Consider the following 72,089-nt stretch of genomic DNA (forward strand, 5'->3'; position numbering starts at 1 on the left):
GTCGTCTGCCTCAATTTATATCCGAATTTTTAGCTGACAGGCAATTTCAAGTCCGCGTGGGTTCTACCTTGTCTGATTATTATGCTCAAGATCAGGGTGTCCCACAAGGCAGTATTTTGTCTGTAACTTTATTTAGCATTAAAATCAACAGTTTAGCAAAGGTTTTAAATGATTCAATTGATGGATCACTTTTCGTGGATGATTTTAATATTTCTTGTCGTGGCAAAAACATGCACACAATTGAAAGACAACTCCAGCTTTGTTTAAATAAGATTGATAAATGGTGTATGGAAAATGGATTTAAATTTTCAAAATCCAAAACTAATTGCATCCACTTTTGCCGAAAGTATAAACCTCATAAAGACCCCGAACTGTATCTAGATAACACACCTATTACAGTTGTTAAAGAAGCAAAATTCTTGGGCATAATTTTTGATGAACATTTAACATTTCGACCACACATTAATATTTAAAAAATAAGTGCCTGAAGGCCCTCGATTTGCTAAAGGTTGTATCTAATACAAAGTGGGGTGCAGACCAGAAAACCCTCCTCCAACTATACCGAGCTCTTATACGATCCAAACTTGATTACGGCTCCGTTGTGTATGGCGGAGCCTGCCAAAGCAACCTGAAACTTTTAGATTCTATTCATCACCACGGTCTAAGACTTTGTCTTGGATCCTTTCGAACTTCTCCCCTTGACAGTCTTTATGTTGAAGCCGATGAGCCTTCTTTGAACCATCGACGTATTAAGCTTTCTTTGCAGTATGTTACAAAACTGTTTTCTAATGAATCCAACCCTGCATACAACTGCGTTTTTAATCCTCTCTACGAGGATTTGTATGGGAAAAAAACTTCTCTTATTCCGCCTCTTGGAATACGAATTAAACCTTTCCTTTCTGCTGCTGGCATTAAGCTACAAAATATAGCTCCTTCCCGTCTTCTTTCGTCTCCTCCTTGGCAATTGGTTAGGCCAGAGGTTGACCTCACCCTGACAATGTTTAAGAAATCCGAAACAAATGAATTACAATACAAACAAGGATATAATCAGTTAAAAACTAAATATGGCAATTACAAATCCTTGTTCACAGACGGGTCCAAGGACGGTGGCGCTGTGGCCTGTGCCACTGTTATTGGTTCTACAACAATATCGTCTAGAATACCGGACAATGCCTCTATTTTCACAGCGGAAGCAAATGCCATATTAACGGCTCTTAAACATATTGAAAGACACCCTAAACATAAACAGTATATAATTTATTCAGACTCTCTTTCTTGCCTTCAGGCTATTAAAAACTTATCGTGTCAACATCCACTTTTAATAGAAATTATTGAAATATATAATGTTCTTGCTACTGGCCAATACGACATCGTCCTCTGCTGGTTACCTAGCCACGTAGGCATTTCTGGTAACACAATGGCCGATTTTGCTGCTAAGGCAGCACTCAACAAATCTGTGACACCACTTCTTGTTCCTCACTCGGATTACAAAGCTAGCATTGGAACTTACATCCGTGATCTGATGCAGAAGAGGTGGGACACCCAAGTAGGTATCAATAAATTACATGAAATAAAACCCTACATTGGTTACACCTACTTGGGTTGTCAGTCCAGATCTGAAGAGGTCATCATGCGACGATGTCGCATTGGCCATACTAGATATACTCAAAAATACTTATTAAAAGGTGAAGATCCTCCGTTCTGTATCCCTTGTGATGAGAGAGTTACGGTCAAGCATATACTGCTTGACTGTGTTGAATTCTCCATCACAAGGGAGAAATATTTTACTGTTAAAACAGTTAAAGATCTTTTTAACACAGTTAGTTCTCATTTAATTATTGCATTTTTAAAGGAAATTGATTTATTAGTTGAATTTTGAACAATATGCTCTGTAGATAGATGTATTTTAATGTTTGGTAGCTAGACTAGGAAGTTGAGCTGTTTGTGGCTGTACCCTCGAAGGGGGTTGAAGTATTGTAACATTATTGTCCTCCTGAGAGGGTACGTAAGTCCCACATCGTTCAAAGCCAGTGTAAACGTACCAGGTGTTTTAAATGTAGTATTCTTGTTCTTTTAATTTTGGCTAAAATTTCCTACAATCGCCATCAGCTGAAGGGATGATGTAAATCCAACTAGGGTCCACGCAGGTAGCAAAGGTACTGTAAGTCCCCTTGGTCTCTAGTGTGGTGATCTACCTTCCGTTGTTGGCGATCTATAGCCTATTTTTATATTGTGTTATCCCCTATCGCTAAATATTTTAGAATTCATTTCTAGTTTTACTTGTATATCTGTGATATTCTAGTGATTTTACTGTCCTTTGTTGACAGGATTATATAATCAATCTTTCATTATTGTTACTCTATATATTGTTTTAGTCACGATGTGGCTGAAATATTGCCAAAGTGACTTTAAATTTTAACTCACTCACTCACTCACTCAAACATGGAGATCAGTTGCTTACTGATAAATCAGATATTGCTAATAAACTGGGTGAAACCCTTGCTAAACATTCTTCCTCTTCAAATTATGTACCAAAATTCCAGCAATATCAAAAACAAGAAGAAAAGAAAACTATTAATTTCAATTCTGATAATGGGGAAGACTATAATGAAACGTTTTCTATTCATGAACTCCATACTGCACTTGATCAAGCTCATGATACTGCTACAGGAGCTGATAACATACATTATCAACTCCTGAAACATTTACCAGAATCCTGTCTGGAAACTCTCCTAAATATTTTTGATGGTATTTGGACATCGGGTAACTTTCCTCCTTCATGGCGTGACGCCATAGTAGTACCAATACCTAAACCTGGACGTGATCATACCGATCCATCCAATTATCGTCCGATTTCATTAACTAGCTGTGTTTGCAAGACCATGGAACGCATGATAAATAATCGACTTGTTTGGTACTTGGTAACAAATAATCTTATCACAGATATACAGTGTGGTTTCCGGAAAAACAGAAGTACTGTCGATCACTTAGTGCGACTGGAATCATTTGTGAAAAACGCACTAATCAATAAACAACATGCTGTGTCTATCATTTTTGATCTTGAAAAAGCATATGACACAACCTGGAAATATGGCATTTTGAGTGATTTACATGACTTTGGCTTGCGAGGTCGTTTACCTCAATTTATAGCCAACTTTTTAAATGATAGACAGTTTCAAGTTCGAGTGGATTCTACCCTGTCTGATCATTACAATCAGGATCAGGGTGTTCCACAAGGCAGTATTTTGTCTGTTACACTTTTTAGCATAAAGATAAATAGTTTATCCAAAGTTTTAAACGATTCAATTGATAGATCGTTATTTGTGGATGCTTTTAATATTTCTTGTCGTGGTACAAAATATGCATACCATTGAACGGCAATTGCAGTTGTGTTTAAACAAAATAGATAAATGGTGTCTTGAAAACGGCTTTAAATTTTCTCAATCGAAAACAAACTGCATACATTTTTGTCGTAAATACAAACCCCATAAAGACCCTGAACTATCTCTAGATGGCACTCCCATTACAGTTGTGAAGGAAGCCAAGTTCTTGGGTCTAATCTTTGATTCACATTTGACATTTTTACCACATATTAAATCACTTAAAACTAAATGCCTGAAAGCACTTGACTTGTTGAAAGTTGTTTCCAACTCAAAGTGGGGAGGGGATCAAGCAACCCTCTTACACGTGTATCGATCACTCATACGTTCGAAATTCGATTATGGCTCCATCGTATATGGTGGAGCCTGCAAAAGCAACCTTAAACTTCTTGATTCTGTCCACCATCAAGGCTTAAGACTTTGTCTTGGGTCTTTCAGAACTTCACCTATTGATAGTCTCTACGTTGAGGCCGATGAACCATCTCTTACTCAACGTCGTATAAAATTGTCATTACAATACATTACTAAATTATATTCTGATGAATCTAACCCTGCCTATAACTGTGTCTTCAATCCGCTTTATGAGGATTTGTATAACAAAAAGTCTTCTCTTGTTCCACCTCTTGGACACAGAATTAAACCATTTATTTCTTCTGCCGGTATAGACCTGGAAAGTATATCGCCCTCCCGTCTTCTTTCTTCTCCTCCTTGGCAATTGGTTAGGCCACAAGTTGACCTAACATTAACGACATTTAAAAAATCAGAAACGAATGAATTACAATATTAATATGAACACGAATATAATCAATTGAAACATAAATATAGCAATTATATATATAAATCCTTATTTACAGATGGGTCCAAGGACGGTGGCGCAGTTGCTTGTGCCACTGTCATTGGATCGAGAACAATATCTTCTAGATTACCAGACAATAGTTCTATTTTTACAGCAGAAGCTAACGCCATATTAACAGCTCTTAAATACATTCAAAGACACTCGAAACGTAAACAGTATATAATATATTCCGACTCTCTTTCTTGCCTTCAGGCTATTAAAAACATTTCTTGTAAACATCCACTTTTAATAGAAATTATTGAATTGTACAATAATCTTGCTACTGGCCAGTGCGACATCGTCCTTTGTTGGTTACCTAGTCACGTAGGCATTTCCGGTAACACAATGGCCGATCTTGCTGCTAAGGCGGCACTCAACAAATCTGTCACACCACTTCTTATTCCATACTCTGATTATAAAGCTACAACAAGATCTTATATCCGTGATCTGATGCAGAAGAAGTGGGACACCCAAGTAGGTATAAATAAATTACATGAAATAAAACCTTATATCGGTTATACTTACTTGGGTTGTCAGTGCAGATTTGAAGAGGTCATCATGCGACGATGTCGCATTGGCCATACGAGGTATACTCACGAATATCTATTAAAAGGTGAAGATCCTCCGTTTTGTATCCCTTGTGATGAAAGAATCACAGTCAAGCATGTCCTGCTTGACTGTGTGGAATATTCCATCACAAGGGATAAATATTTTAATTCACGAACTTTGAAGGATCTTTTTAATAATGCTAGTTCTCATTTAATTATTGCATTTTTAAAAGAACTAGATTTGCTAAATGAATTGTAAATATATAAATATTTTATGCTTGGAATTTCGAATTAGGAACTTAGAGTGTTAGTGGCTGTATCCTCGAAGGGGGTTAAAGCACTGTAAAATTATTGTCCTCCTGAGAGTGTACGTAAGTCCCAAAACATTTGAAGTCAAATTTGATCTTCCTGTTTTTTAGTCGTAGTATTTCTGTCATTTTAATTTGTGACTAATCTTGCATACAGTCACCAGCAGCTGAGGGGATGGTGTAAATCCAGCTAGGGACCATGCAGGTAGCAGAAGTACTGTAAGTCCCCATGGCCCCTAGTATGGTGATCTACCTTCAGTTGTTGGTGATCCATATAGCCTGTTTTTATATTGTGTTGTCTGAATAGGGATATTAGTTTTAACTTTTCACGGTAGTTTTATTTCTTATTGTGATATTCTAGTTGTTTTACTGTCCTTCGTCGACAGGTTTTTATCATATGCATAGATTCCATTTTTAAGAATGCTCTCGTCACAATATGGCTGCAATACTGCCGATGTGATGTTAAATATTAACTCACCCACTCACTCACTTATGGGGAAAAACGAAATTTGTGGTAAAATAAACCACAGCGTAGGTTATTGTTCTTATCGCCATAATAATACCATCAACCACACGTGCTCGGTGTGGGATAAATGGGTGAAAGGTCATTATCGTTTATGTAAAGCCCATGGCGCGGATAATATTAGAGCCTATTTACGAGAAGAAAAAAAGACGATATCGGGGAAGTTAAACGTTTGTTAAAGATCAAGATATGATTTGTTATTCCTCGCGAACGAATCCTCTACGCGGCCCATTTACAAGGAAGTACAGGTAAGGCTCACCGGCTTTGATATCCGCTCGATCGATATTACACGTTTTCATAGACCAGACAGGATCTGTAGCACATTTACAGGTGTCTCCATCGTATTCACCTGGTAGATATAAATATCTAACAATTTCACAATCTGGATTTTTTTCTTTTTTCGACGGAGTGCTGCTGCCTCTTTTACACTGGATTTCATACGGATTGCGTCAACCGGTCTACTGGCGGAACCACCCACCCCACCCCCACACCCCCTAGTAGTCTACTTGTTTCACGATTCATAAAATCAATCACCCGTGGAAGTCGCACTACCCATTCTCTATTGCAGCCAGACGACTGCAGGTCACGTGAATATTGGTGTGCAAAAAACATTCGGCTAAGGCGCGATTGAATCTCTCGCCGACGGCTTGGCTTCGATGTTCTTCTGCCACACCCCTGCTTATCTCAACATTGTGTTTGCCTAGCAGTTGTGACATGGCACCCATGAATTCTCTACGTCGGTCGACTTGCAACGCATAAGGCCACGTCAGCAGACTTCGATTGTATATGCGCTCGAAACCATGTGCTACTTGTGTCGCGCGCTTCGCGGTTAAGGGCTCAGCTTCCTTGTAGCGACTGGCTACGTTCTGCAACTGTAAGAACATACTTGAAGGTCTTACCTCTGACAGTGTCATGTGGAAGAAATAACAGGTCGGCCTGGTGAACTTGATTAGGGCTATGAATACCGAATTTTGGTACCCTTGGTATATAATTAAAATGTATGTCTCTCTAAATGTAAGTTCAAATGAGACAGTCCTCGGACTATCACTCTGGAGTAGTCCATGGATATCTCAGAGTGAACTCTATGGGAGGCTTACATGACAGTAGACTGGTGGTCAGGTCATAGTCGGCTTTGGCGTGTAGTTTGGCACTACTCTCTACAAGTGAGACACATATGATTTTACACCATAAATCATCTCGGGAGTCCTCTAAACTGGTGCAGTGACATATGTGGTGAATGAGGAGGTCATCATACGTCTGACCGCACATTGCACATTGTCCACAAGCAGCTCCCGGTCTCCATGCAGCACAAAGGTTCACCACGAATCTGGCAGCAGGCTTCAAAGACGGGTACACCTTAGCAACCTTCCAGGCCCTGTGAGAGGTGATGACTGGGTGAATGTCCAGGACGTGACGTGTGTCTGGGTCTGCTGCCAACCGTTGCTTCCACGCTTCTAGTTCATATAGCCTAACTGTATCCTTTACTTTCCTTTTCCATGACTTTTGCGCCATAAATGAACCGGATATAACAAATGTTTCAAGGTCATCTACAAGTCCATACTTTGAAAGTTATCTGTATATATCGTGGATAAAGCATGATGCAGCATGGATGCAGCTCACCTGTAACGGTGAAGAGACAGTCTTGTCAAAAACAGCTTCTTTCGAAGTAGGTGGTTTGCACAATGACAAAGATGACCCAGGAAAAACAGTTTTCTTGTATTTATGCTGGCGTCTGTTGGGAAATACATACATTTGAGGAAGAAACTAGGCGTCAGAGTGACTGTAATCTGTGGTATAAACTTAAGAAAGATATTCTTGGTGCCTCAAAAATGTGCAGTGTACTTACAAGAAGAGACAACTTTGAAAGACTAGTTGAAGATCTGCGAATTACACAAGACAAACACAGGCCATGGCAACAGGACTAGCAAATGAACCAATTCCTATTGATAGATACAGTCAGGTACTTGGTGGAGCAAAAATTTATCCTGTTGGCATTGTTATAAGCCCCTGGGCCAACTGGATCGCTGCTACACCAGATCGGAAAGTTTATATGCCAAATCGCCAGCCTGCTATTGGTATTCATGAAGTCAAATGTCCATGTGTCACATCTGTTCTTGCAGTATCATACCTAAAGAGAGTGGGTCTTCAACTGAATCATAACCATCCATATTTCACCCAAGTACAGACTCAACTTGGCATCACAGGACTACAGTGGTGTGATTTCTTTGTTTGGTGTGAAAATGACCATCATCTGGAAACCATCTTTTTTATGCTGAAGAATGGCACGCTATCATAGATAAAGCAGACCACTTCTTTTTTAATTATTACTTGTAAACTTGATATTACACTTGCAGGTCTCAATTTAGTGCTTTGTGATTTACACTATAGTCCATTTGGCTCAAAAGCGGACCAATGAATTGCAATGTAACTGCATAACTAAAAAAAACATAACATACTCAATGAAACGCTGATCATAATCAGAACATCATACAATCTCTGATAGGTTTTTGCAGAATTATTGTCCAAATAATAAAAAAGTTTAACAAACTGTCGTTAAAATAATGACACACTTCACTTTGTATTACGAGGGAGGAGTGCAGAGAATGACACAGGAAGGTGTTCGATAGGCATGTGCACAAGTGCCGAGAAAGTTATTTATTCATTAACCTCTGCGGTGCTCTCTCCATGCTATATCGCACACCTGGCTGTCCCTGTGTCTGCTTTCCTCCCTCATAACAAATAGTGAACTGTGTCAGCATTTTAATGATAGTTTGTTAAATAACGTTTTCATTTAAGGAAAACTATTTTGCAAAAACCTCACAGAGTTGGTATGATGTTCTGATTATGATCAGCATTTCACTGAGTATGTTATGGTTATTAGTTTTGAAGCTAGACTGCAGTTCTTTGGTCCGCTTTTGAGCCAAGCGGACTATAGTTGTGTGGCACAATTAACGAACTCGAAAAGTTTTCCAGGTAAAGTTTCTTTAATTCTTTACTTTACTAACAATTGGTCAAGAGGCATGGCGGTGATCATTCAGGGAGAGACCGGAGCTCAGTTTGGGCGTTTACCAGGCTCGACCAGTCACAGAGTGTTCGTCTCCCACGGGTTAAGGTGCTGGGCTTCTGGGTCTGGTCCCTCCTGGACTGCTTGGCTGGTCTCGCTCTGGTCGGTGTTCAGCGCCCTTCTGTGCCTCTCTGCTGACTTCGATGTGGACACAGCTTATAATGGGATTTCTTGGCCAATTTGCACTACTTGGCGATTACTGCCAATCACATACTTCGAGCCTATTATGTTCATGTGGGGGTCGGATGGCATAGTTGAGGTTTTACCGACATGTACCAAGTTTTCAATTTTTCAAATCATGCTTTGTGAATTCACCTGAAAATTCATGATTGACTCCTGGTGGCTAAGTGGATAAGGTGTTGGGACATTCAGTGCTGGCAGTTAGTGCCTGTCTCTGAGGGTGTTAGTTCGAATCTTGGGAGGGACTCCTATTAGAATTTGTACTTTTCAAGATAGTGTAATCCCAAATACATGTGTATAACATTACTGCATTTGTTGATTTTTTAGATGACATGTATATCTAAGTCTACATGCAACTGACCACAATTGATTCATAGAACCAACCATTGATATTGGTACATCATTGTCAAATATGTGATTTTCTTTCACACGTCTGTTGAATCGTTTCACATGCACACGTAGACTGGCAATTTCCTCATTGAGTTCCACCTGCTCAGGTGTGAATTGTCCATTATCACTTGTTGATATAAATGGTGGCATTTCAGACCAATGTTCTGCTCTGCAATGTTTCCTTTATCTGCCATGACACTGTCTCCTTCCTCCAGTAAATCTCTAATACCACATACTTTCATTGTGTGACATGCATCTAGTGTATAAAGGTGATACGAAAGTCATGGCACCATGTGGGGCTACGCCAATTAGAGATTTAAAAGTTGTTCTGTCCTTGTAATTTGAGCACTCTTTGATATTCAATACCATTGATGAAGGGATTTGACATGTAATTTCTGTACAGTCCAAACCAGCTCTGGTTGAAGAATACTCTGGCTTGAAATCTTCAGGCATCTGACAGTCTATTTGTTGCCTTGAAAGCCACAGTGGAATGCTTCCCAAAACAAAGTACAAGTAATTCAGCCATGTTAGAATTTTACGACTGGCTGTTTGCACAGTACAGTTAAATCGATCTGATAGATCTTCGTCTAGCAGTCCCAACCTCAGGCGACACAGAAACACGAATAGTTCATCAAGCAAAAGCATGTTCCATTTCCTCCCAGCAAGAGATGAGTTCTCCCTAGCTTGCAGATAGTACGTACCTTTCATGTTTGATGCTGCTGGCTGGATGCAATTGAGGAAAGCAATGGAAACCTGATATGAGATAAATCCCGTATAAAACGTTATTTTTGAATCATCGTATGAAAAACGATTGATGCCAAAATGACTCATTTCCAATTTTTCTCCCAGCAGTTGTTTTTCTTCTTGAATCTTCTCATTTTCCTCACTACATCTGTTCACCGATTTCATCACCCTCAAATATTGTGTCATATGCAGTTTCATCATAATCAGCTTCAGATTCCATCTCCATAGGATCCTCAATAGTATTGACTGCTCTCTCTGGTTTGTGTGTCACCAACTGTTGTCTGTTCGTAGCAACTCCTGATCGTCTCTTTACTTCAATGAAACTTTGATGGAATGGCTCCTGACTTCCGCTTCACAGGTGTCCATTTATAGTCTGTTGCTTCAAAATGCTTGCTGCAAACCACTGAAGACTTACTGACCTATATGACAGAAATATATGTGGTAGACACCAGTTCCAGGTAATTTGTTGTAAATAGCTTTTACCTAATTCAGGTGTTTTCATGTTTTAGTATTTTAAAGTTGTTAGGATGGCAGTTTTTCAATTTATCCATGCTATGCTTTTGGTGCAGTCTACAGGGATTGGGAAGGAAAACTTGACAATGGATCATTTTCAGGATTATTAACCATTTTTTGAACTTAGAATGGGCCACTGCTATTGTATCAATACTAAACCTCAAAGTTTTTCATTGGGCCATTTCTTATTCTCATGAGCAAAATGGCCCCTGGCTCTTGCTTTTCTCAATCCCTCAGTCTACACAGGTACAAGGGGTTTAGTTTATGTCATGTTTAACTCACTGTCTCCTTGTTCTAACCCAAGCTTTACTTTGGTTGGTTTTATACTGTGCACGTTTTCATCCATCTAAATCAATGTTGATATAATAATAATGTTTGTTTTGAGAATGCATGACCATATGGATTTCATTCAGAAGCAAAGCTGTTCGTTCAGTTATCCCCATGTTAGGTGACTGGAGTATGACATGAAAATTTCAGGTTTACAATTTTCAGTCAGTAGTGTTTGATTTGACCCTGAAAATCCTAATGGTATACAGTGATTTACCGCCCTGCCTGAAAATGCCAAGATTGATAATGACACCCCATGCACATTGTGCAGATTGTTCCTAATAATTGTGTTTGCATATGGTTATAACGTGAAATGATGCTGCATACACAAGGTGAATGGCATTGTAACACTTTTCTTTGGTATGGTATGATCATGTCAGCATAATTATTTTATAAACAGGGTTAAATATTCTTTTAGGTTATAATCTTCCTGTGTGGATGTTGAGCGAGTAAATGCTCCATCTAAGTTAATGTGTTATGACATTTAGTTGCAACTTGAACTGCTTTAACCGAGTGTTCAGTCATTTAATACGTCTTTGGAGAAGTATTTTTATGCATCAGAATCCATTGTTTATCTGGTTGAGACATATTTGCCTATATGTGTACTGTGTAGGTGACGGGGGCAGCTCCCCACTGGAAGTCACATCCCAGTGTCAGATAATTTGAATATTTATTATTATTCTCTGTATATGTGCCACTGATTACAATTCGTATCATTGGTACCACAAAGTGGTAATTAATGTAATCTATGACAATCATCCATGTTCATTCGATGCTTCATGTATATTACACAAAGTCATACATTGAGTTACCGCCTTTGATAAATGACGTGTATTCCAGACAAATGTTTGGCAGATATTCAGATGCAAATATGTGTACTTGTAAGTTACCTGTATGTGAAGAATGTATCATGTTTTTAGGATATTGCATTATATTACTGTTTTGTGTATTTCAGGGTATCAATACTGCTATTACTGCCTGTCCAAATAAAACCTCACACCCAAAGCTTGTGTTGGAGGTCCTTTATTTCCATCACTTCCCGGATACATGAATGTAGATGAAAAATCTGATATGTGAATTCAAAAACCTTTAACAACCAAAAACATACCAAATGGCAGAGTCATAATGTGAGACTCTCCTTTGTTTAGATCAAATCATTAACTTTTTTATCATTTACATAAATACCAATAACAAAACATCATAATGATTTGAATAAAAAAGATGTTATTACCTACATAATATTAGGAAGAAATCTTGCAGCCTTGCAGAATTTAGACAACCAACCAAGATTTTTTACTGCTATAGGTAGAACTTTGGAATTTTGAAAACACTACCAGGTCCCGGGGTAGAATAGGCCTTCAGCAACCCATGCTTGCCATAAAAGGTGACTAGGCTTGTCGTAAGAGGCGACTAACGGGATCGGGTGGTCAGACTAGCTGACTTGGTTGACAGATGTCATCGGTTCCCAGTTGCGCAGATCGATGCTCATGTTGTTGATCACTGGATTGTCTCGTTCAGACTCGATTATTTACAGACCGTCGCCATATACCTGGAATATTGCTAAGTGCGACGTAAAACTAAACTCACTCACTCACTCACTTGAAAACACTACCTGTGAAACGTTATCGGAAATAGGACAATTTATGCTCACAGACCCTGTACACTGCTCCTAACATTCTGAGCTAATACATCCGAGTCATGTGTATAATTTTCAAGTATTGAGATATGTTCAGTGAATTTGAAATATATACTGCTAAAATATAATATTATTCAGTACATCCAGTACCTTGAAAAGGGGACCATCATCCCGACGAATTTTCACAAGCCACGTTTTCCTTAAATGTTTGTCCTTTGGAAAGTGATGGAACCAAACTGGGGGATCCACGTGGTAGCGGCTGTCAGACTGACATTTCTAAACGCAGCAGTGTTCAGCACCTCTTCCGCCACCTGTGTAGCGAGACAACAAAACATCATACACGTCGGTCGCCATTTTGACGTGCTTGCTCACTCAGCCTCGTTTTGGAGTGATGACCCAATGACCTGCATAAATTTTGAGGAGAGCCTATGGAAACTCGTTATGAATTATGAAATCACTGCGTGGTATCTCTCTTTTCAGTTTCCTATTTATTGCTACGATGCTGTTCCCTTGCAGATTCTAAACGTATTGAGCCATAGTAAGAAATTATTAGCTGGCTGGTTGTCGGAAATTTTCCGAAATTGCTACGAGTATAAAATGGGAATTTTTCCTTGTTTACATTTCAACCAAGCGCAGTCTTTCGAGCACAGCGTTCATTTCGGTTATCTTTCGTTTTATCTAGACAGTTGGTATTGGTGACAAAGACCATTTGTAATCTGATTCTAAAATGTTTGGGGAATTCAGTGATTCATTTGTGGCAGGTGACTATGAAAAATACGTGATGTAACTGGTGGCGTCTCAATGTCGGTTTTCGTGAAACGTGATTTTGTAAGTACTATCCATTTAGGCAGAAAGTGTACTTCGGGGTTTGTATAAGTGTATTATCGAAAACATCCCAACTGATTCAGGGTTCATCGGCGACGTCTCAGAATGATCATGAGCGGTTACATGAAAACTTGACATTAGTGATCATTAATATGCAATATTTGAAATTCAATACTCCGAGTAAGTGTCAGATTTTCACATCACTAAAACACAGCAAGTAACGCTGTGAATCGAGATTTCGTCGTGTGTCCAAAACGGTGACATTTGTTATGTAAAATACTTTAAGGTTTATTTTAAGAAGTTTAGCTTTGTTTGAGACATTAGTGGTTGGTATCAAGAAACAGGAAACTCCCGTAGCATTCAAAACTATTAAGTGCATTTGTGTGCGTGATATTTATACTTTTATTGGATTTCAAAGTGAGGGTTGAATACGAAGGCCATATATGTGCCTGGGCCACCCAAGGGGTTAAGGTGTTCGGTAAGATAACTACGGTATTCACTGGTCCCTCGGGGCCCATGGGATTATGTAGGCTAGAACTCAGGGAACATAATCAAACATCGAGGGTTCATCAACCCATGCCCCGTTGTGATCAGTGAACAACTTATAATATCAGCTTACCAAGAGGACGGCATGCACAGTTAGCGTGTTACTGCGACAGACATGTACGCACTATTTTCGCACTTTATCAATTATTTTAAATTACTAATCTTGTAAGGAAAGCATGTAAGGCTATTTTCCTTAATCGTTCAATCACAATTTCTAGGCTAGGTTTTGTCATACGCACTGGTAGTCTTATCTGTGGGAAATATTCCGATGACTTCACCTCTGTGCTGAAGATGTGAAGGATGTATCGACACACTAACTATGCTATATACGAAACCCTTTATACCAGCCTTGGCCTACCTCTCAACACTGTTATCTATAATGTGAGCTAGTTCATGTAGGTCGTAAACACCAGACATTAGAAACATGCAATGTAACGTAATGTTTGTGTTGCTTTTCCTTATGCCCTGAGGCTGAGCCGCAATGACTAGGGTCGCCATAATAGCCCGGTGAGCAGGTGCAGTCCTGTGCATCTGTAATATTCAGTAATTAGCAAACTAAATATTCACGTCCACAAAGGTATCAGATATCCGCCTGACTGTGTGCATCAAAATCTGAGGAATGAATCACAAACAGTAATATCGAAGATGCTATAGGAACGTCCAGGTAAACCAGCCATATCTGTGGGGCATGCACACGAATCCATCTTGATGATTATAATAAATGTTGAGAAACAGTCATAAATATATTTGTTATGTTGCCGACGACACACCGACCCAAATTATTTAGTACACAAGCTAGATTGCTTTGATAATGGTATATAACATGGAAACTATTTGTACCCACAACAGATTCAAATAAGGTGATAAACACTGTTTCAAAACTGAAAATCATATACTGTTCAAAACAAGGTGATATTCCATGATGCGAGCATGCCACCTGCCAGTGTCAGTGCATATGGGAGTGAGTGAGTTGGTATTTAACGTCACATCAGTGCACATGGGGTACACACACACACACACACACACACACATACACACACATACACACATATCTATACACACACATATATATGTAACGTGCTTAATATATATAAGCACCGCCCAAATAAGAAAAAGTGACGTATTACTGTAACAGTCGATAGAAGACTGAATAATAATTTAATTATTATTGTTATTATGCTTTACAGATTAACTTAGATTAAGTATGCAACAGAGAGAGTTTGGGTGAACCTGGCACAGTCAGGCCGGTAAGGCTCATCATCAGCTCAGGGCCCTCGCCCCCTCTACACGCAGCCCAGACAGCGAATGGGACTTCTCCCAGGAAACACTGCCTAGTTGAACTTTCCGGAGAATATGGAGGCTCCCCAACCCTGCAGCCTTCTGCATTACCCAGATTGTCAGAAGAGCTGTGCTCCCGGTGGAGAACCCGGGTACTCTCCTGATCTGCACTGGGCATCCACTGACAAGGTGTTGGACAGTCTCTGTAAATTCATTGCAAAGACGACATTTCATATTGATATTTTCTTTAAGAATCACACTCTGGCGAGTCCTGAGCAGCAAAAAGGAAGCCCTCAGTTTCACATTTGAGACCAGCCGACTTCATCCATTATTCAGATGTCGGATTTGATTCGTGGGTTCTCTCACTTATTTCCTGATGTGCCCGGTCAAACTGACGTTGTTAGCTATGATATAGATGTAGGTGATACTGTGCCTGTAAAACAACAACTGTATCGGATGAATCCAGTGAAGTATGAAATTCTACATGACATCACTGAACCCAGTGACAGTCCATGGAGTTCACCAAGTGTTCTTGTGCCGAACAGAGGTGGAGGTGGTTGGTGCGGCTGTGCTGACATGAAAGCTGTCTGTGCACTCTCACAAACTGACTTTGTCCTATTCCAAGAATGGACGAATGCATTGATCGCATTGGTCAAGCTAAATATATAAGTAAGTTTGATTTACTGAAGAGCATTCTGGCAGATTCCACATTCCACAGACCTTGCAAAGTAAATATCCGTATTCGCTACACCAGATGGACTGTATCAATACAAAGTGATGCCGTTTGGTCTGAAGAACGCACCAACGACGTTCCAGAGACTCGTCAACTATGTGACAATGAGAGTGTCTGAAGCAAAATTGACTGAATGTGGGAAGGCACAAGTTGAATTTTTAGGGCATGTTGTAGGGCACGGCCAGGTACAGGCAGTTCATGATAAAGTGGAAGCAATCGTACACACAACAGAGAACTCATGAGATGATTCTTGGGTATGGCAGACTATTATAGAAAGTTTTGTCAAAATCTCTGAGATGTTGTATCACCACTTATCAACCTTTTGGGGAAAAATGGAAAATTTCAGTGAGATAGCAGTTGTCAGGCTGCATTTGAAAAAGTCAAAGCCATACTCATGCATGCGCCAAATTTTGAGAAAGCATTTAAATTGCAAATTGATGCTAGTGATGTAGGTGCAGATGCTGTCCTGATTCAAAAGGATGATTCCAGGAACTGTTCTAGAGCATTCCAATAGCCGTATGTGCTCGAAATTTCAGTAAATGACTGAATGTATATATAAGGCCTCTTGTCGTATTGTCGACACGAAAATACACGGATACACAGAGTAACTAGAGACATGACTCTGCCTTGCCTTCAAGGCTTGACCTACATAACCGCTGGGTGACCGCTCGCTGTGTTACATTCTGTATAACTGTTTTTTCACTCTCACGTCTAGACTTTGGTGTAGTGACATTATAATTGTGACCCATTACTGTAGATTCGACTCATTTGCATTTTATACAAAACCTCACTTGTGAATTCTTGTATCTTGGTTTTGTTTTGCTGAATACAATGTTGAAAATATCAAACGTCTCAGTGTTATATATTTTGCCGGTTCTGAGGATCTTTCTTACACCTTTTTTACACCAAATTTTTAACCGTAACAAAAATCGTGGACTGCAGGCTTCACAGAACATTGTGTATGATTATTTATGCCTATGGAGGTAGTTCTACAACCCAGCTAAGAGTTGTGTTCTTGCGTTCAAGGACGTTGAGAAGGATATCAGCGAACCCTATATATATATAACGTCCCCTGATATATATTACCATTTTGTATATCATGCAAACAGTTGAACATGATAATTATATAAGTGAGTGAGTTAATATTTAATGTCACATCGGCAATGTTGCTGCCATGTCGTGAAGAGAATAAGTTTAACGTTTACAAAGAATATGTATATTTTATAAAACCTGTCATCGAAGGCAATACAATAACCAGACTATCACAGTTCGAATTAAAACAAGTATGCGAAGTTAAGATTAATAGCACTGTTCGTACAATACATAATCTAAAAACAGGCTAAAAACTGAAGGTAGATCACCATACAAGGAGACATGGGGACTTACAATACTTTTGCTACTGGCGATGGCTAAGAAAAGGTTTGCTACGTATTCCAAAAATATATTTTGACAAAACATTCAAATGTAGTCCCTGTGAATATCAAAAAGGGAATTACACAACGGCGACCTTACTAAGACAACACCTTAGACAACACAGCAAGATGCAAGATTCGAAACGTTCAGGCTCAGGGAACATAAACATACATCGAGGGTACACTCCCTCGTAACCAGAGAGCAGCTTGTATTATCTTACCTTACACATAAATTTCGCTTTCTGACACTGTTCAATTAATTTCAATGTACACTGCTTACAAGGGAGATGCACGGCAAAATATCCCGTAGCCAACACTGACTCACGTATGATGTACTGAAATAACCGGTGTTTTGCGAAATCAGGTCAGTGGAAGGGAGATAAGTCTGTTTTATCTTGTGTCGTCTACAAAAATCTAGCGATGGCTACGCAAAGATTCCAATAAACAGGTTGGATAAAGTGTACGATCCGATACTCATACTTCAAAGAGTTCAAAATTTACATTGAGGTGTTCGGTAAGACATATAAGCGTTTCAGTGGTCCGTTCGGGACCATGGGTTGAGGGACCCTCGATGTTTCTTTATATTCCCTGAGCAGTACATCAACCCATCAACAACTTATAATGTACCAGAGTGTCATAAGATGGAAAAGCAAGACGACACTTACCATCATTTGTTCGCTTGACACAGCAAATCCTGCCACCTCGGTTACTGAAGATCGTGGAGAACACTGGACATGGCCGGTTATCACGTGCTCAAGCCTCACCTTGAAACTCGATTATTAATCTTCATGGTTACAGTTCAGGTGGATTGTATCTGGATCACGGTGGTGTAGACTGGTGGACAAAGCGTCTGGTGATTATGTTGACGGCCTGTTTCGATTCCCCAGATTGGTACCGTGTGTGCAGCTCATTCTTGGAGTCCCGTACCGTAAAATTAGTGGAATACTGCTAACACAGGTGTACAAACATACTAACTCACTAACTGCTGATGACTCTTTGATTTACAGCAAAGTCAAGGAAAGTATTTAGATAAATCACTCATCTGAGCTAAGAAACGTAGAGGTATCTTAATATGTATTACATTCACGAACATGTGTGTGACTACATGTACCTGTGTGTGACTACATCTACCTGTGTGTGACTACATGTACCTGTGTGTGACTGCATTCACCTGTGTCTGAAAATACATACTTGTGTGTGACTACATGTACATGAGTTTGACAACATCTACATGTGTGTGGCTACATGTTCCTGTATCTGACTAGATGTACCTGTGTGTAACTAGATGTACCTGTGTATGGATACATCTATCTGTGTGTGACTAGATAAACCTGTGTCTGGTTCCATCTACCTATGTGTGACTACATGTACCTGTGTGTGAGTAGATGTACATGTTTGTGACTACACCAACCTGTGTGTCACTACATGTACCTGTGTGCGACTATATTTACCTTTGTTTGACTCCATGTACCCGTGTGTAGCTACATGTACCTGTGTGTGACTACATGCACCTGTGTGTGGTTACATGTAACTGTGTGTGACTACATGTACCTGTGTGTGGCTACATGTACCTGTTGGTCTATATATACCTGTGTGTTTCTATATCTACTTGTGTCTGAAGACACTTTTGTGTGTCTAGGTGTAGCTGTGTGACTATATGTACATGTGTGTGACGTTTTAGCTAACGTCATTGCATGATTTGTCCATTTTGTTACGTCAGAAAAAGACGACATTAGTTTACTGATTAGTATATTATTTATCGTCCCGTGGCGGTTACCGTTGGGGCGCTACAGCTGACCTGTCAACCAGTCCTCTCCATCCCTCCCTGTCCTCCGCACGTTTGACCGCCTCGCTCATCTTCAATCCTGTCCATTCTGTGATGTTGTCTTCCCATTTCATCTTCTGTCTTCCTCTCTTTCTTCCTCCTCTGACTGTTCCCTGGAGCACAGTCTTGGCAAGACTCTCTCCTCTTGTTACGTGGCCGAACCTTTTTAGTTTGTGCCTCCTGATTGTGGTGAGAAGATCTTCATAAGGACCAATGCCTTGCGACTTTTATCTATAATCACTAACCGTATATGTTTACACTCGCTTCACAATCTTCTTACTTGACCGTGACAGGTTTCAAACACAACAAATGACAAAATGTCTGAAAATACATTCAGCAAGTTTTATTCATATTAAGAAAGAAGAAGAAAATCCCCTGGATCATGGAAGCTGACTCACGACTACGTGAACGGGATACACCACGTCAGTTTCAGTAAGGACATGTGCTCCTTGTCTGTCCACGCCAACACTGCACTGGCTTCAGTCAGCACCATGTGACATCAGGAGTTCCACAATTTGCGGGACTCCATGGACTCTGGCCTCTTCCCGTCTTCCCGTCATTGTTCAAGGCATTGATATCAGCCTTGTATGCTGACAGAATCAGGTCCACGATCTCCAGGTCTCCTGACCGACAGGCGTAGTGAAGGACGGTGTTGCCGTCACTGTCCACCAGTGACATTTCAGCCCCATCACCCACAAGGAACTTCACCACATCTCTGTGTTCATAAAGTACTGCCCCCATTACCGGTGTGATGCCGAGAAAGTCTCTACTGTTGATATCCACCACGTTCAGTGACAGGATCAGCTCCACGATCTCCAGGTCTCCTGACCGACAGGCGTAGTGAAGGACAGTGTCACCGTCACTGTCCACCTGTGACACATCAGCCCCTTCACCCACAAGGAACTTCACCACATCTCTGTGTTCATAAAGTACTGCCCCCATTACCGGTGTGATGCCGAGAAAGTCTCCACTGTTGATATCCACCATCTCCAGTGACAGGATCAGTTTCACGATATCTAGGTGTCCTCCATCACAGGCCCAGTGGAGGACGTTGTCGCCACGCTCATCCACCAGTGACAGATTAGCGCCTCTATCCACAAGGAATTTCACCACACCTCTGTGTCCATTCCTTGATGCCTCCATAACCGCTGTCCTGCTCCACCATCCTCTACTGTTGATGTCCACGTAACCCATTGCCAGAATCCGCTTCACTGTGTCCAGGTCACCGTGAATGCTGGCATTAAGGAGGCGCTGGTGTGCTTTTGATGGAGTCACTGCAACACAAATTAAACTGAGCACATCAGAAATCTTTGTCTCACGTCTACAATGTTTTCATCACGTTGATACCTGACTCGGACATTGCTAGAACATTTAAACGTAGCGGTGATATTTTCATGTTTTCATGGTTTGTGTGCCTTGAACTATTATATACCTATCTTATATAAATTGGTGTTACAGTGGTTTATTCTTTACAAGGAAAATAGGAAGAAAAATATTATATAAGTCATAAAAAGGTCACTAAAAACATTGAAGGTTGGTGGTAGTGTTCTAAGGTTTGTGGTTTTATGCATATGTCAATCACATTGACATTTAGTAAGGTATGGCAAGTATATCAGATGTATTTCATTCATCTGAAACGTTTCCTATTGCATTTGTGGTTCAGAAAAGTGCTGGATCAAGAGTATTGTCTCACTTTGGAATATTGTTTATCACCTGACCCTAATTTATAGCTCCTAATTGGCTAATTTAAAAATTCCCATAATTCCTGTGCACCAATCTGCGTACTCACCTAACAATACTTCAGTATAGCACAGCTGCACAGCTTGGAAAGAAGGAACAAGGTCCCCAGGCATCAGTTAACATCAAACAGGTCAGTTTAACATGATGTTAAGTTCAAGTGCATTGGACTTTTCATAACCTCATTAATTTAGTTACAACATAGATGTTAGTTGGTAATATGTCACATATGGTAATGTTGTAAACTAGACACAGTTGATAACTTATGTTTAAGTCCAAAGTTCATGTCGTATCGTATTGTAGCTCGTGTAAAATCAAATAATCTTGCAAGTATTGTTCCATTTTTTACAACCATGGTTCACAGCTGTCTCGATGTATACATGTGCAATGGGTTTATTGTTTGTTTTGTGAGTGGAGAGTAGAGATATTGATGAAAGCGTTTTCATATTGCTGAATGATTTGTATCTGCATCCATTGTGCTCAGCTTTCCCTGTGTTTATGCATCCAATGGGTTTCTTTTCAGTGAGTGAAGTGAGATCGTCAGTGATGGTCAATGTGTTGTCACAATGATGTATGATGTTTCCACTTGGCAGGTCACATGCGAACTCCTGGTCCAGATCATCACGATCACATATTAGGCTCTATTCCACAAATGGGTAAGATATATTCTCATTTGCCCTTATATGTCTATTTCTTATGTACATCTTTCTGGTATCTACGAAGGGTTACCAAATATTTATCTGGTTGTATGTCTTTATAATTGTGAACTTTATTGCCTGTCAATATACGTGTACATATTGCTACGTTTAACGGTTTGGAGGCAAACTAGGTTACTGGACTATGAATTATTACCCTTGATGGTACAACCAATGTGTCATGTGATTATTTCCTTTGCTCAGTTATAACTTGTATAACTTAAGTGTGTAATTGATAGATTACAGAATTTATTGAGACCAACTGCTTGTGCTGCCTATGCCAAACAAGATGTATTGTACAAATTTTAATAAGAATGTTGTATCATTCCAGGGCTTACAGATATGACATAAATTCTGAATAAACCACACCCCACACTCCTACAGCGAGTCATGTGATTCTTGGCGCCCAAATCAGCTGTAACATAAACAATGCCCATCCTAAAACGAACTCTGTGGCTTCCTGTACATACTTACTACTATATATACGTCTGTAACTATTCACTACAAGTCACCTGATGAAGGGCCCAGAAACGTCTTGTGTAAATAATAAAGAAGTTACACATCCATAACTAGTGTCTTGTATTAGTGTTTTGTTTGTTGTTTAGCATTAGTATTCCAGTTGTCTGATAGCAACTGATAGCAGGCCTCCATTCTGTTGGGTTCCCCACCTACCATGTGGATGAGTCTTGTGTCGTCACTGTCTTTGGTGGAACAGACGTGCCCCAGCCCGGATCCTGACTCGAGTTAGTCGAAACTGAAACACAATATGTTGTTCAGAAAACTATACATTGCACGTAACCATTATAAGTACTGACCTCTGCCGATGACGCCTTTTCACAAATGATTTCCGTTCGATATTATGCATGGATGAATTCAAAATACTCTGTTATAGCAGTGGCATTAAAATACGTTGATATTATATTTGTGACCCTCTACTTTAGACTTGACTCAGCTGCATCGTACTACAAACCTTTATTGTGAATCATTCTATCTTGCTGTCTGCTGAAAGCATAATATTGGATATTTTAGACTTGTCAGTGTTATATTTTGCCGGTTCATAGGGGATGTCTTATCCCTTTTGTCACTGCAAATTTTTTTTCCGTACTGATAAAATTAAGATGGCCGCCATGCCCCACAAATGAAAAGCATGCACGGTAGACGACGATGTCAGTCCAAATGTACCCACAGGTCGGATCAGCACACCTCAACAATGCATAACACGGTCACATGTGACCTATGATTAAGCATTAGGAAAGTTTCAAGTACATCTTCATTGGACGATTGACGACTGACGATTGTACTGAAATGTGTGCATCCGACGTATTTCACCTCTCTTCATCACTGGTACTGGGGTGGTGGGGTAGCCTGGGTTAGAACAGATCTTTATCAACTCATGCTTGTCGTAAGATGTGACTATCGAGATCGGATGGTCAGGCTCTCGGACTTGGTTGAGGCATATCACTGTATCCCATTTGCGTAGATCGATGCTCATGCTGTTGATCACTAGATTGCCTGGTCTAGACACGATTATTTATAGATTAATGTCATATGCCGGGAATACTGCTGAGTGCTTCTTTAACAACGGATACTATACACACAAACTTTATTTCTTGAGTGCTGCGTGTTCTTGTACCGGTGTCAAACAGTATCTAGTGTATTAACCGTTTCAAGCTACCACTGTAAGGTATAGTTAATACCTTCGTAATTTAATTAAACTGGATACAAACAGATTCGCAAAGCATATTATATGGTGCTCATAACCAGGAACTTTACCAGCTCACGGCACTACGTACATTACTATTCCCGGTCATATGACACTATCGTTCTTTCCGATACTTTTTCAACTCCTTCGGGAACATACATCCAAACGCAATGTATTAAACACTGATATTGTCCGTACATCCTCACAGGTACCCATTTTAAAGCTTTTTGAAGTGAGACAATCTGGATCTAAGTACCTTGTGCAAGGATACTGCGCAAATACCCGCCTCGGGACCCGAACCAAGGTGCCTACACTGAGGATCGAACGCTGATAGGCAGACAGTTTGCCACGGCGCTCATTCTTCACGGCCGGTAATGAAAATATATCCAGCTAGTACGACTGTATTGTTCCATGGGAATCATACATCCTCACCATCTAAATCATGACAACACTTGTAATTTTTGCTATCATTGTTTTATTCTATATTTGAATAGTTAAACAGAAAGTGATTATACAAAACAGTGGTTTACTGCCTTACGGTGGTGTCAAGGTATTCTAAACCCGGTATCCGTGAAGATTCTGGTTATAACTGATTTTCAGTAGCCCATGCTTGTCGTAAGACGCGACTAAGGAACGGATGGTCAAGCTCGCTGACTTGATTGGCACACGTCATCGGTTCCCAGTTGTTTAAATCAATGCTCGTGCTGTTGATGGCTCGATTATCTGGTCCAGACTCGATTATTTACAGACCGCTGCCATATAGCAGAAATATTGTTTTCAAACCGACACCAGTGACATACTGTCAATAACTGGGATTAATGAGTACTGATTTGGTATAGAATGTGGCTTCTGTGCAGAGTATGGTTACAGTATTGTGGCGGCATATTCACTGTAAGTACAGAAGTGAAGGTAGTGCCGATCTCAGCTACTGTGACCATAGAAACAACATTGAGGTTATTTTTTTGCTTCAAAGAACCAGTATCTCCAGTCATGCCAATATTTCAAAAAGACAACCAATATGTACCTGTATGTGACCAGATGTACCTGTGTATGGCTATATCTACCTGTGTGTGACTACATCTACCTGTGTGTGACTGCATGTACCTGTGTGTGACTAGATGTACCTGTGTGTGACTACAAGTACCTGTTTGTGACTACATGTACCTTTCTGTGACTGCATGTACCTGTGTGTAACTACATGTACCTGTGTGTGACTACATGTACCTGTGTGTGACTACATGTACCTGTGTGTGACTACATGTACCTGTGTGTGACTACATCTACCTGTGTGTGACTACATCTACCTGTGTGTGACTACATGTACATGAGTTTGACAACATCTACATGAGTTTGACAACATGTACCTGTGTGTGACTACATCTACCTGTGTGTGACTACATTCACCTGTGTGTGGCTACATCTACCTGTGTGTGACTGCATTCACCTGTGTGTGGCTACATCTACCTGTGTGTGACTACATGTACCTGTGTATGACTACATGTACCTCTGTGTGACTACATGTACCTGTGTGTGACTACATGTACATGAGTTTCACAACATCTACATGAGTTTGACAACATCTACCTGTGTGTGATTACATCTACCTGTGTGTGACTGCATCTACCTGTGTGTGACTGCATCTACCTGTGTGTGACTACATCTACCTGTGTGTGACTGCATGTACCTGTGTGTGACTACATCTACCTGTGTGTGACTGCATCTACCTGTGTTTGACTACATGTACCTGTGTGTGACTACATTCACCTGTGTGTGACTACATCTACCTGTGTGTGACTACATCTACCTGTGTGTGACTACATCTACCTGTGTGTGACTCCATTCACCTGTGTCTGAAAATACATACTTGTGTGTGACTACATGTACATGAGTTTGACAACATCTACATGTGTGTGGCTACATGTTCCTGTATCTGACTAGATGTACCTGTGTGTAACTAGATGTACCTGTGTATGGATACATCTATCTGTGTGTGACTAGATAAACCTGTGTCTGGTTCCATCTACCTATGTGTGACTACATGTACCTGTGTGTGAGTAGATGTACATGTTTGTGACTACACCAACCTGTGTGTCACTACATGTACCTGTGTGCGACTATATTTACCTTTGTTTGACTACATGTACCCGTGTGTAGCTACATGTACCTGTGTGTGACTACATGCACCTGTGTGTGGTTACATGTAACTGTGTGTGACTACATGTACCTGTGTGTGGCTACATGTACCTGTTGGTCTACATATACCTGTGTGTTTCTATATCTACTTGTGTCTGAAGACACTTTTGTGTGTCTAGGTGTAGCTGTGTGACTATATGTACATGTGTGTGACGTTTTAGCTAACGTCAGTGCATGATTTGTCCATTTTGTTACGTCAGAAAAAGACGACATTAGTTTACTGATTAGTATATTATTTATCGTCCCGTGGCGGTTACCGTTGGGGCGCTACAGCTGACCTGTCAACCAGTCCTCTCCATCCTTCCCTGTCCTCCGCACGTTTGACCGCCTCGCTCATCTTCAATCCTGTCCATTCTGTGATGTTGTCTTCCCATTTCATCTTCTGTCTTCCTCTCTTTCTTCCTCCTCTGACTGTTCCCTGGAGCACAGTCTTGGCAAGACTCTCTCCTCTTGTTACGTGGCCGAACCTTTTTAGTTTGTGCCTCCTGATTGTGGTGAGAAGATCTTCATAAGGACCAATGCCTTGCGACTTTTATCTATAATCACTAACCGTATATGTTTACACTCGCTTCACAATCTTCTTACTTGACCGTGACAGGTTTCAAACACAACAAATGACAAAATGTCTGAAAATACATTCAGCAAGTTTTATTCATATTAAGAAAGAAGAAGAAAATCCCCTGGATCATGGAAGCTGACTCACGACTACGTGAACGGGATACACCACGTCAGTTTCAGTAAGGACATGTGCTCCTCTGTCCACGCCAACACTGCACTGGCTTCAGTCAGCACCATGTGACATCAGGAGTTCCACAATTTGCGGGACTCCATGGACTCTGGCCTCGTCGACCGCTGTCTTCCCGTCATTGTTCAAGGCATTGATATCAGCCTTGTATGCTGACAGAATCAGGTCCACGATCTCCAGGTCTCCTGACCGACAGGCGTAGTGAAGGACGGTGTTGCCGTCACTGTCCACCAGTGACATATCAGCCCCATCACCCACAAGGAACTTCACCACATCTCTGTGTTTAAAATGTACTGCCCCCATCACAGGTATGGTGCTGAAACGTCCTCTACTGTTGATATCCACCATGTTCAGTGACAGGATCAGCTCCACGATCTCCAGGTCTCCTGACCGACAGGCGTAGTGAAGGACAGTGTCACCGTCACTGTCCACCTGTGACACATCAGCCCCTTCACCCACAAGGAACTTCACCACATCTCTGTGTTCACAAAGTACTGCCACCATTACCGGTGTGATGCCGAGAAAGTCTCCACTGTTGATATCCACCACGTCCAGTGACAGGATCAGTTTCACGATATCTAGGTGTCCTCCATCACAGGCCCAGTGGAGGACGTTGTCGCCACGCTCATCCACCAGTGACAGATTAGCGCCTCTATCCACAAGGAATTTCACCACACCTCTGTGTCCTTTCAATGATGCCTCCATAACCGCTGTCCTGCTCCACCGTCCTCTACTGTTGATGTCCACGTAACCCATTGCCAGAATCCGCTTCACTGTGTCCAGGTCACCGTGAATGCTGGCATTAAGGAGGCGCTGGTGTGCTTTTGATGGAGCCACTGCAACACAAATTAAACTGAGCACATCAGAAATCTTTGTCTCACGTCTACAATGTTTTCATCACGTTGATACCTGACTCGGACATTGCTAGAACATTTAAACGTAGCGGTGATATTTTCATGTTTTCATGGTTTGTGTGCCTTGAACTATTATATACCTATCTTATATAAATTGGTGTTACAGTGGTTTATTCTTTACAAGGAAAATAGGAAGAAAAATATTATATAAGTCATAAAAAGGTCACTAAAAACATTGAAGGTTGGTGGTAGTGTTCTAAGGTTTGTGGGTTTATGCATATGTCATTCATATTGACATTTAGTAAGATATGGCAAGTATATCAGATGTATTGCATTCATCTGAAACGTTTCCTATTGCATCTGTGGTTCAGAAAAGTGCTGGATCAAGAGTATTGTCTCACTTTGGAATATTGTTTATCACCTGACCCTAATTTATAGCTCCTAATTGGCTAATTTAAAAATTCCCATAATTCCTGTGCACCAATCTGCGTACTCACCTAACAATACTTCAGTATAGCACAGCTGCACAGCTTGGAAAGAAGGAACAAGGTCCCCAGGCATCAGTTAACATCAAACAGGTCAGTTTAACATGATGTTAAGTTCAAGTGCATTGGACTTTTCATAACCTCATTAATTTAGTTACAACATAGATGTTAGTTGGTAATATGTCACATATGGTAATGTTGTAAACTAGACACAGTTGATAACTTATGTTTAAGTCCAAAGTTCATGTCGTATCGTATTGTAGCTCGTGTAAAATCAAATAATCTTGCAAGTATTGTTCCATTTTTTACAACCATGGTTCACAGCTGTCTCGATGTATACATGTGCAATGGGTTTATTGTTTGTTTTGTGAGTGGAGAGTAGAGATATTGATGAAAGCGTTTTCATATTGCTGAATGATTTGTATCTGCATCCATTGTGCTCAGCTTTCCCTGTGTTTATGCATCCAATGGGTTTCTTTTCAGTGAGTGAAGTGAGATCGTCAGTGATGGTCAATGTGTTGTCACAATGATGTATGATGTTTCCACTTGGCAGGTCACATGCGAACTCCTGGTCCAGATCATCACGATCACATATTAGGCTCTATTCCACAAATGGGTAAGATATATTCTCATTTGCCCTTATATGTCTATTTCCTTTGTACACCTTTCTGGTATCTACGAAGGGTTACCAAATATTTATCTGGTTGTATGTCTTTATAATTGTGAACTTTATTGCCTGTCAATATACGTGTACATATTGCTACGTTTAACGGTTTGGAGGCAAACTAGGTTACTGGACTATGAATTATTACCCTTGATGGTACAACCAATGTGTCATGTGATTATTTCCTTTGCTCAGTTATAACTTGTATAACTTAAGTGTGTAATTGATAGATTACAGAATTTATTGAGACCAACTGCTTGTGCTGCCTATGCCAAACAAGATGTATTGTACAAATTTTAATAAGAATGTTGTATCATTCCAGGGCTTACAGATATGACATAAATTCTGAATAAACCACACCCCACACTCCTACAGCGAGTCATGTGATTCTTGGCGCCCAAATCAGCTGTAACATAAACAATGCCCATCCTAAAACGAACTCTGTGGCTTCCTGTACATACTTACTACTATATATACGTCTGTAACTATTCACTGCAAGTCACCTGATGAAGGGCCCAGAAACGTCTTGTGTAAATAATAAAGAAGTTACACATCCATAACTAGTGTCTTGTATTAGTGTTTTGTTTGTTGTTTAGCATTAGTATTCCAGTTGTCTGATAGCAACTGATAGCAGGCCTCCATTCTGTTGGGTTCCCCACCTACCATGTGGATGAGAGTCTTGTGTCGTCACTGTCTTTGGTGGAACAGACGTGCCCCAGCCCGGATCCTGACTCGAGTTAGTCGAAACTGAAACACAATATGTTGTTCAGAAAACTATACATTGCACGTAACCATTATAAGTACTGACCTCTGCCGATGACGCCTTTTCACAAATGATTTCCGTTCGATATTATGCATGGATGAATTCAAAATACTCTGTTATAGCAGTGGCATTAAAATACGTTGATATTATATTTGTGACCCTCTACTTTAGACTTGACTCAGCTGCATCGTACTACAAACCTCTATTGTGAATCATTCTATCTTGCTGTCAGCTGAATGCATAATATTGGATATTTTAGACTTGTCAGTGTTATATTTTGCCGGTTCATAGGGGATGTCTTATCCCTTTTGTCACTGCAAATTATTTTCCGTACTGATAAAATTAAGATGGCCGCCATGCCCCACAAATGAAAAGCATGCACGGTAGACGACGATGTCAGTCCAAATGTACCCACAGGTCGGATCAGCACACCCTCAACAATGCATAACACGGTCACATGTGACCTATGATTAAGCATTAGGAAAGTTTCAAGTACATCTTCATTGGACGATTGACGACTGACGATTGTACTGAAATGTGTGCATCCGACATATTTCACCTTTCTTCATCACTGGTACTGGGGTGGTGGGGTAGCCTGGGTTAGAACAGATCTTTATCAACTCATGCTTGTCGTAAGATGTGACTATCGAGATCGGATGGTCAGGCTCTCGGACTTGGTTGAGGCATATCACTGTATCCCATTTGCGTAGATCGATGCTCATGCTGTTGATCACTAGATTGCCTGGTCTAGACACGATTATTTATAGATTAATGTCATATGCCGGGAATACTGCTGAGTGCTTCTTTTAACAATGGATACTATACACACAAACTTTATTTCTTGAGTGCTGCGTGTTCTTGTACCGGTGTCAAACAGTATCTAGTGTATTAACCGTTTCAAGCTACCACTGTAAGGTATAGTTAATACCTTCGTAATTTAATTAAACTGGATACAAACAGATTCGCAAAGCATATTATATGGTGCTCATAACCAGGAACTTTACCAGCTCACGGCACTACGTACATTACTATTCCCGGTCATATGACACTATCGTTCTTTCCGATACTTTTTCAACTCCTTGGGGAACATACATCCAAACGCAATGTATTAAACACTGATATTGTCCGTACATCCTCACAGGTACCGGCACCCGTGGCGATCCACCTCCTCGTGGTGGGTGCTGGGTAACGCTAAGAGCTCGCCAACCCCGTGTGGACCCGGGTCAGCATGGTCCATAGCACCCCATTGCTGGTCGCAAGGAGCGGCCGAATTGGGCAACCTGTTTGCCGTGGGTTGCGTCCCGTGTCGGTGGAGGACGGTAGTCTGGTGGTTGAGGGCAATGGGAGCCTGCAACCGTGTTTCCGTTGCTCAACACACCACTTCGACCCTTACTTCACCTAGACGGGTGGTAGAATCGGCCCGATTCTATCAATCGGCTGGTCACGCCATGCCCTGTGCATGGACAACATTCGTATGCACTAATTGTATTGTGTACACGTTTTGATATTGGATTTTCGTGTTTCAAATTATATACTATAATATACGTTTGCCTAGAGTCCTATGCCAGAAGGCAGTGGCTCATGGGCCAATCTGGTGATATGGACCGCTGATTACTGAGTTTCTACGGGAAAATGCCACGGGCCGCACCAGCCTGACATTGCTCCTGTTATTTACAACAGCTTTTCATGTCCGTATTTTTGGAGTATGGTATTCCTGTAACCCTGATGCCGTAGGCTGGCTTCCACTACAGCACCGTCCTAGTTGACACTCGATGGCGGGTGGGGAGCAGGGATGCTGAACCTTATTCTTACAACATGGCTTTACCTACACACTCTGGTTCGTTGAAAACTAACAAACGTAAGCATTTAGATTCTCTGTCATCTGATGAAGATGCCTGTTCACAAGTTCCAATGTCTTGGCCAAGGTTCATAGTTATTACATCTGCTGATGGAAATCCCCTAAAACCAAATCCCTTTGCAATTTCTAAGGGAATCCAAAGTATCTGTGGGGAAGTGAAAAACGTCACCCGTCTTCGTTCTGGCTCAATCCTCGTGGAAAATGATCGGCGACAGCAGTCTGTTAATCTGTTGAGTGTTGAGCATTTTGTTAACTTAAAAGTTGTTGTTTCTGCGCATAAGTCACTCAATTCTTCCAAAGGCATAGTGAGAGATCGTGCTCGCTGTCTGTCGGACATGACAGAGGAGGACATAGCAAATGAACTGACATCTCAAGGTGTAACTGCCGTAAAGCGCTTTACTAGAAAAACAGAAGCTGGAAATGTTGTGAACACTCACACATATCTTTTCACCTTTTCATTATCAAAACTTCCCACATCAATAAAAGCTGGTTGGTTACTTTAACATTGGAGTGGAGACCTACATCCCGAATCCACTCCGTTGTTATAAGTGTCAACGGTTTGGCCATGGAGCCAGATTTTGCACTGGACCGACAAGATGCTTCCGCTGCAGTGGAACTCATGAGAGCTCCGAGTGTACGAATGAGATTCAGTGTGCCAACTGTGATGGTCCTCACTTGTCCTCGTCCAAGACCTGTCCAGCTTTTGAGCGCGAAACAAAAATATTACAACTTAAATGTACCAACAACATCTCTTATAGTGAAGCAAAAAGGTTACTCTCAGCGTCTTCTCCCTACACTAAAACATTCTCAGCTGCTGTGTCTTCCACGCGTCGAACTCCACCAATGTCAACGACATCAACTCAAACTGACATCTCTTGGGTACGTGATGACCAGAGCAACTATGGCAATACATCAGTATTAACATCTGCCACACAAACAGACATTCCATCCACAACTCATCCTAAACCATTAGATAGAGAGGCTACAAATGTAAATATCAATCAGGATGACGCTCATGTATCTAGAAAATCAAAAAAGCAAATGAGGAGAAAGGCCAGGGCACTCCAGCACTTGGAGGAACTTTCTCCAACACAATTCCCTGTAGAGGTTCAAAATATGTTTGATCCTCTGGAGATGGAGGTGAATCCCTCACTCCCAGGCAGTGGGAATAGGACGTCCTCCCGTTCTCGATCTCCAGTTGAACCTGCTTAAGTGGTTTCATGACATGCTACAATTTGGTTCAGTGGAATTGCAGAGGCCTGAAGAATAACTTCAATGAAATACAATTACTAATACAAGATCATCAGCCGTCAGCATTATGTCTCCAGGAGACATACCTCAAACATTCCGATACCTTTAACTTACGTCGGTACAGCGATTACCATTCCTTTTCCCCTCCTGGGGATAAAGCTGCTGGAGGCACTTCTATTTTAGTGCGGCAGGGTATTATTCACAGCCGTGTCCCACTTCATACAAATCTTCAGACTGTTGCCGTTCGTTTAACTCTCCACATTGCATTAACTCTGTGCAGCTTATATATCCCTCCTTCGTCTTCTATTCGACTATCGGATCTTCAGAATCTCTATGATCAGCTTCCAAAGCCATGTGTTATTATGGGGGACCTCAACGGGCATAATCTGCTTTGGGGAAGTGCCCATACTAATGATAAAGGTAAAATAATCGAGGAATTTATTTCCAATAATGATTTATGTATTTCAAACGACGACTCAGCCACCTATTTACATCCAGCTACGGGAACATATTCTTCCCTGGATCTGACACTCACTGATTCTACCTTATATAATGAATTTGAATGGGTGGTCCATGATGACCTATGTGGGAGTGATCACTTCCCCACCATTCTCAAAAACATCAGTCCTGGTGATGATCCACCTGTATCAAGAAGGAACTTTGCCAGGGCTGATTGGTCTTTATATCAGACTCTGTGTGTTGAACACTTGAAGCACGATCTTTTTAGGAACAGTGAAGATCCTATACAGTTGTTTTCGGATACACTAAATGACATTGCTGATAAAGCAATTCCTAAGTCCTCTGCAATTCCCCATATTCGTAAACCATGGTTTAATAATGAATGTAAACAGGCCAGAAAATGTAGGAAGAAGGCTGAAAAATATTTTCGAAAACATCCTACTGTCCATAACCTAGACAAAGTAAAAATTACTAATGCCAAGGCAAGACGTACCTTTAAGCAAAATAAGTGTCAGTCTTGGCGAAATTATGTTTCCAAAATAAATTCACGTACACCCATCTCAAAGGTGTGGAATATGATGCAAAGAGTAAAGGGCAAAGGTTCCAAATCTACTGTCCACCATCTGAAGGACGGTGATAATATATTAACTAATACAACTGATATTGCCAATAAACTTGGTGTAACTTTAGCCAAGCATTCATCTTCATTAAATTATATCCCTGAGTTTCAAAAGTACCAGAAACAACAAGCGAAGAAAAACATCAATTTCAACTCGGACAATGGTGAAGACTATAATGAATTGTTTTCATTACATGAGCTCCATACCGCCCTTGAGCAAGCTCGTGATACAGCAACAGGAGCTGATAATATTCACTATCAGCTCCTAAAGCATTTGCCCGAATCATGTTTAGAAATTCTTTTAGACATTTTTGATCAAATATGGACTTCTGGGAATTTCCCAACTTCGTGGCGTAATGCCATTGTTGTCCCTATACCAAAGCCTGGCCGGGATCACACTGATCCATCTAATTACAGACCAATCTCTTTAACGAGTTGTGTCTGTAAAACCATGGAACGAATGGTAAACAATAGATTAACATGGTTTCTTGAAACCAATAATCTTATAACAAATATCCAGTGTGGTTTCAGGAAAAACCGGAGTACAATTGATCATTTGGTACGACTAGAATCATTTGTTAAAAATGCTCTAGTAAATAAGCAACATGCAGTGTCGATATTCTTTGATCTTGAGAAAGCGTACGATACCACCTGGAAACATGGTATTTTAAAAGATTTACATGATTTTGGTTTGAGGGGTCGTTTACCTCTTTTTATATTACAATTTTTAAGTGACAGGCAATTTCAAGTCAGAGTGGGTTCAACCCTGTCTGACCATTATCATCAGGATCAGGGGGTCCCACAGGGCAGTATTTTGTCTGTAACACTTTTTAGTATCAAGATAAATAGTTTATCCAAGGTTTTAAATGATTCAATCGATGGATCATTATTTGTGGATGATTTTAATATTTCTTGTCGAGGTACAAATATGCATACTATCGAACGGCAATTGCAATTGTGTTTAAACAAAATAAATAAATGGTGTCTAGAAAACGGCTTTACATTTTCTATGTCAAAAACTAATTGTATACACTTTTGTAGAAAATATAAGCCACATAAGGACCCAGAACTGTTTTTAAATGGCTCTCCCATCAAAGTTGTTAAGGAGGCCAAGTTCTTAGGTCTAATTTTCGATTCCCACTTAACCTTTTTGCCGCATATCAAATCACTAAAAACAAAATGCCTGAAGGCCCTCGATTTACTGAAAGTGGTATCCAACTCAAAGTGGGGAGGCGATCAAGCAACTCTCCTACATCTATACAGATCACTTGTCCGTTCAAAACTCGATTATGGCTCCATCGTATATAGTGGAGCTTGCAAAAGCAACCTTAAACTTCTTGATTCTGTCCATCACCAAGGTTTAAGACTTTGTCTTGGGTCTTTTAGAACATCACCTATCGACAGTCTCTACGTTGAGGCTGATGAACCATCTCTTGAACAGCGCCGTATAAAATTAGCTTTACAGTACACTACTAAATTATACTACTAAATTATACTCCAATGAATCTAACCCTGCGTTTAATTGTGTCTTCAATCCCCTTTATGAAGATTTATACAACAAGAAATCTTCTCTGGTTCCACCTCTAGGGCATAGAATTAAACCATTTCTTTCTTCGGCCGGCATTGAACTGGAAAACATAGCTCCTTCCCGTCTTCTTTCTTCTCCTCCTTGGCAATTGGTTAGGCCACAAGTCGACCTAACATTAACATCATTTAAGAAATCAGAAACTAATGAATTACAACACAAACAAGAATACAATCAATTAAAAAACAGATATGGCAATTACAAATCCTTATTTACAGACGGATCCAAGACCGGTGGCGCAGTAGCATGTGCCACTGTCATTGGATCCAGAACAATATCTTATAGACTACCAGATAACAGTTCTATTTTCACAGCAGAAGCAAACGCCATATTAACAGCCCTCAAATATATTAAAAAACACCCTAAATACCACCAATATATAATCTTTTCTGACTCTTTCTTGCCTTCAGGCGATTGAAAATGTCTCTTGTAAACATCCACTTTTACTTGAAATTATTGAATTGTATAACGATCTCGCTACTGGCCAGTACGACATCATCCTTTGTTGGTTACCCAGTCACGTTGGCATTTCTGGTAACACAATGGCCGATCTTGCTGCTAAGGCAGCACTCAACAAATCTGTGACACCACTTCTGATTCCATACTCAGACTACAAAGCGACAATTAGATCTTATATCCGTGATCTAATGCAGAAGAAGTGGGACACCCAAATGGGTGTTAATAAATTACATGAAATAAAACCGTATATTGGTTACACCTACTTGGGTTGTCAGTCCAGATTTGAGGAGGTTGTTATGCGACGATGTCGCACTGGCCATACTAGATACACTCACGAGTATTTACTTAAAGGTGAGGATCCTCCGTTTTGTATCCCTTGTGATGAAGGAATCACGGTCAAGCATATCTTGCTTGACTGTATTGATTTTGCCATCACAAGGGAGAAATATTTTCATGTCAAAACAATGAAGGATCTTTTTAATGTTAATTATCATTTAATCATTGAATTTTTAAAGGAAATAGAATTATTACATAAATTTTGAATAATATGTTTTGTAAATAGAAAGTTGATATTTTAACCATGGTGGTAAGAATTGTCAACTGCGATTGTTAGTGGCTGTACCCTCAAAGGGGGTTAAAGTAGCGTAAAATTATTGTCCCCCTGAGAGGATACGTAAGTCCCAAAACTTTCAAAGTGAAATCTAAACTGACCAATTTTTTAATCGTAGTATTTTTGTCATTTTAAATTTCGGCTACATTTTCCTACAATCACCAACGGCTGGGGGGATGGTGTAAATCCAACTAGGGTCCATGCAGGTAGCAAAAGTAATGTAAGTCCCCATGGTCCCTAGTATGGTGATCTACCTTCAGTTGTTGGCGATCTACAGCCCGTATTTTATATTGTATTGTCCAAACAGTGGTATTTGTTTTAACTGTCCACACTAGTTTTAAATGTAACTGTGATATTCTAGTTGTTTTACTGTCCTTTGACGACAGGTGTTTATAATGTATACATATTTCGTTTCAATATAGAAATGTTCTCGTCACGATATGGCTGAAATATTGCCGATGTGACGTTACATATTAACTCACTCACTCACTCACCCCTCACAGGTACCCATTTTAAAGCTTTTTGAAGTGAGACAATCTGGATCTAAGTACCTTGTGCAAGGATACTGCGCAAATACCCGCCTCGGGACCCGAACCAAGGTGCCTACACTGAGGATCGAACGCTGATAGGCAGACAGTTTGCCACGGCGCTCATTCTTCACGGCCGGTAATGAAAATATATCCAGCTAGTACGACTGTATTGTTCCATGGGAATCATACATCCTCACCATCTAAATCATGACAACACTTGTAATTTTTGCTATCATTGTTTTATTCTATATTTGAATAGTTAAACAGAAAGTGATTATACAAAACAGTGGTTTACTGCCTTACGGTGATGTCAAGGTATTCTAAACCCGGTATCCGTGAAGATCCTGGTTATAACTGATTTTCAGTAGCCCATGCTTGTCGTAAGACGCGATTAAGGAACGGATGGTCAAGCTCGCTGACTTGATTGGCACACGTCATCGGTTCCCAATTGTTTAAATCAATGCTCGTGCTGTTGATAGCTCGATTATGTGGTCCAGACTCGATTATTTACAGACCGCTGCCATATAGCAGAAATATTGTTTTCAAACCGACACCAGTGACATACTGTCAATAACTGGGATTAATGAGTACCGATTTGGTATAGAATGTGGCTTCTGTGCAGAGTATGGTTACAGTATTGTGGCGGCATATTCACTGTAAGTACAGAAGTGAAGGTAGTGCCGATCTCAGCTACTGTGACCATAGAAAAAACATTGAGGTTATTTTTTTGCTTCAAAGAACCAATATCTCCAGTCATGCCAATATTTCAAAAAGACAACCAATATCTACCTGTATGTGACTACATGTACTTGTGTATGGCTACATCTACCTGTGTGTGACTACATCTACCTGTGTGTGACTACATGTACCTGTGTATGGCTACATCTACCTGTGTGTGACTACATGTACCTGTGTATGGCTACATCTACCTGTGTGTGACTACATCTACCTGTGTGTGACTACATCTACCTCTGTGTGACTGCATCTACCTGTTTGTGACTACATGTACCTGTGTGTGACTACATGTACCTGTGTGTGACTACATGTACCTGTGTGTGACTACATCAACCTGTGTGTGACTACATCTACCTGTGTGTGACTACATCTCTCTGTGTGTGACTACATCTACCTGTGTGTGACTGCATTCACCTGTGTCTGAAAATACATACTTGTGTGTGACTACATGTATATGAGTTTGACAACATCTACATGTGTGTGGCTACATGTTCCTGTATCTGACTAGATGTACCTGTGTGTAACTAGATGTACCTGTGTATGGCTACATCTATCTGTGTGTGACTACATGTACCTGTGTATGGTTCATCTACCTATGTGTGACTACATGTACCTGTGTGTGAGTAGATGTACATGTTTGTGACTACACCAACCTGTGTGTCACTACATGTACCTGTGTGCGACTATATTTACCTTTGTTTCACTACATGTAACTGTGTGTAGCTACATGTACCTGTTGGTCTATATATACCTGTGTGTTTCTACATCTACTTGTGTCTGAAGACACTTTTGTGTGTCTAGGTGTAGCTGTGTGACTATATGTACATGTGTGTGACGTTTTAGCTAACGTCATTGCATGATTTGTCCATTTTGTTACGTCAGAAAAAGACGACATTAGTTTACTGATTAGTATATTATTTATCGTCCCGTGGCGGTTACCGTTGGGGCGCTACAGCTGACCTGTCAACCAGTCCTCTCCATCCTTCCCTGTCCTCCGCACGTTTTACCGCCTCGCTCATCTTCAATCCTGTCCATTCTGTGATGTTGTCTTCCCATCTCATCTTCTGTCTTCCTCTCTTTCTTCCTCCTCTGACTGTTCCCTGGAGCACAGTCTTGGCAAGACTCTCTCCTCTTGTTACGTGGCCGAACCTTTTTAGTTTGTGCCTCCTGATTGTGGTGAGAAGATCTTCATATGGACCAATGCCTTGCGACTTTTATCTATAATCACTAACCGTATATGTTTACACTCGCTTTACAAACAAATGACAAAATGTCTGAAAATACATTCAGCAAGTTTTATTCATATTAAGAAAGAAGAAGAAAATCCCCTGGATCATGGAAGCTGACTCACGACTACGTGAACGGGATACACCACGTCAGTTTCAGTAAGGACATGTGCTCCTTGTCTGTCCACGCCAACACTGCACTGGCTTCAGTCAGCACCATGTGACATCAGGAGTTCCACAATTTGCGGGACTCCATGGACTCTGGCCTCGTCGACCGCTGTCTTCCCGTCATTGTTCAAGGCATTGATATCAGCCTTGTATGCTGACAGAATCAGGTCCACGATCTCCAGGTCTCCTGACCGACAGGCGTAGTGAAGGACGGTGTTGCCGTCACTGTCCACCAGTGACATTTCAGCCCCATCACCCACAAGGACCTTCACCACATCTCTGTGTTTATAATGTACTGCCCCCATCACAGGTGTGATGCTGAAACGTCCTCTACTGTTGATATCCACCATGTTCAGTGACAGGATCAGTTCCACGATCTCCAGGTCTCCTTTGCGACAGGCGTAGTGAAGGACAGTGTCACCGTCACTGTCCACCTGTGACACATCAGCCCCTTCACCCACAAGGAACTTCACCACATCTCTGTGTTCATGAAGTACTGCCACCATTACTGGTGTGATGCCGAGAAAGTCTCCACTGTTGATATCCACCACGTCCAGTGACAGGATCAGTTTCACGATATCTAGGTGTCCTCCATCACAGGCCCAGTGGAGGACGTTGTCGCCACGCTCATCCACCAGTGACAGATTAGCGCCTCTATCCACAAGGAATTTCACCACACCTCTGTGTCCATTCTTTGATGCCTCCATAACCGCTGTCCTGCTCCACCATCCTCTACTGTTGATGTCCACGTAACTCATTGCCAGAATCCGCTTCACTGTGTCCAGGTCACCGTGAATGCTGGCATTAAGGAGGCGCTGGTGTGCTTTTGATGGAGTCACTGCAACACAAATTAAACTGAGCACATCAGAAATCTTTGTCTCACGTCTACAATGTTTTCATCACGTTGATACCTGACTCGGACATTGCTAGAACATTTAAACGTAGCGGTGATATTTTCATGTTTTCATGGTTTGTGTGCCTTGAACTATTATATACCTATCTTATATAAATTGGTGTTACAGTGGTTTATTCTTTACAAGGAAAATAGGAAGAAAAATATTATATAAGTCATAAAAAGGTCACTAAAAACATTGAAGGTTGGTGGTAGTGTTCTAAGGTTTGTGGTTTTATGCATATGTCAATCATATTGACATTTAGTAAGGTATGGCAAGTATATCAGATGTATTGCATTCATCTGAAACGTTTCCTATTGCATTTGTGGTTCAGAAAAGTGCTGGATCAAGAGTATTGTCTCACTTTGGAATATTGTTTATCACCTGACCCTAATTTATAGCTCCTAATTGGCTAATTTAAAAATTCCCATAATTCCTGTGCACCAATCTGCGTACTCACCTAACAATACTTCAGTATAGCACAGCTGCACAGCTTGGAAAGAAGGAACAAGGTCCCCAGGCATCAGTTAACATCAAACAGGTCAGTTTAACATGATGTTAAGTTCAAGTGCATTGGACTTTTCATAACCTCATTAATTTAGTTACAACATAGATGTTAGTTGGTAATTTGTCACATATGGTAATGTTGTAAACTAGACACAGTTGATAACTTATGTTTAAGTCCAAAGTTCATGTCGTATCGTATTATAGCTCGTGTAAAATCAAATAATCTTGCAAGTATTGTTCCATTTTTTACAACCATGGTTCACAGCTGTCTCGATGTATACATGTGCAATGGGTTTATTGTTTGTTTTGTGAGTGGAGAGTAGAGATATTGATGAAAGCGTTTTCATATTGCTGAATGATTTGTATCTGCATCCATTGTGCTCAGCTTTCCCTGTGTTTATGCATCCAATGGGTTTCTTTTCAGTGTGTGAAGTGAGATCGTCAGTGATGGTCAATGTGTTGTCACAATGATGTATGATGTTTCCACTTGGCAGGTCACATGCGAACTCCTGGTCCAGATCATCACGATCACATATTAGGCTCTATTCCACAAATGGGTAAGATATATTCTCATTTGCCCTTATATGTCTATTTCTTTTGTACACCTTTCTGGTATCTACGAAGGGTTACCAAATATTTATCTGGTTGTACGTCTTTATAATTGTGAACTTTATTGCCTGTCAATATACGTGTACATATTGCTACGTTTAACGGTTTGGGGGCACACTAGGTTACTGGACCATGAATTATTACCCTTGATGGTACAACCAATGTGTCATGTGATTATTTCCTTTGCTCAGTTATAACTTGTATAACTTAAGTGTGTAATTGATAGATTACAGAATTTATTGAGACCAACTGCTTGTGCTGCCTATGCCAAACAAGATGTATTGTACAAATTTTAATAAGAATGTTGTATCATTCCAGGGCTTACAGATATGACATAAATTCTGAATAAACCACACCCCACACCCCAACAGCGAGTCATGTGATTCTTGGCGCCCAAATCAGCTGTAACATAAACAATTCCCATCCTAAAACGAACTCTGTGGCTTCCTGTACATACTTAGTACTATATATACCCCTGTAACTATTCGGCACCCGTGGCGAGCCACCTCCTCGTGGTGGGTGCTGGGTAATGCCAAGAGCTCGCCAACACCCCCGTAGTGGACCCGGGGGGATATTTGGTCCACCAACCCGTTTGCCGTGGGTTGCGGCCCTGTGCCGGTGGAGGACGGGAGTCTGGAGGTTGAGAGCATTGGGGACCTGTGACCGCGTTCCCTTTGCTCAACACACCCCTTCGACCCTTACTTCACCTAGAAGGGAGGTTGAATGGGCCCGGTTCAACCAATCGGCTGGTCATACCAAGCCCTGTGTATGGACTGTTTACATGTCAATGCACAAATCGTATTTAGAATTGTTTGATTTCGGACTTGGACTTATTATTACAGTGCAATGATTTGGAATTGGAAAAATGTTAATATGTATTTAAACTTTGCTGTAGGGGGGTGAGGTGTGGTTTATTCAGAATTTATATCATATCTGTAAGTCATGGAATGATACAACATTTTTATTAAAATTGGTACAATACATAATGTTTGGTATGGGAAGCACAAGCAGTTTGTCTCAATAAATTCTGTAATCTATCAATTACACACTTAAGTTGTACAAGTTATAACTGAGCAAAGGAAATAATCACATGACACATTGGTTGTACCATCAAGGGAAATAATTCATAGTGCAGTAATCTAGTTTGCCCCAAAACCATTACACTTAGCAATATGTACACATATATTGACAGGCAATAAAGTTCACAATTATAAAGACATACAACCAGATAAATATTTGGTAACCCTTCGTATGCCAGAAGGCGGTGGCTCATGGGCCAATCTGGTGGATTAGTTATTTATAATTCTTCCGCTAGAGTATATCATCTGAGTATTCTTGTTGCTGCAAGTCGGAGGCCCACTTGTTTTTAGCATTGTCCTTGTGATACTCCGTGGTGGGTGGGGAGCTCAGATGATGAACCATACTAAATTACCCATGGCTTACACACACCCTAAAAAGAAACAAACGTCACCTTAACTATGATGATGATGATGAACCTCGACCGTCCAGCTCAATCGAATATTGGCCACGATTTCTCGTTTTGGAAACTCTTGACAAATCACCTATTAAATCAAATCCTTTTGCAGTATCAGAAGGTATACATGGTATTGCGGGTGAGGTCAGAAATGTCAGGCGATTACGTTCAGGCTCCCTCCTTATAGAGTGTAAACGGAAACAACAATCCACCAACCTGATGTCTACCGAGTTGTTCGTTGGAGTTCCAGTCTCCATTTCCCCTCACAGGACGCTGAATACGAGCAAAGGGATTGTCAGAGACAGAGATCGACTGTTTTCTGATATGTCAGAACTTGATATAGCAGCAGAAATGAAAGAGTAAGGAGTGATTTTTGTCAAAAGATTTACAACACGAATAAACTCTGAAACAAAACCTACTAATACTTATCTTTTCCAGTTTTCGTCACTAACCATTCCAAAATCAGTTAGAGCAGGATATTGCAATTTCAGTGGTGATACCTATATTCCCAATCCACTGAGATGTTTCAAATGTCAAAAGTATGGACACAGTGTCACTACATGTACTAACTCGGTAACATGCGCTCATTGCAGTGAGAAAACTCATGTTACTGAGGATTGCAATAACAATACTAAAAAATGTGCAAACTGCTCCGGGACACATTCATCTTTCTCGAAACAATGTCCCATCTGGATTCAACGAATGGAAATAAACAAAATTAAGTTCACGCAAAATGTTAGTTTTGCTGATGCCAAGAAACTTGTTCTTTCCCCAACAGACTAGGCCACTTCTTATGCCTCATTTACGAGAATACCCTCTGCTGCCAGTCACAAAGCAACTGTATCCACTTCGTCAATGGAGTGCCAAACTGATGTGACATGGGTGGATACAGAGAAACCTGAAATATACACACCCAACCAGTCGACCCAAACCGCTAAATCCAAAAACACTTGCTCCATTTCAATCACGGTCATCTTCTCAAGAACAATCGCCCTCATCATCACAGCCTATGCCTAAGCCTCAATCACAAAATAATGGGAAGGATATTACCAAAAATAAAATCAAAACTAAAAATGACATACAAAAATGTCAAAGTAGCAGAACCTCCAAAGGTTCAAATGACACCATCAAACTTTTTAATAAATGTGGATCCTTAGAAGACATGGATGTGTCCGAAAACATCCAAAGTAGGGCACATAGCTTGTCGCCCTCTAGGAAATCAAGGGGTAGATCCCCAATAAATCCCCCAAAGAAATAGTTTCTTCATATATTTTTCAGTGGAATTGCAGGGGCCTAACGACTAATCTTAATGAGCTTCACCTATTAGTCCAAGACTTTACACCATCAGCATTCTGCTTGCAAGAAACGTATCTAAAGCAGACAAATACTTTTAACTTACGTCAATATAATGCATATTATCACTTTTCCCCACCTGGTGATAGGGCCACTGGAGGATCTTCAATTCTTGTAAGACATGATGTTATTCACAGTCCTATAAAACTCAAAACTAATCTTCAAGCGGTTGCAGTGCGAATGACTTTGAACATTACGCTTACTTTATGTTCATTGTACATTCCGCCTTCATCAACTCTTATGCAGGCTGATCTACAAACTCTCTACGATCAATTACCCAAACCATGCATACTCATGGGTGATTTAAATGGGCACAACCCACTTTGGGGTGGTGTAATCACGAACACTAAAGGTCAGTTTCTGGAGGATTTCATTTCATATAATAATTTATGTATATATAATGATGGTACCAATACATATTTACATCCTGGCACAGGAACATATACAGCTCTTAATGTATCATTAACTGACTCCAACTTACTAAATGAATTCGAATGGTCAGTCCACAATGACCTCTGTGGAAGTGATCATTTTCCTACTATACTGAAATCTGTAACACCAACTGATGTTCCTCCATCATCAAGATGGAATTTTAAAAAGGCTGACTGGCCTTTATATGAAACGTTGTGTGCTGCCAGACTTCAACCTGAATATTTTATTGATGTTCCTGATGCTATCAAAAGGTTTTCTGATGAACTAAAATCTATAGCTGATGAATATATACCAAAGTCCTCTGCAGTTCCACACATAAGAAAACCATGGTTCAACGATGAGTGCAAACAAGCTAGGAAGGCAAGGAATAAGGCAGAACATTATTTCCGTCGCCATCCTATGGTGCATAATTTAAATAAATTTAAAATTTTAAATGCTAAAGCACGGCGTACTTTTAAACAGAACAAACGCCGATCTTGGCAAAATTATGTATCCAAAATAAATTCTCGGACACCCATGTCCAAGGTATGGAACATGGTCCAGAAAATCAAAGGTAAAGGTACTAAATCTGCTGTCCATCCTCTTAAACATGGAGATCAATCGCTTACTGATAAATCAGAAATCAGATAATCAAAATTCCACCAATATCAAAAACAAGAAGAAAAGAAAACTATTAATTTCAATTCTGATAATGGGGAAGATTATAATGAAACTTTTTCTATTCATGAGCTCCATACTGCTGTTGATCAAGCTAATGATACAGCTACAGGAGCTGATAACATACATTATCAACTCCTGAAGCACTTACCAGAATCCTGCCTAGAAACTCTTCTAAATATTTTTGATGATATTTGGACATCGGGTAACTTTCCTCCATCATGGCGTGACGCCATAGTAGTACCAATACCCAAACCTGGACGTGATCATACAGATCCATCCAATTATCGTCCGATTTCGTTAACTAGCTGTGTTTGCAAGACCATGGAACGCATGATAAATAATCGACTTGTTTGGTACTTGGAAACAAAAAACCTTATCACAGATATACAGTGTGGTTTCCGTAAAAACAGAAGTACTGTCGATCACTTAGTGCGTTTAGACTCATTTGTTAAAAACGCACTAATTAATAAACAACATGCTGTGTCTATCTTTTTTTATCTTGAAAAAGCATATGACACAACCTGGAACTATAATATTTAAAGAGACTTACATGGCTCCGGCTTGCGAGGTCGTTTACCTCAATTTATAGCCAACTTTTTAAATGACAGACAGTTTCAAGTTCGAGTGGGTTCTACCCTGTCTGATCATTACAATCAGGATCAGGGTGTTCCACAAGGCAGTATTATGTCTGTCACACTTTTTAGCATCAAGAAAAATAGTTTATCAAAAGTTTTTAACGATTCATTTGATGGATCGTTATTTGTGGATGATTTTAATATTTCTTGTCGTGGTAAAAATATGCATACTATTGAGCGGCAACTGCAGCTTTGTTTAAACAAAATAAATAAATGGTGTCTTGAAAACGGCTTTAAATTTTCTAAATCCGAAACTAATTGTATACATTTTTGCAGAAAATATAAACCACATAAGGACCCTGAACTATCTCTAGATGGCACTCCCATCAAAGTTGTAAGGGAGGCCAAGTTCTTGGGCCTAATCTTTGACTCCCATTTAACATTTCTGCCTCATATCAAGTCCCTTAAAACTAAATGCCTGAAGGCACTTGACTTGTTGAAAGTTGTTTCCAACTCAAAGAGGGGAGGGGATCAAGCAACCCTCTTGCACCTATATCGATCACTCGTACGTTCGAAACTCGATTATGGCTCCATCGTATATGGTGGAGCCTGCAAAAGCAACCTTAAACTTCTTGATTCTGTCCACCATCAGGGCTTAAGACTTTGTCTTGGGTCTTTCAGAACTTCACCTATTGATAGTCTCTGCGTTGAGGCTGATGAACCATCTTTTACTCAACGTCGTATAAAATTGTCTTTACAATACATAACTAAATTATATTCTAATGAATCTAACCCTGCCTTTAACTGTGTGTTCAATCCCCTTTATGAGGATTTGTATAACAAAAAATCTTTTCTTGTTCCGCCTCTTGGGCACAGAATTAAACCCTTTCTTTCTTCTGCCGGTATTGCGCTGGAAGGTATATCACCTTCCCGTCTTCTTTCTTCTCCTCCTTGGCAATTGGTTAGGCCACAAGTGGACCTAACATTAACATCATTTAAAAAATCAGAAACAAGTGACTTACAATATAAACAAGAATATAATCAATTAAAACATAAATATAGCAATTACAAACCCTTATTTACAGATGGATCCAAGGACGGTGGCACAGTGGCTTGTGCCACTGTCATTGGATCCAGAACAATATCTTCTAGATTACCAGATAATAGTTCTATTTTTACAGCTGAAGCCAACGCCATATTAACAGCTCTCAAATATATTCAAAGACACCCTAAACGCAAACAATATATAATCTATTCCGCTTCTCTTTCTTGCCTTCAGGCTATTAAAAATATTTCTTGTAAACATCCACTTTTAATAGAAATTATTAAATTGTATAATGATCTTGCTACTGGCCAATACGACATCGTCTTCCGTTGGTTACCCAGCCATGTAGGAATCTCTGGTAACACATTGGCTGACCTTGCTAAAGCAGCACTCAACAAATCTGTGACACCACTTCTTATTCCTTATAGTGATTACAAAGCCACCATTAGATTTTATATCCGTGATCTGATGCAAAAGAAGTGGGACGCCCAAGTGGGTATCAATAAATTACATGAGATAAAACCTTACATTGGTTATACCCACTTGGGTTGTCAGTCCAGGTTTGAAGAGGTTATTTTAAGACGATGTCGTATTGGCCACACTAGATATACTCATGCGTACCTGTTAAAAGGTGAGGATCCTCCATTTTGTATCCCTTGTGATGAGAGAGTTACAGTCAAGCATATTCTGCTTGACTGTGTTGAATTCTCCATCACAAGGGATAGATATTTCAATGTCAGAACCATCAAGGATCTTTTTACCACTGTTGCTTCTCATTTAGTTATTGGTTTTTTAACAGAAATTGATTTTTTGGTTGAATTTTGAGTAATATGTTCTGTAAATAGATGTATTTGAAATCATTGGTAGCTTAGATTAGTAATTTGTATTGTTAGTGGCTGTGCCCTCAAATGGGGTTGAAGTATTGTAAAATTATTGTCCTCCTGAGAGGGTACGTAAGTCCCAAAACATTTGATGTAAATTTAAGTTTACCAGGTTTTTTAATCGTAGTATTCTTGTCATTTTAAATTTGGCTAGCATTTCGTACACTCACCAGCAGCTGAAGGGATGGTGTAAATCCAACTAGGGTCCATGCAGGTAGCAAAGGTACTGTAAGTCCCCATGGTCCCTAGTATGGTGATCTACCTTGTGTTGTTGGCGATCTATAGTCCGTGTTTTATAATGTATTGTCTTCTTTAATTACAATGTTTTAGTTTTTCATGCTGGTTTTATATTCATGTCTGTGATATTCTAGTGTTCTTACTGTCCTTTGTTGACAGGTTTTTATATTACATATATATTCCATTTAAGTGTTCAGTTCCCGTCACAATATGGCTGAAATATTGCCGATGTGACGTTAAATGGTAACTCACTCACTCACTCTGTAACTATTCACTGCCTGATGAAGGGACCCAGAAACGTGTGTAAATAATAAAGACTTTGCCGATCCACAACTAGTGTCTTGTATTAGTTATTTGTTTGTTGTTTAGCATTAGTATTCCAGTTGTCTGATAGCAACTGATAACAGGCCTCCAGTCTGTTGGGTTCCCACCTACCATGTTTAACAGAGTCTTGTGTCGTCACTGGCTTTCGTGGAACAGACTTGTCCCGACCCAGATCTTGACTCGAGTCAGTCGAAACTGAAACACAATATGTTGTTCAGAAAACTGTACATTTCACGTAAGCATTATAAGTACTGACCTCTGACGATGACGCCTTTTCACAAATGATTTCTGTTCAACATGCATGGATGAATTCAAAATACTCTGTTATAGCAGTGACATTAAAATACTTTGATATTATATTTGTGACCCTTTACTTTAGACTTGACTCAGCCGTATCGTACTAGAGACCTCTATTGTGAATGTGTCTTGCTGTCTGATGAATACATAATATTGGATATTTTAGACATGTCAGTGTTATAGTTTGCTAGTTGACAGGGGATGTCTTATCCCTTTTGTCACTGCACATTATTTACCATACTCATAAAATTAAGATGGCCGCCATGCCCCTCAATGAAAAGCATGCACGGTAGACGACGATGTCAGTCCAACTGTACCCACAGGTCGGATCAACATACCTCAACAATGCATAACACGGTCACTATGATTAGGCGGTACTGGGGTGGTGGGGTAGCCTGGGTTAGAACAGATCTTTACTAACTCATGCTTGTCGTAAGAGGTGACTATCGAGATCGGGTGGTCAGACTCGCGGACTTGGTTGAGGCATATCACTGTCTCCCATTTGCAAAAATCGATGCTCATGCTGTTGATCACTAGATTGCCTGGTCTAGACACGATTATTTATAGATTAATGTCATATGCCGGGAATACTGCTGAGTGCTTCTTTTAACAACGGATACTATACACACAAACTTTATTTCTTGAGTGCTGCGTGTTCTTGTACCGGTGTCAAACAGTATCTAGTGTATTAACCGTTTCAAGCTACCACTGTAAGGTATAGTTAATACCTTCGTAATTTAATTAAACTGGATACAAACAGATTCGCAAAGCATATTATATGGTGCTCATAACCAGGAACTTTACCAGCTCACGGCGCTACGTACATTACTATCCCCGGTCATATGACACTACCGTTCTTTCCGATACTTTTTCAACTCCTTGGGGAACATACATCCAAACGCAATGTATTAAACACTGATATTGTCCGTACATCCTCACAGGTACCCATTTTAAAGCTTTTTGAAGTGGGACAATCTGCATCTAAGTACCTTGTGCAAGGATACTGCGCAAATACCCGCCTCGGGACCCAAACCAAGGTGCCTACACTGAGGATCGAACGCTGGACTTAAAGCGTGATAGGCAGACAGTTTACTACTGCACAACGGCGCTCATTCTTCACGGCCGGTAATGAAAAATATATCCAGCTAGTACGACTGTATTGTTCCATGGGAATCATACATCCCCACCATCTAAATCATGACAACAGGCACCCGTGAAGAGCCACCTCCTTGTGGTGGGTGCTGGGTAATGCTAAGTGCTCTTCTCCCGTGTGGACCCGGGGCAGAATGTGTCCACAGCACCCCATTGCTTGTCGTACGAGGCGACTAAATTGGGCAACCTGTTTGCCGTGGGTTGCGTCCCGTGTCGGTGGAGGACGGGATCCTGGTGGTTGAGGGCAGTTGGACTTTTAACTGCGTTCCATTTGCCCAACACACCACTTTGGCCCTGACTTCACCTAGACGGGTGGTTGAATTGGCCCGATTCAACCAATCGGCTGGTCATGCCAAGCCCTGTGCATGGGCTGCATATGTGTCATTGCACAAAATTGATTTGGAATTGTTTTGAATTTCGGCTTTGGCACTACTTGTGATCTTTAAGTTTTTTTATTCTGAATTCTAATATGAACTTTGCCTAGAGTCTTATGCCAGAAGGCGATGGCTCATGGGCCAATCTGGTAGTTTAATTATTTATAATTCCTCTACTAGAGTATATCATCCGGGTATCCTTGGTGCTGCAAGCTGGAGGCCCGCTTGCTTTAGCATTGTCCTTGTGATACTCCGTGGTGGGTGGGGAGCTCGGATGATGAACCATATGACACCAATCATGGCTTATGAAATACCCCCCAAAAAAACGAAACGTCCACTTGAAATTGATCCCGTTGATACTTCTCATAGACCGTCTCTATCGATAGAGTATTGGCCACGTTTCCTCGTTATTGAGACTACTGACAAGACACCATTGAATTTGAACCCTTTCGCAGTATCTAAGGGCATTCAAGGTATTGCTGGGGATGTTAGGAACATTAGACGCTTACGTTCGGGTGCACTGCTAATTGAGTGTGGCAAGAAACAGCAAGCAACCAATCTGATGAGCATTGAATCTTTTGTGGGCATTCCGGTCACGGTCTCCGCTCACAAGACCTTGAACACAAGCAAAGGTATCGTTAGAGATCGTGATCGGTTGTTTGCTGACATGTCCGAACTTGATATAGCATGCGAAATGAAGGATCAAGGCGTGCTGTATGTGAAGCGCTTTTCCACCCGAAAAAACAATGAAACATTTCAAACGAATACCTATCTGTTTTCTTTTTCATCGCCGAATGCCCCCAAATCAGTACAGGTGGGTTACTGCAATATCCAAGTTGAAACCGACATCCCCAACCCGCTCAGGTGTTTTAAATGCCAGAAATATGGACACGGTGTATCTACCTGCACATTGTCTGTTGTGTGTGCTCACTGTGGTGAAGAAGATTGTGACAGTAACTTTAAAAATTGCACTAACTGCTCAGGCGACCATTCATCTTCGTCAAAACAGTGTCCAATATGGAAAGAGCAAATGGCGATTAACAAAATAAAGTTCACCCAAAATATCTCATTTTCTGACGCAAAGAAACTGGTTAAGAGATCTGACCTTCTAGAAAGTTATGCTACAGTAGCAAAATCGTCATCTGAATCCAGCTGTAAAATAACAAAATCATCCACAGGATGCCAAACTACCTTGACTTGGGTCAGTTCCGACGCCCCACAGGTTTTATACCCTGCTATATCATCACAGACTGAGGAATCACTTCCTACTACATCAAAGTCCTCTGATCATAAGTCATCTTCACAGTCACGCTCTGAGTCTCATTCAACAGCTGATAGACAACAAATTGTTAAAACTAAACCCAAACCTAAGTCTGATGCTTCAAAACAACAAAGTGGCAGAGCTCCTAAGGGGTCACAAAATAAAATTCAACTGTTTAATAAATATGGGTCTCTCAAAGACATGGACGTTTCTGAAAACGTCCATTCTAGGGCACATAGCTTGTCGCCCTCCAAAAGAGTGCGGGGTAGATCCCCAATAAATCCCCCCAAAAGATAGTTTATTCCAATAATATTGTACAGTGGAACTGCAGAGGATTGAGGACTAATTTACATGAATTACAGCTATTAGTCCAAGATTTCACACCTTCAGCGTTATGTCTCCAGGAGACATATTTAAAACAAACAGATACGTTTGACCTTCGTCATTTTAATTCATATCATTGTTTTTCACCTCCGGGTGATAGGGCCACTGGCGGATCATCCATTCTAGTGAGACAAAATGTTATTCAAAGCCCGGTTTCACTTATTACTAATATGCAGGCTGTTGCTGTGAGAATTACTTTACATGTAGCGTTTACACTATGCTCTCTTTATATTTCACCAACTTCGGCTTTTGCCAAAACCGATCTTCAAGCTCTATATGATCAGCTCCCGAAACCCTGTATTATAATGGGAGATTTAAATGGACACAACCCACTCTGGGGCAGTGCAAATACAAACACTAAAGGTAAATTGTTGGAGGAGTTTTGTTCTGACAATGATTTATGTATCTATAATGATGGTTCCAACACATATTTACACCCTGGTACAGGGACTTATTCTGCTCTTGACTTGTCATTGACAAATTCAGAACTACTAAATGAATTCGAATGGTCAGTCCACAATGACCTCTCTGGAAGTGACCATTTTCCTACTGTATTAAAAGCTGTACCTCCATCTGATGTTCCTCCATCATCAAGACGAAATTTTAAAAAGGCTAACTGGGCTCTATATGAAACACTGTGTGCTGACAAACTTAAACCTGAACGTTTTATTGACGTTCCTGATGCTATCAAATGTTTTTACTGATGAACTGAATTCCATAGCTGATGAGTGTATACCAAAATCCTCTGTAGTTCCATATATTCGAAAACCATGGTTCAACGATGAGTGCAAACAAGCTAGGAAGGCAAGGAAAAAAGCAGAACATTATTTCCGTCGCCATCCTATGGTGCATAATTTAAATAAATTTAAAATTTTAAATGCTAAAGCGAGGCGTACTTTTAAACAGAACAAACGCCAATCTTGGCAAAATTATGTATCCAAAATAAATTCTCGGACACCCATGTCCAAGGTATGGAACATGGTCCAGAAAATCAAAGGTAAAGGTACTAAATCTACTGTCCATCATCTTAAACATGGAGATCAATTACTTACTGATAAGTCAGATATTGCGAATAAACTGGGCGCAACTCTCGCTAAACATTCTTCCTCTTCGAATTATACACCTAAATTTCAGCAGTATCAAAAACAAGAAGAAAAGAAAACTATTAATTTCAATTCTGATAATGGGGAAGATTATAATGAAACGTTTTCTATTCATGAACTCCATACTGCTCTTGATCATTATATCCATTATCAACTCCTGCAACATTTACCAGAATCCTGTCTAGAAACTCTCCTAAGTATTTTTGATGATATTTGGACATCGGGTAACTTTCCTCCTTCATGGCATGATGCCATAGTAGTACCAATACCTAAACCTGGACGTGATCATACAGATCCTTCCAGTTATCGTCCGATTTCATTAACAAGCTGTGTTTGCAAGACCATGGAACGCATGATAAATAATCGACTTGTTTGGTACTTGGAAACAAATAATCTCATAACAGATATACAGTGTGGTTTCCGTAAAAACAGAAGTATTGTCGACCACTTAGTGCGACTGGAATCATTTGTGAAAATCGCACTAATTAATAAACAACATGCTGTGTCTATCATTTTTGATCTTGAAAAAGCATATGACACAACCTGGAAATATGGCATTTTGAGAGATTTATATGACTTTGGCTTGCGAGGTCGTTTGCCTGAATTTAATGCCAACTTTTTAAATAACAGACAATTCCAGGTCCGTGTGGGTTCTACCTTGTCTGATCATTACAATCAGGATCAGGGTGTTCCACAAGGCAGTATTATGTCTGTCACTCTTTTTAGCATCAAGATCAACAGTTTATCAAAAGTTATAAACGATTCAATTGATGGATCGTTATTTGTGGATGATTTTAATATTTCTTGTCGTGGTAAAAGTATGCATACCATTGAACGGCAATTGCAGTTGTGTTTAAACAAGATTAATAAATGGTGTCTTGAAAACGGCTTTAAATTTTCTAAATCGAAGACTAACTGCATACATTTTTGTCGAAAATACAAACCACATAAAGACCCTGAACTATCTCTAGATGGGACGGCCATTAAAGTTGTGAAGGAAGCCAAGTTCTTGGGTCTTATCTTTGATTCGCATTTAACCTTTTTACCACATATTAAATCACTTAAAACTAAATGCCTGAAAGCACTTGACTTGTTGAAAGTGGTTTCAAATTCTAAATGGGGAGGGGATCAAGCTACCCTTCTCCATCTCTATCGATCACTAGTGCGTTCTAAACTTGATTATGGCTCCATTGTCTATGGATCTGCCAAGGCAGCACTCAACAAATCTGTGACACCACTTCTTATTCCATACTCTGATTACAAAGCAAGCATTAGAACCTACATCCGTGATCTGATGCAGAAGAAGTGGGACACCCAAGTAGGTATAAATAAATTACATGAAATAAAACCGTATATTGGTTACACCTACTTGGGCTGTCAGTCCAGATTTGAAGAGGTTATTTTAAGACGATGTCGTATTGGCCATACACGATATACACATGAGTACCTATTGAAAGGTGAGGATCCTCCGTTTTGTATCCCTTGTGATGAGAGAGTCACGGTCCGGCATATCCTGCTTGACTGTGTTGAATTCTCCATCACAAGGGATAAGTATTATACAGTTAAAACAATTAAGGATCTTTTTACCAGCGTTAGATCTCATTTAATTATTGGTTTTTCAAAAGACATTGATTTTTTTTTGTTGAATTTTGAAAACTTGTTGTGTAAATAGATGTATTTTAATTATTGGAAGTTTGGATTAGTAACTTGAATTGTTGGTGGCTGTACCCTCAAAGGGGGTTGAAGTACCGTAAAATTATTGTCCTCCTGAGAGGGTACGTAAGTCCCAAAACATTTCCTGTACGTTTAGACTTCCACTGGTTTTAATCGTAGCATATGTGTATTTTTAATTTTTGACTAGATGTGTCTAAATTGTTAGCGGTTGAGGGGATGATGTAAATCCGACTAGGGTCCATGCAGGCAGCAAAGGCACTGTAAGTCCCCATGGTCCCTAGTATGGTGATCTACCTTCAGTTGTTGGCAATCTATAGCCTGATTTTATATTGTATTGTCCGAAGAGTGATATTATTTTTAACTTTCCATGCTAGTTTTAATTGATATTGTGATATTCTAGTTGTTTTACTGTCCTTCGTTGACAGGTTTTTATACTATACATATAGTTCATTTCAGAATTAAATGCTCTCGTCACGATATGGCTGAGACATTGCCGATGTGACGTTAAACATTAACTCACTCACTCACTCATGACAACACTTGTAGTTTTGCTATCATTGTTTTATTCTATATTTGAATAGTTAACCAGAAAGTGATTATACAAAACAGTGGTTTACTGTCTTACAGTGATGTCAAGGTATTCTAAAACCGGTATCCGTGAAGATCCCGGTTATAACTGATTTTCAGTAGCCCATGCTTGTCGTAAGACGCGACTAAGGAACGGATGGTCAAGCTCGCTGACTTGATTGACACACGTCAGCGGTTCCCAATTGCTTAACTCAATGTTCGTGCTGTTGATAGCTCGATTATCTGGTCCAGACTCGATTACTTACAGACCGCTGCCATATAGCAGAAATATTGTTTTCAAACCGACACCAGTGACATACTGTCAATAACTGGGATTAATGAGTACTGATTTGGTATAGAATGTGGCTTCTGTGCAGAGTATGGTTACAGTATTGTGGCGGCATATTCACTGTAAGTACAGAAGTGAAGGTAGTGCCGATCTCAGCTAGTGTGACCATAGAAAAAACATAGAGGTTATTTTTTTGCTCCAAAGAACCAGTTTCTCCAGTCATCCCAATATTTCGAAAAGGCAACCAATATTTGTTTACAAATATGAAAAAAAGATGGCGTGTCGTGGAATGTTTATGCCATTTGGACTTTTTTAGAAGCCAACGTCAAAGGTCATACAGTTAAAAATCAAAAATCACTTTTCCCACCTCTTCAGTTGAGGACTGGAAAAATTAGGAATAACCCCAAGTTCTGAATTGTATTTTATTAAATAAATAAATCTAATTTAAACAAGGAGTACCTATTGTTTATTTGGGTGCACAAAAATAATAAAATTGTGTCAAAAGTGACGAGGGCGGTGAGAGGGAGGGAGGGACACATTTCTATTTTTCTCTCTCAGGAATACAGCTGGAAAAGGTTAGCAAGTGTTAATGAGTTATAGATTCAGCCACGTTCGTTCTTACTGACACCCATTCTTATAGTGGTCAAATGGATGATCAGGACGCGGCCAACTCAAATTTATTTTTGTATAAGGCAAAATTGTTACGCGCTGAAATAAGAGTGACGCGCCGATGCCCAGGAAAAATTTCGCCTGTTTTTATTTAGCCTTATGTCGCCGTCATGATTTAACTGGATTGCGAGACATAAGATGCAGAGGCAATTTTGATGCTCTCACCCTGGCCCTCAATGTGAACTTTCTAGAGTAAAGCCAAGAAATAACTCAATGTTTCACATCGTTTTGGGGCGCATTTTTCATGACCTTTTGTCTGATGGTTATGAATTTGAAAATCAATTATCTCAAAGTCTCCGTGTGTAGCTGATACAGAGTGAGTATGGTTTTACGCCGCTTGTAGCAAGATTCCAGCAATATCATGGCCAGGACTCCAGAAATGGGCTTCACACATTGTACCCATGTAGGGAAGAATATCAGGAACATTGACCACTAAAGGGCCGTTCATGCGGAGGGAGGGGCTCAGGGAGGGAATTCGCATCTTATCTCGCATTGTACGCGGTCTTAAAGCTACCCGCGGTCCTTATACAGACTGGAAACCTTACGGTAGGGCACACATGCACCAAGTTTCACTATGAGGTGACATTCTCCATTTGTAAGGTTTATTTACACCTGTTTTGGGGGCTCTGTAAAAATAGTATGTCGTGACTGCATGGATGTAATCATTGTAATATACAAGGCCGGTAACTCAAACACTGACATATTTTCTTGTTCCTGTTTGATTCGTACGTAGGGACATGGTCTCAATGACAGTGTTATCACTGTAGTAAAGAACATCATCTTCTGCATTTAAAGTCATGCCGTGTAGAGATCTACCCCTTTGAAGTACTTTTGTTGTCCCATTACAATCGCCGGCAAGTATTGTCTCTCTGAGACAGATATAGACTAAGCTCCGTTTCGAGTCCATTACTATGGCCGTCGGGTACTTCTGTGAGCGTTCTTGGCGCGTCATGTTAAAGTGAAAGAGCACACTGTGGTTGCTTCCATTGCTTGCTAGGGTGTATATGGCGGGCAGTGGGTTGGCAACGGCCAATAAGAGAGGATTTTTCTGGTTGTCAATGGCCATTGACCTGCAACGGATACCTTTCTTTATGGTTCGTACGATATTCGTGTCTACAGATATGGCGGACAATCTTGCGTTGAAGGATTGCGACACTACAAGTGAACGGGAAGGTGGGAAAAATATCATTGCATCGACTCTTTTGAGAGTCAGATTTGGATACAACTTGTGTGAGAGGTCATCCATGAAGATCTGATACATTCTGTTTTGTTTGATTGAGAGGTTCGTTATCAACATCCGCGGTCTCAGCGTCCTCTGTTCAGAGCTGTACACAACTGCAATGGAATACGAGAGACATCGTAAACATTTGAACACACTCTCACACCCACTCGTACGTAGTGGATATCACCCAGGGCGTACATCTCTTAGAGCTAAGATAGTCGTAAGTTAATGTTAAATTGCACCTACGGCTATCTCATCGCTAGGATGTACGGCTTCCTGTATGTACGTTGATAGGATATATAGTGTCCTGTCAGTGCGTTGATAAGATATATAGTTTCCTATCAGTACGTAGAAATACCCACATAGTTTTCGGTCTGAACGTTGATAGGATATGTCGTTTCCTGTCAGTACTTTGATAGGATATATAGTTGCCTGTCAGTACGTTGATAGGATATATAGTTTCCCATCAGTACGTTAATGGCATATATAGTTTCCTGTCAGTACGTTGATGGGATATATAGTTTCCTTTCAGTACGTTGATTGGATATATGATTCCCTGCCTATACACAGTTTCTTGTCTGTACGTTGATTGGATATGTAGTTTCCTGCCTATAGGCTCATAGGAAAATACAGTTTCTTGTCTGTACGTTGATAGGATATATAGTTTCCTGCCTATAGGCTCATAGGAAAATACAGTTTCTTGTCTGTACGTTGATTGAATAATATAGTTTCACATATGTCTAGGTTAGTAGCCTAGCGGTTGAAGCCATCACTCGTAACGCCGAAGACGATTCCCAAAATAGATACACCGTGTGAAATCCATTGCCCCCGCAGCGATTTTGCTGGAGTGTTTCCCAAAGCGGCTTAACACCGTACTCATATGCGTACTGATTTATAACAGCGTGGCTTCTTCTTGAAACCATTAGGTGGAAAAGAACGACGACACTTACCATCATTTGTTCGCTTGACACAGCAAATCCTGCCGCCTCGGTTACTGAAGATTGTAGAGAATACTGGACATGGTTTGTTATCACGTGCCGAAGCCTCACTTTGAAACTGGAATATAATTCGACATGGTTAGTATGGATTGTATGTGGATCACGGTGGTGTAGTCCAGTGGACAAAACGGCTGGTGGCTATGTTGAGGACCTGGTTCGATTCCCCACATGGGTACAGTGTGGAGCTCAATCGTGGTGTCCCGTACCGTAACATTAGTGGCATAATGCTAACACTGGTGTACAAACATACTAACTCACTAACTGCTAATGACGCTTTGATGTACAGGAAGAAAGGTATTTAGTTAAATCACTCATTTGAGCTACGAAACGTAGAGGTATCTTAATATGGGCGAAACCGCATTATCAGTGGTTCGAGTTGTTAGGGGAGACAACCCTAAATACAGCTTGGAGCCATGACGTTTAGTTTGTCCCGTACCGTAACATTAGTGGCATAATGCTAACACTGGTGTACAAACATACTAACTCACTAACTGCTAATGACGCTTTGATGTACAGGAAGAAAGGTATTTAGTTAAATCACTCATCTGAGCTACGAAACGTAGAGGTATCTTAATATGGGCGAAACTGCATTATCAGTGGTTCGAGTTGTTAGGGGAGACAACCCTAAATACAGCTTGGAGCTATGACGTTTAGTTTCGTATCTAAGAAAAACATGGCGCTGCGAAACCGATGTACGATATCGTCCGTCAGGTTTATCATTAAAATGCTCAGGTTATTCTGTTTAGAGAGCCATTTCCATCACTATGAATAACATTATTGAGCTTCAAGACTTCTCTGCGTGTTTGTCAAATATTACCTAATTCTAGATCACCCACTTGCTGGTTACTGGAGGGACTCGGATGTGGGCCCACATTGTATAGATAGAGGTATTTTCTTAGTAATCCTACTCGAGTTATAAAATTACAGAGTACCCCATGATGTTGAAGTAACCGATGTCAGAGCCAGGAAAGGTAGGCTATTCCATTGTCCTTGCTTAACAGTTGTGTCAACCACAAAACTACGATACTGCATTGACATGTTGGCCCACTTGTTATTTATCCCTATACAGCAATTTGTGGGTGGGCCCACATTTTAAGAAGATAAATAAATCTGCATTATGTGATCGAGTTCACCTTCTAAACTGAAGTTCTTAAAGTGGACAGATTTATGGGTTCACTTATGTGTTTTTCTTCAGAGATTTTGTAGGTGGGCCCACATTTTGGAAACCAACTAAATCTACTTTTCTTACCATTCAAATGTTACAAAAATGAATCACTCTCACAATGAAAAAATATCACATTCTGATGATTCTAAATTTTATTCATTCCAGGAACTATATTATGCATACATCCTTTCAGCACCATATGTTTGAAATGTTAATTTATGGGCGTCATGGACATTTAGAAGAGTAGCAACATGAACCCTTAACAAGAACTGATGCTAGCTATAGTCACATGAATTTGATGGAAACATTTCAGTATTATCATACAAAATTTATGAAGCGTAACTCATGAATTGATTTACAAGGCTGAAAACAACAAACAAGATGATGACTATTATCCCTGTCAATGCATTTCATGATAGTGAAGGAAATGCATCAAATTTCACACTGAATCTGACAGGAAAACTTCAGTCACCAGCACAGATGCCCATTAAATATCTTTGTAGCACTATCAGAGGTAGACCTGTCAAATTGTTGACAGGAACTATTATACATACATGCTTTCAGTACCATATGTTGGAAATGTTAAGGTAATCTTGAACATTTTGAGGAGTAACAACATGAACAATTTAACGAGAACTGATGCTAGCTATAGTCACATGAATTTGATGGAAACATTTCAGTATTATCATACAAAATTTATGAAGCGTAACTCATGAATTGATTTACAAGGCTGAAAACAACAAACAAGATGATGACTATTATCCCTGTCAATGCATTTCATGATAGTGAAGGAAATGCATCAAATTTCACACTGAATCTGACAGGAAAACTTCAGTCACCAGCACAGATGCCCATTAAATATCTTTGTAGCACTATCAGAGGTAGACCTGTCAAATTGTTGACAGGAACTATTATACATACATGCTTTCAGTACCATATGTTGGAAATGTTAAGGTAATCTTGAACATTTTGAGGAGTAACAACATGAACAATTTAACGAGAACTGATGCTAGCTATAGTCACTATAGCTGATGGAAACCTCTCAGTATTTTCATACAAAATGAAGCATACCTCATAAATTGATTCACAATGTGTAATATTTGGCAATAAGACGAAGCATGATTGTGAACATAGAACCATCTTTGTTGTTCCATCTAAACATGGTCTCATCAAGATGAGAAGCCAGCTGTTCTTTTGGGACTCCATGCATTGTCTTGAACTTTGCTTTTGCATTGCCCCAAAATCCTTCAATTGAATTTGTGTGGGCCCCAGTTTTTTTATCTACGTAACCATCTTTGTGTTTAACAGTGTCATGTTCATACCCTGTATTTTGTAGGCAAGTATATGATTTGAATTCATCTGTAATAATTTTGGTGCCACCTCTACATGGGCAATGATTATTGGCAACAGGGTTTCAGTTGTTCCGTCATATACATTAAACAAAAGAACCTGTCATAGACAGCGTGAGAACCTTTCCACAAAAGGAAACAACTCATGAATATTAATGAGTCCACGGCCTAGTTTCGCGGGGCACTGCTTGTTGAGGAATTATTTCATACATTGCAAGTCAATATGCCACAATTATATTGAATTTTTGAGTATTTATTTGTGAGACATAATTTATTTGATGTTTTCAAGGTACATTAGTTTCGAATGTGGGCTCACATTCGCCTGAACGAGGTAGAGGGAGAGAGTAATCTCCCTTGAACCACTGATAATGCGGTTTCGCCTTAATATGTATACATTCAGGAACATATGTGTGACTACATGTACCTGTGTGTGGCTCCATCTACCTGTGTGTGACTACATGTACCTATGTGCGACTATATGTACCTGTGTGTGACTACTTTACCTGCGTGTGACTAGATGTACCTGTGTGTCACTACATGTGCCTCTGCTTGAGTACACGTACCTGTGAGTGATTAGATGTACCTGGGTGTACATGAGTCGGACTGCGTGTACCTGTGTGTTACTCCATGTACCCGCGTGAGGCTCCATTACTTGTGTATGGCTACATATGCCTGTGTGTGACTACATTCCCTGTATGTGACATATGTACTTGTGTGTGGCTGCATGTACATGCGTTTGATTAACTGCATCTGTATGTGACTACATATACCTGTGTGTGACTACATGTACCTGTGTGTGTGACTGCATCTAACTGCGTGTGACTTCATGTACCTGCGTGGGGCTACACCTACCTGTGTATGGCTACATGTACCTGTGTGTGACTAGATCTACCTGTGTGTGACTAGCTGTACCTGTGTGTGACTACACGTACCTGAGTACTTTCCATTACACACTCACTCACTCACTCATTTATTCCAGCTATATTCATGTGAACTTGAGACCAGTTGGGTACTGAAATTACCAACAAAGATCTGAGTTAGAACTGGATTTCAGCAAACCATTCTCCTCGCAAGGGACGACTATCGGGATAGGGTAGTCAGGGTCGCTGAATTGGTTGACAAATGTCATCGTATCTCATGTGCATATATTGATATTAAAGATGTTTGTTGATCACTGGATTGTCCGGTCCACCCTCGATTACTTCTATACCATATATCTGTGATATTTCTGTATAAAACATTTTATACATTATATTTCTGTTAAACAAAAACAACAACAACAACAGCAACACAAAAACGTACCTTTGTGTTTTCCATCACCACGGCAGAGCCCTCCCAGGTGTAATGGTCGTTGACTAAATGGCAGGTCAGGTGAGATTGTGAAAACACATACCGAGAACATCCATATGTGGAGCGGCAGAGACTCGCGCACATCCGGGGCCCGACAGGACTTATGTAACGTACACCCATGGCTTGAACCAGGAGGAAGATGAGGATGCACTGGAGGCAGAGTGGCACCATATTTGCTGCTTGTGGACAAGTCTGGAATAAAGGACGATGCAGCAACATTACGAAATGGCAGATTTAGTTGACGGATTGATGAAAGATCATTTGTTTCAGTCACTCACCCACAAACCGCTCACCCACTAACCACTCACTCACCCACTAACTACTCACTCCCCACTCACTCACCCACTAACCATTGACCCACTAACCACTCACCCACTGAACCACTCACTCACCCACTAACCACTCACTAACCACTCACCCACCCAGTAACCACTCACTCACCCACTAGCCACCATCTATCCGTGGTTGAAAATAATTATTGAAAACGCTTCCATAAACTCGTAGACAGACAAAGTAGGACACCGATGTAATTTTCACGAGTTTCAAATTAATTTCGGTCGTCATCTGCATTACAACGCTATCGAAGTCTTTCACATGAATAAATGATATATCATAGCCGAAAAACGGTTCGGGCTCAAGGGTCATTTTATGTATCATGAAAATTAAATATACATGGTATGAGAAAAGTAGTAATTAGTAATTCTTTCAAAAGGGAAATTTAATTTCCTCATGGACTGATTTGCCTACAAATTGAGATAACTGCGAAATACCAACTGAATATTTCAATACCTGGATGCCAAAGATGATATGGCTTTGCATAATTCATACGTCATCAGTCCTGGACGATAATGAGGGGCGTGAATAACAGGGTTGTCTGGACCAGACTCAAGACAGTCGTGGCTTCCTTCATATACTCTTGAATAGGTAAAGGAACCTAACTTTCAGTCTAAGAGTTACAAACTTTTCAAAGACAGTCTATAAATGCAACAATGTTGCTGATGTCTTTGTTTATAAAAGTTTCACATTTTGGTCTACATATCTATGGAGATCGATTATGGTTGTGCGGTTGGTGATGAACTTTCAGAACATGGTTGGTGATGAGCTTTCAGAACATGGTTGTTGATGAACTTTCAGAACATATATCGTTTCATATTAACATTCACTCCGACAAATATTTTTTCAATCGTAAATTAAAAATGATGTCCCCCTACACTTTTTAAGTGAATTCGTCGAATTTCCGTGAGAGTGGCGACAACATTCGCTGTGTCAAATAAACAAGACTCCAGTGATGGTACGTTTAATGTAGTTTTTCAATATGTTGGCTACAATAATCCGACTGTTTGTTCAAAATACCAACAAACCATGCAAATTAGCTCTGTCGGAAGTACACATGATACTGGGGTATCAACAATGGCATTGGGTGACCTGTCCTGCACTAGTAACCGATCTATTCTTGTTTTAGGGGACGCTGGGTTAGCCCACTGCTTACGGCATTCTGTCGTCGCTAAGAAGATCCGGGTTCGATTCCCCACATGGGTACAGTACGTAAAGCCCATTTCTTGTATCGCCCGCCATGATATTGCTCGAATGTTAATGATAGTGGCATCTGTGATGTTGATATTAGGAAGATCACCATGTCCTCCAAGATAACTTCTTGTCCCTTGGATCCTGTACCCACCAAGTTCTTCGTGAAAAGTCTTGACACTCATCTACCCACAATCACCAGTATTATCAACAAAAGTCTGGAAACCGGCATTTTTCCATCCAGCTTCAAAACCGCTGTGACAAAGCCCCTTTTTAAGGAAGCCTTCATTAGATTCTGAACAGTATTCAAACTATACACCAGTTTCAAACTTATCTGTTTTGTCTAAAGTGCTAGAGAAAGTTGTGAAATACCAGTTAATGCATCACCTGAACAAATTTCAGTTAATGGAGAAGCACCAATCTGCGTACAGAGCATCACACAGTACAGAAACAGCTTTGAATTGCGTATTGGACAAAGTCATTACTGCCGTCGACTACAACAACATTGCCTTGCTTGTTATGCTGGACCTTTCATCTGCTTTTGATAAAATTGACCATGACAGGTTGATGAATTGACTACATACTGAGTTTGGTATCTCTGGAACTGTTCTAAAATGGTGCCTATCCTACCTGTCTAACAGGTCTCAGTATGTGCAAATTGGTGAACTCCAATCATCTCTCTCAGGGCTAAAATGCGGGGTACCCCAGGGTTCTGTGTTGGGGCCAGTCCTTTTCACGATGTATACCAAATCCTTAGGTCACCTTATTGCACAGCACTGGGTCATTAGTCATGTCTATGCTGGTTGACAAAATGGATTTGTCTGAGGATAATCAAGCCTCCACCATACACAACATGGAGTTGTGCCTCAGTGACGTCAAGTCATGGATGACATCAAATATGCTGAAAATGAATGACAGTAAAACAGAGGCTATACTGTTTGGTCCACCTGCCAGGCTGAAAAGTGTCGCTTTGATCATCTTCAGATTGGGGACATCTCCATCCCTTTCTCCACTGCTGTGAGAAATCTGGGAGTCGACAACAGTCTCTCCATGGAAATTCACATAAATCAGCTGTGCAAAACTATTCATTACCATCTCCGTAATATATCCAGCATTCGCCACCAACTCACCCAAGACACCGCGGCTCTGTTTGTTCGCTCCCTGATACTATCAAGATTGGACTGTTTCAACAGTCTGCTCACAGGTGCCTCCAAAACCCAGATACAGCACCTGCAATCTCTCCAAAATAAAGCTGCCCGTCTTGTTACCCGCTCTAAGCCTTCCTGTGACATACATTGTATTCTGGATTCCTTGCACTGGTTACGGATCCATGAAAGAATCGATTTCAAGATACTTACTTTCGCTTACCGGTATGTTAAGTCCATGGCGCCCTCTTACCTATGTGATCTTCTCACACCATACACTCCTGCTCGTATCCTCAGCTCCAGTAACAAACACCTGCTGGATCCTCCACCATTCAACCTTTAGACATTTGGTGCTCGCTCTTTTGCTTCAGTTGCAACTGCACCATGGAACTCACTTCCACTTAAACTACGTGCAGCTCCATCTCTTCAAGCTTTCAAGCATAACCTCAATACACACCTTTTCAGCCGATACAAACCATAATTTTCTCGAAGCTTGTATTTACGACCCTTTTTCTCATGTGTCTTTCGATTTGTTATTTCTAACTGTTTTGTGTGCTCTTTGAGCATGTCCCTAAGTGGCATGGAGCATTGCGCAGTATAAGTACCCTCATTATTATTATGTTTTACAGATTAGAACTGAAATGCAGCAGAGAGGGTTCGGGTGATCCTGTTATTATTATAAATTCATACATACTCACTCGCTACATGGGCATTCTTCAGCATTATGACGTCATCGATGATTGCAACTTTATGTTCATTAAAGCTGTTAGTATCAATATTAAACCTTTGAAACCGTAATGACGTATTGAAGACCATTTTAATGTTAAATATGAGCACCTAAAGGTAAAAATTTAAACATCAACTTTGAAGGTGTTTTATGCACCTATTTGATGAATAATACACCACTGAAGTTTTGTCATGGACATGACAGGAACATTGTTCAAAGTGACATAAACCACATAAACTCTCTAACGCAGAGCACATACATTTGGTTTTGATAGGAAAAATCATAGCTTGGTCTATATACGTAACTCATCACCCATATGTACTGAAATACACGTTAATAAGCTTTGTAGCTTAAATCTGAAGTCCACCCGAAGTCTCCGGTTCTGTTCGTTTACTTTTCTGCTCTTATCTTCAAGTCCAGTTCTGACTCTGATCTGTTCTCTCATCTTCTCATCTGGTTCGGTTCTCCTCTTCTCTTATCTCACCTGGCACTATCACTTTGATTCTCCTCACTTATCTCCTCTGGCACTATTACCTTGTTTCTCTTCTCTTATCTCATCTGGCACTGTTACTTGGATTCTCTTCTCGTATCTCCTCTGGCACTGTTACTTTGTTTTTCTGCTCTTATCTTGTCTGGCACTGTTATTTTTTTTTTTTTTTTGGGGGGGGGGTGTTGCTGTTATCTCATCTGGCACTGTTACTTTGATTCTCTTCTCTTATCTCATCTAGCACTGTTACTTTCTATCCCTCTTCTCATATCTTCTGGTACTGTTATTTTCTGTCTCTCTTCTATCTTCTGGTACTGTTATTTTCTGTCCCTCTTCTCCTATCTTCTGGCACTGATATTTTTGTCTCTTTTCTCCTATCCTCTGGCACTGTTATTTTCTGTTTTCTTCTCTTACAAATGGTTTCATTTCATAACGAACAAGAATTATGACATTCGTTACGGTGTGAGTCAGTACACTGTTCCCATCAAATGTTTGTCCTACTATCGTGAGTCACATTGGGAAACAGGAAGCATTTTAATTCAGAGTGAGAGAGTTGGTATGGTTTTACGCCACTTTGAGCAACATTCCAACAATGTCACGGCGTGGGACACCAGAAACTTTATGGACTTCACATATAGTACCCGAGTAGGGAATCGAACCAGGGCCCTCGAATGCTTTGACCATTAGGCTACCCCATTAGGCTAGCCCTCGAATTCAGGAAAAACACACCATCGTGAAATCGCAGCATGAAACGTAATCTGTCGCTAAGCACAACCTTATTAAATTGTCTCAGCGTGCAACTATGATCGGGTTAATGCCTGTATCCTTCAAAGGGTTATACTCTATAAAAGAGGATGCCCTCAGAGGATGCCCTCAGAGGATGCTGAAATCCTCAGACGTTCAAAGTAAATAATAACCCACCAATTGTTAAACGTATTATATTTGTTATTTTCAAGTAAATTTTCCTACAATCACCTGCAGCTGAAGGGGTGGTGTAAATCCAGGCACGGTTCATGCTGGTAGCAAAAGCACTGTAAGTCACTATAGTCCCTACTAAGGTGATTTACTCTCAGTCGTTGGTGATCTGTAGCCCGTGCTTTATAGTGTATTGTCTTCTTTAAATGTTTAATGTTTCAGTTTTACATGCTAGTTTTATATTCATATCTGTGATACTCCAGATTTTTTTCTGTCTAACGTCGACAGGGTTTACTCTTCAAAATGTTTGTATCTTTACTGTAAAAATTGTTGACGTCACAATATGACGATGACATAGTCGTTGTGACGTAGAATATTAAAGGTCACATGCAACGTAAACTACAACTTTGCAGATTCTGATACCTTTCGGTATGCAGTTACTGAAACAAATCATCAAAAATGCCAATTCAACCTATAAAGCTGAAAAACTAAATTTCCCCCAGCGCTGGGGGGAAAAAGTGGTTTCAGCAGCTGTGCTGCGCTGCGCCCATAACTCATGCGTAGTGAATAGTTCGCGGAGCTTAAAACAGAATTCATGCCCGTAGTGTGAGGTCGTGAGCAGTAGTCTAACCTTGGTTGTGTACAGAAACAAGTACATAATCTACTCGTTATATATAAAAAAAATCTTGTTGATTGTGGTACGCAGCCTCTGTAACAGAGAAAGCTCAATGCCTGGTTTATTAACACCTATATGTTTGCCTGCCTGTCTGCGAAAGGCAATATGAGTGAGTGAGTGAGTGAGTTAACATTTAACGTCACATCGGCAATATTGCAGCCATATCGTGACGAGAACATACGTGACTAAAAATGAATACATATGCCTATTATGAAACCCTGTCAACGAAGGACAGGAAAACCACTAGACTATCACAGTTAGTATTAAAACTAGCGTGGAAACTTAAAACATGACAGTATGTTTACGTTTAGGGTGTCTTTGATTGTATTTAAGAGCTGTTAATATGGCGTTTGCTTCTGCTGTAAAAATAGAACTATTATCTGGTAATCTAGAAGATATTGTTCTGGATCCAATGACAGTGGCACAAGCCACCATTCTTGGACCCACCGTTCTGTAAATAAGGATTTATAATTGCTATATTTATGTTTCAATTGATTATATTCTTGTTTATACTGTAATTCATTAGTGTCTGATTTTTAAATGTAGTTAATGTTAGGTCAACTTTGGGCCTAACCAACTGCCAAGGAGGAGAAGAAAGAAGACGGGAAAGAGCTATATTTTCCAGTGCACAGGATCAAGTAGTTTTAGGTTGCTTTGACAAGCTCCACTATATACGATGGAGCCGTAATCAAGTTTAGATCGGACCAGTGATCGATATAAGTGAAGAAGGGTAGTTTGATCCCTCCTCATTTTGAATTTGAAACAACCTTTATTAAATCGAGTGCCTTCAAGCATTTAGCTTTAAGGGATTTAATATGCGGAAAAAGGTCAAATGTGAGTCGAAAATAAGTCCCAAGAACTTGTCGTCCTTGACCACTGAGATATAGTTCTGGTTCTTTGTGGGGTTTGTATTTACGACAGAAGTGGATACAATTGGTTTTTGATTTAGAAAATTTGAAGCCGTTTTAAAGACACCATCTATCAATTTTGTTTAAACAAAAATGCAGTTGCCGTTCAATTGTATGCATATTTCTGCCATGGCAAGAAATATTAAAATCACTCACACATAAAGATCCATCTATTAAATCGTTTAAAACTTTAGATAAACTGTTGATCGTGAAGAGTGACAGACAAAATACTGCCTTGTGGAACACCCTGATCTTGATTGTAATGATCAGACATGGTAGAACCCACGCGGACTTGAAATTGCCTGTTATTTAAAAATCTGGCTATGAATTCAGGCAAACGACCTTGCAACCCGAAATCATGTTAATGTCTTAAAATGCCATATTTCCAGGTTGTGTCATATGCTTTTTCAAGATCAAAAAAGGTAGACACAGCATGTTGTTTATTAATCAGCGCATTTTTCACAAATGATTCCAAACGCACTAAGTGATCGACCGTACTTCTGTTTTTACGGAAACCACAATGTATATCTGTGATCAGGTTATTCGTTTCCAAGTACCAAACAAGTCGATTATTTATCATGCGTTCCATGGTCTTGCAAACACAGCTAGTTAGTGAAATAGGTCGATAATTGAAAGGATCCGTATGATCACGTCCAGGTTTAGGTATTGGTACTACTATAGCGTCACGCCATGAGGGTGGAAAGTTACCCGATGTCCAGATATCATCAAAAAGATTTAGAAGAGTTTCTAGGCAGGATTCTGGTAAATGCTTCAGGAGTTGATAATGTATGTTATCAGCTCCTGTAGCTGTATCATTAGCTTGATCAACAGCAGTATGGAGCTCATGAATAGAAAAAGTTTCATTATAATCTTCCTCACTATCTGAGTTGAAATTAATAGTTTTCTTTAGTAGTATAGGGAATGACAGTTCTAAAACACTTTCAAGAAAAGTCTCTACAAAGCCTTATTTACTAAATAAGGCTTTGGTTGGGCCCTTAGCTCTTGCTACTATTACCCCTACTACAAAAAAGTTGGCGTGCCTACTTGCTACTATTACCGTGTGTTGGTAGGAGGTAACACTGTGCCGTACGGTACAATCAATAATTCTTCTCTTACAAAACCCCTACCCGGCCCATCCCTCAAGTAGTACAAGTTAGGTTCGTCGGCTTTCATATCCACTTTATCTATGTTGTAAGTTTTGACTGACCATATAGGATCGGTGGCCCGCTTACGGCTATCACCCTCGTGTTCCCCCGGCTGGTATAGATACCTCACTAGGGCCCTATCTGGTATCTGTTTCTCCTTCCCACGCAATGGAGCGGCCGACTCTGCAACTATTGATTTTAGTTTGATAGCGTCTGCCGGTTTCTTACCGGTGAGAGGGGTGACTTCATGGTTGATTGCCGACACCACCTTGGGTAACCTCATGACCCATTCAGTCGATCGTTTTCCAGGGGTGGCCATCTCCCTAGCATACTGATAGCCGAACAAGCGCTCAGCCAAAGTCCTATTAAATCTCTCAACTATGGCTTGGCTGCGATGGGCTCTGTTGGCCACGTCAGCGGGCTGCGTTTGTATATGCGTTCGAATCCTCTGGCTACCTGGGCCGAATCTTTCGTGGTCAAGGGTTCGGCTTCCTTGTAACGACTGGCTACGTCCACTACCGTTAAGGCATACTTGTACCTCTTGTCGTGGGGTAGGAACAGTAGGTCTGCCTGGTGAACGCTATTAGGTATGTTAATACCGAACCTCCTTCTAGGCACGTAGCGTGGTGCCGGCAAATAGATCTGCCACAGGGCTTGTTTTTCAAGCCACGCTTTGGCTTCCTCCGGGGGTACTCGCGCTATTTTAGCTAGCTTATCTACTGCGCTAGCTCCTTTCCAGTACCCACGCGGGCTGTAGTAAATAGCCTCAAATTTTTTCATGTCCATACGCGTATGTGTTTATCCCATCAATAGCTATCCAACGTTTCGTGTCCATAGGCGACAGGGACGTCTTGTTTATAGTCAGTCCGTATATCTTATGTCCATCACTTCTAAGTGTGTTCATTTTATGTCTAAAGGTACGGGTCTTGAACAGGGCTTCCTTGAATCTGGCGTGTTTGATGTGTTGTTTCACCACATACTTCTTAACCCCCTTAGCCTTCCGGATCTCACTATTGTCGGCTTTCAGTATGGAGTACATCTTAGGTCTCAAACCTATGTACTCGGCTATGGGCGTGCCAGCACACTCGTCCTTCATCTTACCTAGGACCTTTTTATTTACCGTACTGTGTATGGCATGGGTCTTAGGGTAGTCGCTGGTGTCGTATAAATCGAGGTGTTTTTTCATGTCCTCGTACACGTCCTCGGTTCGAATTTCTAACAGCAGGGAATCCGTGTCAGTGTACAGCACTTCACACCTGTCGCCGTACTGTTTCTTGAGCTCGTTGTAGTAAAAGTCGTACATCAGGTGTTTGGATAAATCGAGGATGCTCATCCCCACGTAAACAGGCCGGTTGAATTTTATGTGGCTTTTCTTCATGTGTAGGGCAACCAGGTTGTCTGTGAATATCTTACTACGGTTGAATGCCGGACTGACTATCAATCTCCTGAGCTTGTCTTCCTCACTCGACCGAACCAGCTTCACGGTCACGCGTTTCCTCAGGTTCTCCATAGTCTTACCAAACACCGAGTTGTTCATGAGCTTGTAGAGATTTTTCTCAAAATCACTGGTGGCTTTTTTTCGTAGGTCTGTGTTCATTCTGATGTAGGGCTCCATCCATGGGCTCTGGTCGAACATGAGCACCCTGTGTATTTTGGTCAGCCTCATACCCAACGACAGGTACAGCTGTAGGTTGCGATAGTGAACGATGTACTTGGTCTTATTCATTAAGTTAGGCACGAGTTTTTCAACGTCTGTCACACGCCCACCTAACAAGTTATGTTGGTACTCAGACATCCAGTCTGGGTTAACCCTCATACGTTCGGGGGCCAGGGGGTAGCTGTTGTGTGATGTGTGTAATTCCTTGGTATACTCTAAGTCAACCTCGAGGATATACCCTTTGTTCGAATCTGGTGCAACCCCCATAACATCAACGTGGGGTACCCATTCGAATCCCCCTGTAGGTAGATACTGGCTCATGGCCCAGCCGTACAGGTTGTTTGCGTCGAGGTAGAGAATGTGATTGGTTGGCTTGTTAGGATCGTAACCTTTCACGTATTGATTATTTGCTTTCGCGTATCGTTTGGATGCCATGGAAATCCCACCTCGCAAGCCTTTCTCAATGAATAGGTGCATGTCGTAATCTGTGAGCAATTCCAAATTAACTCCGGTCTTTTTAAGCAAGGCGTCCCACGACAGACCTGGGCTGGTGTAATACCATGCGGGGTCGAGTTTATACTGCTTGAAACACGTCCGCCTAAACATCTCAAACACGTCGGCTAACAGCAGTACATCTGTCCTCAAGTACAGGTCGTGATAATCACCCAGGTTCTTACAACCCAGTTTATTCCATACGTTAGTCGCGTGCGAGTAATCATCTCGTGAGACGGACGCCTCATTCAGCTTGCTATAAAAGCAGTCAATAGGGGGTAGTCTGGTCTCGGTGAACTTGACCCAACTATCCATGTACTCATAAGGGTACACACCCTTCCTCATAAGCAGGGGTCTAGTCTCGGCGTCTGTGTATCAATCGGTGATAGGGAAGGTATTGTTGGCCTTGACCAGACTGTCGAGTGACGACAGGAGGAACTGAAACGAGTCAATGAACCTAAGTCCGTTTAAGCTGAAGGAGATGTATCTCTCCATGTTGTTGGGGATGCATGTTATATTACCATCGATTTTCGCGATGGCCTGCATGATCAAGTGTGAGTCGTACCCTCTCAAGTTGTGAAAGACAACGGGGATGTTTATTGTCTTAGGGTTGATTTTAAGCTTGAGGTTGCACGCGCTGTGAGCGACGCCGCTATACTTACCAGTTATGTGGCAGTGATCTCTCACCGAATCACCATTAAGTGGTGAGTCACACACGTGACATTTAGTGCTACGCTTGTGAGCTAGCTTGTCGTCTTGGGTCAGACGCATGGGAGCGATTTTATACAATGCATTCCTCATAATTTTTTCTTCCTCCTGCAAACACTTTAGAAACCTTTCAGCCGCGTCAGGGCCCCTATACACTACCGGAGCTTTCGTTTCCCCGTCACAACGGACGACAATGTATCCAAACCCACAGGCTTTATGCTCTTGTGTCTTGTGGGTGAAGCTACCACTGGGGGGTGTGGGGGAATCCCCACCCACAACCAAGGCTTCGAAGTCGGCGTATATGATATAAGGCACAGACATTTGGTTCTTGTGGTTACTGAATTTTAGGATTTTGTTATCTTCCTTAGGCATGTCGACTCGTATAGCCATCTGCCCCACACCTTGGCAATCCTCCCGGTGGGATTCTAATAAATCAGCTCGACTGAAACCGTGTAG

General features: G+C 40.6%; 1 protein-coding gene across 1 annotated transcript; it reads right to left on the reverse strand.

Annotated features, from left to right (window-relative positions):
- Positions 1-26,175: 26,175 nt before the first annotated feature.
- LOC137260391 (putative ankyrin repeat protein RF_0381) lies at positions 26,176-55,658 on the reverse strand. Its single transcript, XM_067798058.1, has 6 exons — positions 55,565-55,658; positions 47,507-47,590; positions 38,455-39,243; positions 38,019-38,111; positions 28,806-28,889; positions 26,176-26,975 (listed from the first exon to the last, which is right to left on the reverse strand). Exons 1-6 carry the CDS (start codon positions 55,656-55,658, stop codon positions 26,176-26,178), a joined length of 1,944 nt encoding a protein of 647 aa, XP_067654159.1.
- Between the last annotated feature and the right edge of the window lie 16,431 nt (positions 55,659-72,089).

Source organism: Haliotis asinina, chromosome 13 (assembly GCF_037392515.1).
Source record: "Haliotis asinina isolate JCU_RB_2024 chromosome 13, JCU_Hal_asi_v2, whole genome shotgun sequence".
In the NCBI taxonomy this organism is placed as follows: Eukaryota; Metazoa; Mollusca; class Gastropoda; order Lepetellida; family Haliotidae; genus Haliotis; species Haliotis asinina.

Bases quoted from the DNA above. Each gene is read 5' to 3' on its own strand.
- LOC137260391 (XM_067798058.1), bottom strand. From the start codon at position 55,658: ATGCGAGATAAGATGCGAATTCCCTCCCTGAGCCCCTCCCTCCGCATG. The intron at 38,112-38,454 runs GTGCTGACTGAA...ACTGTGCTCCAG, and splicing joins GGAACTCCTGATGTCACATG to GGAACAGTCAGAGGAGGAAG. The intron at 26,976-28,805 runs GTAGGTGGGGAA...TTTGTGTTGCAG, and splicing joins ACAAGACTCTCATCCACATG to TGGCTCCATCAAAAGCACAC.